We start from the raw sequence: 72,089 nt of genomic DNA on the forward strand, positions 1-72,089 counted from the left end.
CATATCTAACCAGAGGTCTCTTTAAAGATTTTTAATGTCAAGATCTCTTGCTTGGAAACATTAGGAACCACGGGTGAAGAGGAAGAACCACAAGGGAGAATCAGGAAACTTAGATCTACCTTGGCTTTTGTTCCATCTGCTACAGGATGGTTGTGAACCAGCTACCTGAGCTTCCTGTGCCCGTTTGGTCGTCTGTGAAATGAACACTCAGGCTAGATGGTCTCTAGGTCTCCTCTTCAGTGGTACCACACTCCACTTGACAAAGAGAATAAGGGTGGGCAGGCCTCCTACCTACATAAGATACCATCAAATTGGGGAACAGGAAGAAAGACAAGACAAGGTGCTAAGGAACTAATGCCCAAGTTGAATGGAGAAGCAGAAAACAAGGTGCTGGTAGAAGAAAGGAATCTTGAAGCTGACAGAGTCAAAGTTGAGGCTTATATAAATATTAAAGAAGCTTGTGTCAAGATCCAGGGAATACATGGACGTGGTCCTAGCATGAAAGGAAAATTGACTTGGCAGGAATGATTTAAACAGAACAGGAAGGAGAAAAGATGGGAACCAAAGGCCAAGAAGTAGGTGGTTGTGGTCATTAAAACAGGAAATAACTGAAGCCTGGATATGGATCCTGGCAGGGGGAAGAGCAAAGAGAGATTATGTCTCACTTAGAGTGATAGGGATGAATGCAACCATATCCCTTAATTATTTTTTCTGTAAACTACACTGAGGTGTTTCTAATATAGAGAAAACTAAATGTTTCTAATAAGGGAAATTCTAAAAGAGTTTAGTGAGAGATGAGGCTAGCGGGTTAGAAATATGAGTTCTGAGTGAATGCAGATGAATCTGAAAAACAAAAATAAAAACAAAACAGAAAGAAAACTCTGAAAAGGCCAAGCAAAATAAACAGCGATTTCAACTGGCTGGCTTTCTTCCTTGCGTTTGTGAGTCTAGATAAGAAGCTTTGTGGTGGTGGAAGGCAGTGAAGCTTTAATTGCCTATTAACTGGCTCCTTCTGTTTATATCCTTTCTCTACTCTGTCGTCTATCCCCTGACTTGGCCACTGCCGCCTATGCTAAATGGATTCTGATCAGCTAAAAATCACACAGTAATTTAAGCTGGAAATTTTAGTTAAATCCAGTCAATTCCCCAACATCTTTTCAAAAGGATGAAGGTTTTAATCAGTACAATACAAGCCATGGGGAATATGGGAGAGATCAGGTCAGAATGTGGGTCAGAAAAACTATAGAGTAAGTGCTAATGGGATAAGGACGCCTGAGCTTTTTATCTTATTAGCGCTTCCCATGTCAAATTAGCAAAATGGTTCAGGCACTAAAGTGTTGAGATAAAATGTTCGTATGGTATGTGTTCCCCAGAAGGATTCTCTGTGAGCCTCTTCTAAGGAGATTCAACTTTTCTTCTCTTTTCTTTTTTATCTTCAGAGGTAAGTGCAATTATGTAAGCTAGACACATCTACTTTATATCCCAGTGACCTCTGTGGAAATACAGATTAATCAGCAAGACCACTGCATTACAAAATTCCAGGGGGCACCATTCACAAAGAAGCTGACGTGAATGGTGCCCCCTGGAGTTGTGCAATGCCGTGGCCTTTTATCCAGATAAATTTCCTTGTTGTAAAATGAAGTAAAAGATACATATTCCAGAAGCGGCACCTTGAAAATAGACTCATTACTTAGAGTAGTGGTATTTGTTTAAATAGCAGGGGTGCACATCAGTGTCTTCTTTTTCCGCCTTTTTTTTCCTATGGAGGTATGACTGACATGTGACATTATATTAGTTTCAGGTGTACGATATAATGATTCGTTATTTTTATGTTTAAGTTGAAAAAAGATCACTGCAGTAAGTCTAGTTAACATCCTGAGTACCTTTTTCAATATTCACATGCTAGGCCCCTTTCCAGTCCTATCTTTCGCATCACATGGATAAATAATTAGACTTCTATAGGATGTAGAAAGTTATTTTAAAAAGCCATTAATTCAATTAGTATATATTAAAAACTTTTCATAGGCCAGACACACTGGCCTTCTCTAAGTTAAATGACATAATGGAAGTAAAGCACTTGGAACAGTTTTAGCTCTGAATATCACTATTATTATTCTTGAACATACTAAGCTCCTTCTTGCCACAAGACTTTTTTTTTTTTAAAGCTACGGTTTCCCTCTATCTTAGCGTGTTTCTCCCCTTTCCATACCCTTACCGTCCATAGCTTAATTTTTTTTTTTTTACCCTCCAGGCCCCAGCTTAAAAATCACTGCCTAACTGTTTTAGCTAAAGTAGTTTCTCTCCTCTCTCTCTATTTGTACCTGTCTCAGCTCCACATTGGTTTCCCACATAGCACTTATCACCACTTGTCAGTATCTTATTGATTTATTTACTTATTTATTGTCTGGCTCACCCAAGGATGGGTAATCTATGAAGTGGGGGAAGTGTGTAAATATTGTAGGACCTCAGACAATCTTTATTAAAAGAATACGTGAATAACTGATTGATCACAGCACTTCAATTTTCCCAAGAAAAATTCAGTATTCAGTTCACCTGGAAGTCTGCTCATTTTTTTTTTCTGTGCTTTTGAGTCAAATTGTGAAACCAATTTTGATGGGAGGCAGTCAGTGTGTTTACTGATTTCTTTTCAAATTTGAGAAAGGTTTACATTCAAGAGAAACGTGTTGCTACGTAAGTGACAATTTCTTAATACTTGTGGGAGTAGTGGCCTCGTAAGACTCTGATGTGCAAGCTCCTTGTGGTATCACAGCAAACACCCTGCAGCCCAAAGTCAAAACATGGAACGTTCAATTATTGTATGTGAACATATTCCTGATTCAATCACACAAATAATACGGTTTATGTAAATGACACTATAGATGCCCATATGTTCTAATTTTTTAGAAAGAGATGGTTTCTAGGGTGTTACCTCTACCAAATTTCATTGACTTAGACACTATCAGATGCAATAAATAGAGACTGTTATGCCCTGTGTAATATATAAAATGTATACAGCATTGTTTTGCTGTGACAAAAATCAATGACACTCACACTGGTTGAATTTTTACCACTGACTGACGTTCATCCACAGTGGCCATGATGACGGAGTCAAGTGGTGGATGTAAAGTTGTCTAATCCAGCCCCCTAGCAGGCAAATGGGGAGAGGAACTGATTCCAAGAGAAGGTTGTGTGGGCAGTCACATACCTCAAAATCAATCTTCTCCATTTACCAGCACAAAAAAATATCTGTAACAATAAACATAAAATAATGATTTGGGGAAAATGCATCTTGCTTCATGTAAACTTTTTATCAAAATACACACTATCTCACTATATATAAGACTATATATATTTCCTTATGTATCATCACATTCTTTGAATTTATGAAGAGGAACAGTTTTATTCCGAATAATCTTCCTAGTTTTAATTTTTCCTCTGACGTATACAGAGGTATGCATTTCTGGGGTAATATGAGGAACATTATTTCAATTCTACTTTCTCTTTTCCAGCTTTCAGAATGTCTAAGTCTCCTCGGGCATGATTTCCCTGACTTAAGTTTCACTGGATAACTAAGAGCCATTCCTTCCTTGATTATCCTTGGTCCACAGTAAAAATCTTTCTTTTTCTTTCCCTTTCTTCTCTTCCACCTTTTCCTTTTATCTTCCAAAAACCCATTATTATTTTCTCTAAACAACAATTCTCAGTTTCTTTTGTAGTTACACAACTGTTGTGAATATTAATGGTATCCTTCAAGGGGTATTATTTATAGCAGGAAATATGGGTCTTTGATCAGTGTTTTTTCTTAAATAAAAACCTCATGCACTGTGGGTAGATTGTGTTTCTCTTATGTTGGGCATTTCGTTGCTCATTTCCATCTTTCCTTATATTACAGAGTTGGAGGCCATTGGAGACTTTTAAGTTGTTCTTTTTAAAAAGCCTTTTTCCCCCTTATTATGTGATCTCTCTAATGCCGGCCCTGTGTATGGTGATGTCTGCCCTGGTTGGAAATCCTTTCGCTACACTCCCTAAAGGCAGCAAGTGATTCAGGGGGGAGTGTGTAATTTGTTTTGTACCGTGGAATTCCTGCCATGCCTATATGTATTTAGACCACAGGCAAACCAATAAAGTTGTCATAGAAACAAAGCATTTCATGAATAAATCAATCCATAACAAACTTGTAAACTTCAAACAACCCACTGTGCCTTAACAACACATCCGTTGCATACACAAAATAATCATGTTTGTAATGAGCAATGCACAATATTATTCTTTCCCATACATTTGGTCCTGTTTGCCATCTTATAAATATTCCTTAATGTATTTTTATGCAGCCTGTGGATTCCTACTGAACTGGAATGAAATAAGTAACTCTAGCTGGGCATGATTATACTGAAAAAGCAGACTTTTAAAAATGTAGCTCATGATGAACCCCAGTTCAAACAGTATGCTCGGAATACCTACTCAGATGACCAGAGGGGACTGAAACCATGGCTAAGTGAAGTTTCCTCATTTTGATCAACTCCCAATATTCTTTTTCACTTTCCCATTTCCCTGTTTGGTTCTTAATACCTGTTATGCAAACAGTGTCTTCAGAGAATGTGGTTGGCTGGCGGGGGCAGGAAGGGTAGGGATAAGGAAGCTATTTGAAAAATGACACTGAGTATTTTAAAAAGGACGAATGGTTTCTGCCAGAAACTATCATGACTGGATTGGAGAAAGGGAGACTTTGAGGAGGAAAAGAGAATATTATTGTGTAAAACTTAAATTCCTTGGCAGATGATAAAAGGACAAGAAAAAGGCACACATAGAGAAGAAGGTCCGTGTGATACAAGTCCTCTGGGGCTTGCTTTGGCTTCCCGAACATGACAACTTTTCTTATTTTCATTCTGACTGAAATTCTCTCTGTGGCTACATTTAGGTCCTGCTTCATAGAAATGGTACACTAGATCGCCTTGTAGAGGTATCTTCTATTCCCATGAGTTCAGTTAAGGCCTTTGACCATGACTTCATTGTGACTTCTCAGCCTAATTAGACACCTCCCGAATGCCTGTAATCACAGGAGCCTTCTATCCATATTTTAGGGTGTGGATGTGAATTTTATTTTGCAATAATTGACTCCACTTTACTATGTTAAGTCTCTCTTTTTGCTCCCTCATGACATCTGAGAAGGTTCCATAACTTTTCAGCCAGTGACAGTTATTAAAATTTAGCCTAATCTATTTATAACCTTAATCCCATATTTCATTCAAAACTCTCTCCTCCACTATCTAAGTGAGGAGGGTGGCTTTAGTCAACCTTCTTACTTTCCCTCTCTTACTCCAAGGGTTTACGTAAACCTCTGGGACATCCCTGTCCCTAAGGTCTACTCAGTTTAAGCAAGAGGATGAACAGGGCAGGCTGAGATTTTCTTATGCTACTAGGCAGGCTCTTGCTCATTCTGGTCTCTGTGCTTCTGGTGACCTCTACTACCAGCTGTTAGTCTTGCATAGATGGTGTGCATGGTGTTCTTGGGTCCTCAAAGCCCATCAGCCACTGATGACACCCTCATAAATGGGATGCAGGGGTTTTACTGGGTGAAATAGTGTCACCCCAAAATTTGTGTGCATTTGAACCTATGAAGATGATCTTATTTGGAAATAGGGTCTTTGTAGATATAACCAAGTTAAATGAAGTCATGCTGGATTAAGGTGGGCCCTAACCCAATGACTGGTACCTGTATAAGACAAGGGAAATTTGGACACAAAGACATAGGAAAGGAGATGCCCTGTGAAGATGGAGGCAGAGACAGGAGTGATTCGTCTACAAGGCTAAGACCACTGAGGATTTCTGACAACCACCAGAAGCTAGGAAAAGGCAAAGAACAATTCTCCCCTAGAGTCTTCAGAGGGGAGCATGTCCTGCCAACACATTGATTTCGTACTTCTGGCCTCAACAACTGTGAGAAAATAAATTTCTATTATGTTAAGCCCCCAAGTTTGTTGTACTGTTACGGTAGGCTTGGGACACAAATAGTGGGCTCCATACCTCAGACTCCCTTTTTAGATAGAAAAAAAGAAGCCAGGGCCTCTCAGTATCCTTACACACCTCCAGATCAGTGTTCCAAACTGAAGTCATTCTCTTTCCCTAAATCTGTTCTTCCGTGTGTATATCTAGCTCAGGGCTGGTGTTCCCCACCTCTGTGACTCCAGCCTCACCCTTGAAAGTCATCAGTTCTACACTTCCCTCTCCCTTACATCATTCCCTCCCCACACTGTTAATTCTTCATTTCCTTCAGAGTGAAATCCAGTTTCTTGAGGTTTTTATGCCTTCATGGTTTGCTGTGTGACTACCTCACTCGGCCTCACCGGCAAGCATATCTGTACATAATACTTTGTTTCTTGTGTTAGACTGCCTGTAGCTCCTCACCCATGCCAGCAAAGGGGATGAGCTCTCTGCTCCTTCTCTGGGCCCCAACAGCACCCCATATAAGGTAATCACACTGATGTTTTCTGCTCTGTCTCACTAAACATTAAGGTCATCAGGGCAGGGGCTTGGCCTTATTTACATTGAGGTCATCAGGGCAGGTACTTGGCATTATTTATTTATCTCTGTTCCCCTTAAGAAAAAAGGGAAAGCCTGTTTGGAGAAATGAAAGGAAGAAATGCGCGATGTGAGTAGAGGTAGAGCCAAGGGAGAAAGCTCAAGAAAAAGGGGTTAAAACTAAAGAAAGAGTAGCCTATTATGATGGGTTACTTCAACCCCCCTGGAATGTCAGTTTTCCACAAACAGTAAAGGGATTCATAAGAGGTATGTAATAAATACATGATAAATGGCAGAACAAATGATAACATACACAGATGGCTTACTATGTATCAGACCTATGCTAAGCACTTAACCTGCATCTCTTCCTTAATCTACATGACAGCCTCATGAGAAATATGTTTCCTTCTTACTAATGAAGCAAATGGGGCTCTGAGACATTAAGTAAATTTTCCAAGGTTACACACTTAGTCAGTGGAAATGGGATTTGAATCCAGGTGTGTCTGAATTGGAAGATTATGATTTTAATGACTAAGATTTGTTGTCCTGTTGTGTTACACAGGTTCTGATCATTATGGAATATTCTTCTACAACTGAGAAAGTGCAGCTGCTGAATGCGGTTTTCCCCTTATTGGCACACCATCGATCTAAAGTCGGTAAGGAATATCTTCATTAAGGAATATTCTGCCCAAGTTTCATACCTCAGCAATTTATTTAATCTTTGCATCATGGAGAAATGTGGTAAACATTTTTAGGAGATTAAGGAGAAACTTTTAAACATTTATGATGTGTATTTCCTTAAATGTAAAACAGAATTGTTATTGAGAGTTGCTGCATTACATGAAATAATGGAAAAGACTAATTTCCTTGTCTTTTCTCCACTTTCTCTGGAAATAAAAAGATCAAGGAATTTTAACTATGGTTTGCATATAGTACCTGATAATTTATAAAAATGCCTTCATATCTACTTAATCTCATGGGAATAGAAAATTCATATTAAGATATATTTCATGTAAGATCTACTATTAGGAGTAATGCATCTGACCAGCATATGCGGAGGGCTGAAAAGATACAGCTTCTGAGGGGTCCTCACCATTAGGCTGGGCCAGATATCCCAGGGCAGTAAGTGCCAATTCAGTTCTGAGCAGATACCGTGCTCTTGGCACCCCCAGCCTCCCAGTGATCACTCAACAACTAGCTGTGGACCACTGAGCAGCACATCAGAGTCAACCCCAATCCCCAGGGAAGCCTCATGAGATGAGGATAGTATAAAAAGACTTGCTCTGGCTTATAGTTGTCTCGGATTTTGGTTTCAAAGAATCTAACTTAGACTTTAGACTCTTAAAGTTCTCTGGGTCAAAAGCAAAATCCAAATCAGATTCTTAACCTGAAGTACATATATGCATTTTTTTCTCAGTAGAATAGCCATAGGATTCAACACATTTTCAAAGTGGTTTATGAACCAACAATGGTTATGGAATATTTTACCTTAGGACTATTCTGAGGATTCTTATCAATTTCTGACTCCAAAGGAGTCTGTCCCTGTAATAACCCCTTCCCCAGAAGCACTATGAAGTGCTGTTAGCTCTGAAAAACTTCTTGAAGCATTTTTAGGCTTTGTACAATTGCCCTTATTTTACTACTCAGGATTCATTTTTGGATGATAATTGTGGCTTTTGACTCCTGAATGAGGCTGTAGGTTTTGAGCAGTGCAAAGTAGATATTTATATGTTATGGAAATTCAGGCTGCATTGAGGGTCTATTCATCGAGGCTCTCCTTCTTGATATTGCCATATAGCCACTTTTCCCACTTGAATTTCTATAAACACTAAGTTAGAAACAAAATGTACCCACTGAAGAGGGGAGTAAATCTTTATTCAATTATTCATCTGTTTTAGGAGGGAATGGTCCATCTAACATATCTAAGACATAATTTTAGTTCAGTCTTTGTAGCCTGAGAGATGCAAGTTCACATTTTGTATTCTTTACATACTAGTTGTTTGAACTGAGAGGTAATGATAGTGGAGATAATAGTATCTCATTCTCAGAATTACAGTGACAATTAAATAACTATTTGGTAAGACTGAGTGCATGATTGGTTGCAAGCATTGTACTAAGTGCTTTACACAAAATATCTTGAACTAATCCTCAAAATAACCCATGTTAAAGGTGAGGTAATTAAAGCTCAGGTGAGTTACAGTTCCAGGCCCCAAACACGGTCAGTGACAGAGCTGTAATACATATCGCCTAGAGCATGACCTCGCAGACAGCACATGCTTACTGCATATTCGCTCTTTATCCTCTCATCAGTTCGGGAGAAACAGAAGCCTTGTGGAACAAAGTTTGACTTTCTCTTCATCTCTCCTGGCTCCACCCATCCAGCCCCTAAGCTGCTCCTTGGGGCCTCACTCCATGGTTTCCCCTCTTTCCAGCTCTCTATCAGAAAGGCGGATAACTTACTGAAAGGCATCTGCAGACATAATCTGGTAATTAGGCTCATTAATTTTATAGGAAATTCTTTAATTTTCTGTGGGGCCATGTTCTTGAAATGCATTATCTCCCTTTTATGACTTCGCTTGCCTCGGTGTCAGTAGAGATTAAAGGTAACATGCCCTGCTGGGAACAAACACAATTTTCCAGCAGCTGCATTTTGTTTTCCTTAATAATTAACAATTGCTGCTGACTAACCCTTGCAACATAAAATGCCCACCTTATCGAAAAGGAGTGGGCATTGGTTTGAGGAACTCACAAGGGATATCAGAACAAGAAGTGTGATTAAAGCATTAAAGATTTAGAAGTTGACATTAGGATGAAAGGTGGAATTACAGTAAATATAACGCTGTTTAACATTAAATAGAATGTGTTGTACTTGAAACAGTTGTTCATTTCAACATTAATTATTAAGGGAACCTGACAACTCATTTTTAATTCGCAACTAAAGACACAATTTCTTAAGATATAAATACAACAAAGGAGCTCAGAGGGTTGGTGCTTCTTTATCGTTAATGATTCCATGTTTTTTTCCTTGATATAATCTATAAACAAATTAGAATGGAATATGCCTAAATTGTATAAACCAGGCATAATTTGTGGCGAGCTGATATTATGCCACTGGACAGAGAGATTAAGAAGTAAGTTAGGTTATACTGGAAATTGTTTCACATATTCCTCATTATTTCTATTTGTGGATTTTCTTGGAGATACACAATTTAAAGGGCATTTGAGGCAAACTTTGTACTTTATGTTTTAAATCAATTTTCGTCTGGGGGCAGGGAAAGCATATTCATCCTTTGCTTTTTAATGAGAGACAAAGAACAGATAATAGTGCGATCAAATATACATTGTGAAATTGATAACTATTCAACTTGGATTTTAAATTTAATGTCCATTAGAATCTGCATGCTGTTTGGTGAGTAAAACTTTGGAGGAAGTTCTTGATGGCCAAATGACGTTGTACAAATGTACTTGCAAGAGAGAGGAGAGGTGGCCCAGTGAAGGAATTTATGGTGGGGGAATTCACAAGGGCAATTTCAGTTACTCTTTCTGGTAAAATACAATAAAAGTCAATAGTGCCACTGAGTGATTATGATTTATTTTTCACTTTAAAGAGTGTCTTTGGATTGGTATTAGAGTGTTCAATTTAGCAGGGCTTGGATACCTTTTTTGCATAACTGGAAGTTGTAAAATATTTAGGATCATCATTAAGAGTCTTCGAATTTTATCTATTTCAAAATAAACTGAAGTATGAAAAGGACGAGCAGTAAGTTACTGACAAGCATGTACTTTCCTTAGAGTATGTTTCTTTACTTTCCTCTTGTTTGGGTTTCTTTCTCATATTATAGTTGCTCTGTCTGTGCTGAGAAGGAAATATCTCTGATGTGTGGTAGCTCTCAGTATATTTAACATATCCTCACACACTGTGTCTGGGAGCTTGGGCTAAGTTATTCTTCAGTAATGAAAGACCTCAGAATGTGGAGGCTCACATTAATGAAGGTGTATTTCATCGTTATGTTACATCTTTGCTGAGGGCTGGCTCTTCACTCTGGGACTTGGGCTGAAGGAATATCTTCAATCTGAGATGTTGTTAGTGTCATGGCAGAGGGAAAAAGAAAGAGTGCAGAATCACTTGATGGTTCTTAAAGCTTCTACTTAAAAGTGTCATGTGTCACTTCAGCTTAAATTTTATTGGTCGAAGGAAGTCACAAAGTCAATTCTGATGTTACTGGTATAGAGAGGAATAATCTGTGGAAAAGGCAACCGCTCTCGGAAACAGTAATGAAATTTGCCTACTCCCCACATACACATATCCTGAAGTTTTTCTATGGTTATATAATTTGAGATTGAGATATATGAATGAAAGTTTTTTGAGGGGATTTAGGCTGAGGGCTTGCACCCCATCCTCCCTCTGCTAATCTTAAAAGGAGAATTATCATTGCTGATTTTTATAGTAGAAAAGAACTCAATAAAAATGACTTTTTATTTAGAAAAATCAAGCCTCGATCAGTGTGCTGGGGTTGTTGAGAAAACAAAATTCTGTCAATTGACCCTGCCCCTCAGGAATATGGATCAGAAAAATTGGATAGGTCCTATCAATTGTAGCATGTGTTTATACTACCATCCTGAAATGCACATCTAGAATTAAGCATACCCTATGGCTATTAGGTTGGCTGTATTTCTCAGTGTGAAAGTAAGATGAAATAGTTACTGCAAAATATAAGGTCATTACCCTATATGGATAAAGGGGTAACTGCCCCTGAAATGAGTTATAAAAACCTCATTTTACAACATAGGAAAATAAAGCATATTTATGATGACAGAGAAGAACTTTTAGAATATCTCTTGAATCGTGTTGTAGAGTTTGCGAAGTGCTTTTACAAAAATCATCATTTGAATTATGCAGGGTATATATTATTAGTCTCATTTTCTGTGTAAGAGTATTTGGGTTCAGTGAGGTTAAGTAACTTGCCTAAGGAAATGACAGACCTGCCTGGGATTCAAACTCAGACTTTTTGCTCCAAGTCTAATATTCTCTCTACCAACATAAACAGCCTCCCAATACATAGTGCCATGTCCTACTCACTCTCGTTGTGGGAAGGAAGAAGATGAGGACCAAATTGGAAAATACATTACAATGGAAAAGAACATGGACTTGAGTGGAATCCTGGTTGTGGTACTTCAGTTGATGTTACATTTTTAGACAGGTCACTTCAGCTTTCTGTGCCTCAGGTTTTTTCACCTGCAAAATCAGGGAGTTGGATTATATTTTTTCTCAAGGTCTTGTCTTAATAGTACTATTTTATAAATTTAAAAACTTACAATGTCTTGTCATTCACACTGCCCTCAGGACCAAGATACCTACCAGATTAAGTAAGAAAATGCATTTTCCGTGGCACACTATGTAAAACCGCCCTGATGTTGTAGTGATCAGCTTTGTTCTTGCTGTTAGTACAGGTAGCTTAACTTAAGCTAGGGAGGCAAAAAAAAAAAAAAAAAAAAGATTCATTGAGTCACGTAACTGAGAGTCCAAGGTAACACAAGCTTCAGGTAGGACCAAAAGCAGAAATTCAGAAAATGGTCAGCCCTTGTTCTGCTCTCTTGCATGTGCTCATTCTTTCTCTCATGCTTCCTGTTCTTCTCTCCTTTCCTCTCATCCCTATTTGTCTCTGAACAGCTTTAGTTTTCCTTATGGTTAGCTGTCTTTTTTTTCATTTGTTGATATATGGGAGATGTGGTTACTGGTAGCTCCTAGAGACATAATTTTCCAGCTTCTAGAACATAACATGAAAGACCTCTTCTCCAGTCCAAATTGAAAGAGCTTTGGGACAGACTCTGATTGGCTGAGCTTGGACTACCTGCCCTCTACTAGACTAATTACTGGCAAGGTGAATGTAAATCCTGATTTGCCAGGCCTGTGTCACTTGCTCAGCCCATAGCCGTGTATTTGGTAGGCCCTGTAGAATCACACAGGGATGAGGAGTTTCCCAAAGAAATTGGGTGCTGATATCAGAAGAATGGGGAGGGGGCTATTGTGTGAAAAGCGCAATAAATACTCACTGCACATAGTAAACATACATCTGAGTTGTCTCACTTGAAACAGATTCCCAAACGAATGGAAGAGAACTTAATAATGAAGCAGAAAATATTAAGCTTCAAGATATGAGAGTATAAACATTATCATGGATGATACCCAGGTCATACTGCCCAATCCCTCCAATCAACTAAAGAGCATACAGATAATCTATTTTGACAGTATTCTTAATTTTAGGAATTGATCACAGCACACCCATACTTCCTATAGGATTCCATAAGAAATATCGCATGTATAATTTTACTCATAAGTCTGTTTCCCAAAGCCTGTTTTATGGACTTCTAATCTTGGAGTTGTGAGAGAAAGGTTCTATGACTAAATTCTGTTGAGAAATGCTCCTTATTATGTCCATCCCTGGAGAAGGACAGACCTCATAATCTGTCTTAGCACATTTAAGGGCATAATAAAGAGACTTTGTTTAAACCAGCATTTTCCAAACACATTTGATTGCAGAACACCCCAACCACACACACAACAAAGAAAGAATGAAAGAAAGGTAAGAAACAGAACACTTAATGATATCCTGCGGAAGTTCCTTGGGTGGAATTTTGGAAAATAGTGACCTAAATCAATATCGAAGCTGCATATATTTGTCTTATATCCCCTGTTGGGACAGAAATGCTTCTAGTACTTCCCTGTTGTTTAGAGTTAATACTTCTTTCAAATTTCATGAGAAGCAAACTAGCTTTAAGTTACTTCTGCATGACAAATATGTTAGAATTTACCAAATCCATAAACTCTTTGATATCATAAATACAGATCCTGGGATTTAGAGGCAAACAGAACTTCAACATTGTCACAAACTTATTGCAAAGAAATTATTTATGTGCAAGGGAATGTGTGGGGCATTCAAAATCTAGAGGTGAACAAGACAGATACAATGTCCTTTGGACTGTGTAAATATTAGCATGTCCTTTGATCTCTGAGCTTCACTTCCCCCACATGTAAAACTGTAATAATATTACGCACCTCTCAGAGCTGTTTTGGAAATTACATGAAAGAATGGTTGTCAAACTGAACTTAATAACTACTAAAAATGTTTAAATTAATTTCTTTCTGAGCATTATTGAGCATCTGTTGAATGCAAGAGACTATGCTAGGTGCTAGAAGCAGGGGAATTAACAACAAAAAAGAAAAGTGATAGCCTTGAGTAGAAAAATGCTTACAAAAATCTCAGGAAAGAATATAACTATTTACAAAAAGATAAACAACAAAAGGCAGCAAGTAGCAAGGACCAAATGAGGGTCCCAGACATTAAATACTACAGAAGCTCAGAAGTGGGAGAAACCTGTTCAGGGGTGTGAGTTCACACAAGACTTTATGGAGTCTCTGCACCCTTGAAGGAAGCAAACAGGAGGGTGAAGAACGAATAAGGAGAGGAAAATGGCATAAACAAAGCTATGGAAATGAGAACAGCCAGGTTTTCAAGGAACAGTGAATAGATGAATATGACTGTAGTGGATGAATTTGGGCAGCACAGGTAGAGTATAAAGCTGAGTGTATAGATTGTCCTGAGAATGAAACACTTTGAATGCCAAACTGAAGCATCTATGTGCATAAAAGACACTAAAGATTTCTAAGGCAGGAAAGTGGCATAACAAAGCTAATTTTTCCAGTCAAGTAATATGGCAGTTGTGTGTAAGGACTTAGTTAGGCTTGGAAGGAAAATTTTAACATTTAAAGCTTTCTGGCTGATATACTACTTTTTTTTTTTTTTCATTGAAGCGTGGTTTATAATTAAAAGCAAGTAGAAACTAAATGTCCCACAATGGAGAATTGGTTAAATAAATGGAATATACAATGGAATATAGCACAGCCACAAAAAATGATGCTTTAGAAGAATATAACAGGAAAATGTCCACTGTACTGAAAGCAAGTTACAAGACCACAATATACAATGTGATCTCATTTTTGATAAAAACATATGACTATATAATCAGAGAAAAAGAGGTAATACCACATAGCTTCTCTTTGGATGGTAGTGTTATGGATGGTCTTTGTTTTCTTATTTTTGCATATCTACATTTTCTAAATCCTCTACAGTAAGTTATATTACTTTTATAGTGAGGACAAAATCTATTATAGTTTTATAAAAGCTGACCTAGAAAAAACCCTGCGGATTTCTAGACTGTGTGGAGTGTGGGAAGCAGAAAAGGAAGTGGCAAAGGAAATAAAGAATTCATGTAGAATCAGGATTACACACCAGCCCGGCAAGAAGGGGCTAAAACTGGAGCACCTGCCAAAAGTGGAGCTGTCTGAACTCTCAGAATAGGCCTTTGGGTTTGGTGATATGAGTCATTATTAGCTGCTCTTGAGAAGTGTTGTGGAGACAAGCAGGAGAGAGTGTAGTCATTCCGTTGCTTAAGATGTCTCATGACTGACCGTACAGCCAGCCCCTGAGCATGCCCGTTTTGGACCGGGACACGGCCTCCCCAAGCTCCTTCTGCACTGGACAGCCATTTTCTGGCTCCTGCCCATGCAGTAGATCGCCATCTAGACTGTTAGAACCATTGCAAACTCCCTCAGCGCGGCAGGTGCCTCCAGAGATTGTTAAATGCAGACTCCTGGGCCCAGTCTCAAACCATCTGAATAAGAGTATCTGGGGAGTGTGCTTTTGAAAAAGCCTCCAGGTAAATAAAACATTAAAAAAAAAAAATAGGGCGCTTGGGTGGCTCAGATGGTTAAGCATCTGCCTTCGGCTCAGGTCATGATCCCAGGGTCCTGGGATCGAGTCCCGCATCGGGCTCCCTGCTAGGCGGGGAGCCTGCTTCTCCCTCTGCCTCTGCCTCTCTCTCTCTCTCTCTCTCCCTCGGGCTCTCATGAATAAATAAATAGAATATTTGAAAAAGCCTCCAGGGTGATTCTTACGCACAGGCAAGTGGCAGAACCTCTGCGTTAGGGTGTGTGCTAAACGCTATGGATCTGGACACAAAGTCGGAGAGGACTGAACCTGGGAGTTTCTGTAAATAGCACAACTGGGTGTTTTAGTCACGAATCAGTAAGTCCAGGATGTGGAGAAAATATGCTTTGGAATCCAGCAGACACCATGGCATGTGTCCTGGGAGCCTTTTGGGGCTGGGCAGCAGTACACAACCAGAAGGTAAGAAAGGGCTTGGCTCCTGGGAGTGACAATCTTTTGGAAGAAGCTTGCAGTCACGTTTCCCAATTGGCCTGAGCTCAGAGCTAGTGCAGCTCCCCTACTCACAGGACCCCAAGCGGCAAGGACAAAGAAATCAATGCACTGAGGCTCTCTACCTGTGAAGCTAAAAGCTGTTATAAAGTGGTCAGGGTTAGATCAGCCAAAACGAGGAGCCTCTTGAAGAGAGGCTAATCAGGATTCAGAGACCAAAGGTTCTTATCGAATCAAGAGAGGAGACCTCAGGGGGCACCCTCCATCCCATTATAAAACATGTATAAATAAATTGTGCTGGATTGTATTATGGTTTCCAATGATTTGCTATCCGTCTCGTAAAAGTTTTATATTCTCCACCCATCCACTGACATTAGGCTTGCCCACGTGACTTACTTTGGCCAATCACATCGAAGTGGAATTGACGTAAGCCACTTGCTCACAGCGATGTTAAGATCTGCCATCTGGTTCTGCCATCTCTCCTCTCTTTTCTTCCTGGCAAATATACTTCTAAAAGCATTCTGGGGAATGCATATCTTCCAGAAAATCTGGTTATCCCTAGTCCTTCTGCATTGTCCACACACAGTGCTAAAAAGGTGCTAGTCTGCTCTGCTCTTGTCATTTACAGCAGTAACTCCCCTCACCTGAGAAGTGGGTGGACGCCAACTGGTTTCCCTTTCTGCCTTCTGCACCAAAGCTAAGGATCTTTGCTCTGACATTCCCAGACTCCTCTCTTCCTCCCTCTGATAGCAGCAGGTGCACATTCTTCAGTACAAGGGACAAGAGACATACTACTTGGAATGTCAGAGAGAAGTCTTCAGTTTACTTAATGAAGTAATCTACCCTTTAATATATTGCTCATTTTGAAGCACAGACCTCCAAATACTGCTCCTGGGATCTAATTCTTAAAGTAAGGGATGACAAGGATCAAGTTCTAAGTTCTCTCTTCACCTCATATTACCTCTCCAGGTAGAGGAGATTTTCATTGCATTGCCAAGAGTCAGAAGTAGTGTGAGACTCCCAGGTAGCCAGACATCATCCGTGGCAGTGAAACTTTCACTAAGCTTACAAGGTTGCAGTGAGGAAAATAATTAAATTTAAAATAAAAAGGACATTTACTAGCCTTCTTTTACAAATTCCAGAGATGGCTAAGAGCCTCGCAAAAAACACCCCATTGCATTCTAGGCCAGTCCCAGGAGTGTCCTGATGATGGCTATTTTTGAACTAGTGGTGCATGCAAGGAAAAATCTGCTTTGAATGTAGATGAGTAAACAACTCAGTACCTAGAAATTTGAATTACTAAAGAAACAATTTCTACATATTTCACCTTTCCTCCCATATTCTCACCCAAAGCCACATGGTTAAGAAAACAATCTGAATCTGAATACAGATAAGCTAACTACTCTAAACATACCAAAAAGAAAAGAAATGTAAGAAAAAGATTCTTTAACTAGAAAGTCTTTCCCCAAATGAGGAAATTTTGTAAGATGTGATGCTTTTTTTCTATTTTGCTTTTTGGTTTATTTTTGTTTGTTTTCACTATGTACCGTAAGCACCCTGTTTAGAAGAAAACTATTAAATAGTAGCGCCAGATAACAACTCAGCCTCCCTTTTTGATGTAATTTGTAGCAGCCAGCCCGTCAAATAAAGGAAAGCAAATGAATTTGTCTTCCCACTGGTCTTTGGAGCCAGACTGTTAATGGGAGGCCCTGGTCCATCTTTAAGAGATCTGATCTATTCAGAGGGAGACCGTGGGACCACTTTCTCACATCTAATGGAAAGTGTAGTATAGGGGAAAGACACAGGTTTTGTACCTAGATACTTATAAATTTAAATTAAATCCTGGCTCTGATTCTCATTAGCTATGTGAGCCTAGAAAAATTAATTTCCCTGGACCTGTTTGACCATGTGCAAAAATGTGACTGATGTGTAGTTATGAAGGTTAAAGATTATGTATATCACACATAGGTCAGATCTTGACCCATTAGATGCCGAACAAATTGTACTTATTTCTTTTTTTGGATTATTTTTGTTTTTGTCAACTAAGAGCATCTATTTGTCCAGCCATCTATCCCTCCATCCATCCAGAAAATCAGAGAGACATGTAATACTAAAGCTGAATCTTTATCTCGTTGCATGTCTCCTAATTACTGTTTCCTATATGTGGATCATTGAAATTAAGCACATTATTTTTTTTTCTGAAATAAAAATACGGTATAAGCTTTTTAAAGACCTTCACTTAAATGGACTGGGTTTTCGAGGCATGCTTATAAATAATAGAAAAAAAAACCATACACACATACATTCTAGGTAAAAATGTGTTTACCATTGAATTTGTCAAACTTGAAATTCCTATTAAGTTTCTTTCTTGTACTGCTGCACTAACAGTATTTTAGATAAGATCATTTGTCTCCACAATATGTCCTTATTAAATTTAATTGACAACTGAGAAAAAAAAATGTGGGTTACCAATATGAGGGAATTAACACTTAAGCAGATAAGAATCAAATAAAACAAAATTCCCAAAAAACCCACAGTCAAAACAAGATTATTAAAATACAGAATGTACTTTGGTTATTTATTTTGACCAGCATTGTTTGGGTTTAATTATTTATGATAATAGTATACTTACAAATGTACTGTAGGGTATTTTGTAGAGTAATGAAGTTTTAGTAATATGAGCAGGCAATGCATTACTCTGCTTGCAAATCTTTTCTGAGAAGCTAGATGTAATATCTAATTTTTTAAATTGATAATTACATTTGAGACTTAGTAAGGTTTGAGTGCACACTAGTTTGCCATATTCATATCTCAGTATACTGTATTTATTTTATGCTACCATATTTGTGCATGTGAGTTATGTATAACTAAACAGAATGAAATGTATCTCGAAGTGTATATACTCTTGTGATAAAAGGCCTCACTAGTCCACAAATTCATGCTGGTCTGTGTTTCCTGCTACCTAGTAGTGTAGTTTATTATTTCTGTGATCATTCTGTATCCTGGGAAGGAGGCGGAGAAAGTGGACAGACTATCGTTACTCTTTTTCCCAGGCTCCCTTAGTATCCTGTCACACTTGGATAAAGTGCTGGGTATCTTCGGGTATGCCTTAAGTAATGTCTGTAATATCTTTAGGGAAACAAAACTTCATTTTGACAAAGTAATAATTTCTAAACATTACATTATCATTAGAGAATGTTTACTGATGGTACTGTTACCTCATATTCCATTGATTCCTCAGGAACAAAATGTATGTTAAGGCTTCGTAGTTTTTGCTTCTTCTGTGGAGTTCTCGCTTCACACGCCATTTCTGCACATCCCCATTCCCATCCGCACCAAGCCATCAATGTGGACTCCACTTCTGAGATCTTTTGGGTTTCTGTCAAGTTTAATATTCACCGTTCTCTAGATGTGATAGAAGGGACATGAAGCATTTTCTAGAAATGTGTACACCAAAGGAATAATGGGAAACAGGTGAGCAGAAGCCATATTGCTGACCTTTATGCACCACTGGGAGATACTACCATAAAGAAAAAATAAATAAATAAATAAGCTAGGGAGTTTTAGTGTGTAACTTTATTGAGGAATTCCATGATTTACTGTTCAATATAGCAAGGCTTATTGTGAAACTTAGCTGCAGAACTCCCTGATTTACTGTGAAGCACAGTGGGGCTTATCATGTAAGTATTACATGAGAGTCTTGGCAAAGACAGGGTTAGGGTTTTGCAGAGCCCATTAAGAATGACTGACATGCTTTTCTCAAATGGACCAAAGCAGACTCTTGACTAGCAAACACAATTGTTAGTCTCAGCATCTGAAATTCCAGTATTTTAACTTTATTCAGCACAGATGTTAAGGGTAACTTCTGTGCCTACTTTATCTTTCTCTCATCATTTTATATCTAAGCTTCTGTTTTATAGTAAATAGCTATATGAAGTTTTATGATTCTGATATCCATTTTGCAGAATTTAAACTCTTTTTAAGAGGGACATTATAGCTAAAGAAGCAGCACATTAAAACACAGAAAGCATGGGACATTTCCATCTCATGTCAGTCCCAGGTGTAAGTCCTTCAAAGTCTCCCCTTGCCATCAGGATGAGATCAAAGCCCCATAGCCATGGTCACAGAGTCCCTGCAAGTTAAGTCCTTGTCTCCTTCTTGTCTTGGGAAGACCACTAAGTGGAAATGTGAATATTCTCCAAACAAGGACTACATCCCCAAATATTATAATGTACTGATTTTCGCCACTCAAGAGAAGCTAGAACTAAACAGGGACAATTGAAAATGTCTTAAGAGATTTATGCTAAAAGACACTATGTCCCTTCTAAAGAGTTACCCATGACTTGATTATAAATTTCTGAGGTTAGAGACTGTGTCTTATTCTTTGAATCTTCAATATTACCACAGTGTATGGCACCTAGTGGGTACTCAGTAACTTCGATTACGAATATGAGTATCAATAAAGCTGAACTACTTGGGATTTTTCTAATTCAGTGTAATTGTTTATGCTTCCATTTCTTTGCTGACTCCATTGTCTTTGCCTTTATGTTTCCACCTCCATCAAATGGCTGACTCCTCTCCTAGTTCTAGGACTAGGATTGGAATAATTTATTTTTGTCCCTCCTCTTTTTGGTCCCAAAGGATCCAGTGTAGATGTTTATCTCTTGTCAAACTAAATTCCAATCACATTTACATGCCTAACACCCCTTTACACTCTTTTGACTGAAGAATCCTATTACCTAATTCAGTTTCTTTCACAAATTGGATAGTCAGTAGTTGGGTTTTTTGTTTGTTTGTTTGGGTTTTTTGGTTTTTTGTTTTGTTTTGTTTTGTTTTGGATAGTCAGTATTTTCTTTTTAATTGGATGGGTGAATGAAGTTAATGAATTATGGTCAATGGACCCATCTGTTGTGACAATGAATGACAAAAATACTAGAAGTCTTTCAAGGAAATCGTACTTTTAATCAACAGGTAGAAAGAATTATTAGGTCAAGAACAGGATTTAAAAATGGGGAGTAAATGAAATAATGAAAAACTTGAGGATAATGATGTCTCAGAGGCAGCAAACCATGGTGGATAAAAGCTGGGATTTGGGAGCAAGACTGTCTGGGCCCAAATCCTGATTTCTTATGAGCGTGAGATCTTAGAAAGATTACTAAACCCCTTTGTGCCTCAGTTTCTTGATCTGCAAAATACAGATCATACCTTCTTGTGGAATTATTATGAAGATTATATTAAATAGATATAAAGTATTAAGAAAAAGGCCTAATATAAAAAAAAACATTGTGTAAGTACTAGTTATAAGAAGAAGAAGAAGAAATACTCTTCCCAAGAGAAAAGTACCTAACACATAGAAAGCATTATGTAAGTACTAGCTATAATACTATTATTATTACATACTTTTCCCAGTCTCTTTTTAAAATTTTATTTAAAATAGCATGAGTATCCTTGTTTGTGATTTAATGCCCACAGCATTTTCCACATGGGTATTTCTGTCTTAAAGTTTCACTAATTGGAGATATAGAGGAAAGTAGAAAAATATGTAATATTTAGGAAGGAAAAATGGAATTTGGTAAAATGAATAGTTAATAGGATTTTTTAAGATTAAAGTTTTTAGACTGGAATCCTCTAAATTTTATATATTTTTTATTTTTTAAGGATTTTATTTATTTATTTGAGGGAGAGAGAGAGAGAGCATGAGCAGGGTGAGCGACAGAGGGAGAGGGAAAAGCAGACTCCTTGCTGAGCAGGGAGCCCGACATGGGGCTTGATCCCAGGACTCTGGGATCATGACCTGAGCCGAAGGCAGACACTTAACTGACTGAGCCACCCAGGCACCCCTGGAATCCTCTAAATTTTATAGATGGTGATTTTATTCTTGTATCTCTGCCTGGCAAATCTGTTCTCTTTTTGCTCTCTCTTCATCCAGATTATGGCATCATAGAAAATGAGTGTACTAGAGTGTCCACCTTGTGGAAATTTGCCATTTTTGTGGTGGTAAGCTAGTGCTGGGAAATTCCCTGTTAGTCGAAATAAAAATGGATCGATAGTAAGTCCATTGAAAGTCATAATTTGTCAGAACTCTGAATTCCTTAAATAAAATGAAGTCCAAGAAATTATGTAACTCTAATTAATTGTATGTATTCTAACATTTACAGGTTTGCCAAAATAATGCATGTAATTCATTTACTTTTCTTAACTGCAATTGTTCTGAGTACTTTTCTTAAGAATGGGCGTATCATCGGAATGTTGGGAACCTTTGGTTATTCTGAGTCCACTTTTCCAGATCGGCAGAATCAGACACCTATTTTGTCATTCCCCCCAGTTTGCTGGCATTGGTGTCCTTCCTTGCTGAGCTCTGGCTCTCTTCCTTCACCCAGTCAGTCCTTGGGTGATTTTATCCAGTCTCATGGAGGTAAAGACCTGCTAGAACTTAGAAATCCCCAAATTTAATCTCCAGTTGCTCCCCCCTGAACTTCAGATTTGTTTAACGAGTTTGTTAGACTACATCCCCACTTTGATGATTAATAAGCACCTCAACGTGTTCAATATAGATCTTTTTCTATCACCCCTCAAACCTGGTTGAAACAGCTTTTCTCTTCCCTCAATGGCAACACTGTCTTTCAGTTGCTTAGATCAAAAATCATTAGACTCTTTGATTTACTTCATGCCCACATCTGAATGCTCAGAAAATCGTTCTGGCTCTATGAAAACATACCAAGGACCCAACCACGTCTCACCACCGCTTGTGCTGGCACCCTGATCGAAACTACCATCATTGCCTACCTGGATTATTTTAATACTCCCCCAACTGGTCTACAGGCTTCTACCTTGTCTTGCTTACATCTGTTTTCAGCTCTACCCCCGGAGTGATTCTGTTAAGATATAAAGCAGAACATGCCACTCTTTTGCTCAAAACCTTCACATGAACTTTTACTCTGGAGTCAAAGCCAAAGTCCTTATCTAGGTATAAGACCTTATGGTGTATTCTCTCTCTTCATGAATTTATCTCCTAGAACCCTCCTTTTTATTTACTCCACTCTAGCCACACAAGACCTCCGTGCTCCTTGTACATACCAGCTGCACTTGCGCTGTTATCCTGATGGCACATGGCTGTCTTCCTAATCAGGTCTATTCAAATAGAACCTTTTCAGTAGCCCTTCCTGACTATCCTACAAAAGTCACTTCCCACATTTCCTATCCCTTTTCTCCACTTCATTTTTTCTTCCTGGTACTTATCTCTTTAAATTCTACTATAGAATTTACTATAGATTTTCCTTGGTTTCTGCTTATACCTTACTAAGATGCAAGCTTCATGCAGTATGCAATTTTTGTCTATTTTATTCATTACTGTATCTCCAATACCTAGAAGAATGTCTAGTCACATTATAAGCTTACAATAAATAAACCCTTGGTGGAATCAGCCAAGAAAAATAAATCAAACCGTAGCATAACATCATAGGTTTAATTGCATATTTATTATATTTTATTTATGGTTATTTACTTATTTATATTTATGTTAATATTTAAATAATATTGTAGATACCCAGCTATCCACCAGAATCTGTGATTTCCTGTTCATGCTATAGAATCTATGTTATAGACTGTACACTATGAAGTTATTACTGCGATGCAGCCGCCCAACCAGGGACCGTAAGTCCCAGCCCCTCTTATATCCAGGTATGGTCAAGTGCTGAGTTCTTATCAATGGAATTTATATGAGTCACTTCTAGTCAGGGATTTTAAGAGGTAGGTAATGCCTTCTCATTCCTTTTCCTCTTTTTTCCTCCTTCCCACATAGAAACACTGCATAGAGTGACAAATACAGTTTTACAATAGTGTTAGGATATTTTCAGTTTCAGTTCATTATTATTTATGTACTTGGGGATGTCTGTGTATAGTGTGAGGAGGTTTTAGTTTGAAGTTTAGGGGCATTTTTCTTTTTCTTGAAGGGACTACAGGAAAGAAATAAGCAAAGAAGATAAATTTTAGGACCCAATGAGGAGATAACGGGAGTTATAGAATATGAAACAGCACCTCTTTCCTGGTTATGAATTTTTACTCATCTCATGTCTGTCTTGAAGAAATACAAAAAAAAAAAAAAGGAGATAGATAACAAGTGTATGATCTGAAAAGAGGTGTCCATCTGTTAGGTAACCATTGCTGAGAGATAAAACCAAGAAAACCAATTAGATCTCTAAGCTTTAGAGAAAAAGGTCTTGTCCAAAGATTTAATATTTCTAACTTTAGCCCCTAGTGCCTTCCCTTTCTTATTGATCTCTGATAGTCTCGGGCTCACTTTCTTTAACAGTCACCCTAGCAACCCTATATCCCAGCAGATCTAAGAATTCTCTTTATGTTTTACACATAACTTAGTTGGGGAAAACAAGGCAGCTGGGATTTCTAACATGAAGAGATTTTCTTTCATAAGGGCTAGTTCCACTCTTTAGAACAAAGATATTGGACTCAGGATGGAGGTCAATAAAAATTGTAACCTACTTGTAAAAATCGCTTTTTCTCTTTGGGGTTTCCAAACATCTTGCTGTACTTCCCGGTATCATGAAGGACCCTGACGACAAGGTTTCTGCCATCTTTATCAGATTGTGTCCATTGCATATGCCATATTTGTCATGGTTGTTATTGACTTTGAGGTTCAATAAACGAAGGAAGAGAAAAGCAGGAGTTGGGGTTGGGCAAAGGGAGGTAGGATTTCATTGAAGTCTGTAAGTCATTTTTAGTAATTTTAAAGTAATATCCAGGAGACTTCAAGCGGAAATTAATCAGGCAGTTGAAATACTCTGGGTAATATTATATTTTGCAATAATAAACAACAGAATGAAATGAAATATTATTCCATAGAGCTTAAGTTATGAGATGAAAACTTAAAATACCAGACAAATGCCTGAAAATATGAAATCCTGGACGAGACTAGGAAAAAAAGAGAAAAGTACCTTGTAATTTCTCTACAATTAAAATCCCAAAATGATCTATTACTTTCCATTTCCCAGAATTGATAATGTGTGTAGGGATTGTGTGGCCCTAGCCATTTCTACTTAATTGATAAGCTGCCATTTTGCTTTTCAACTAGTTGTTTAGTAATTGTGAAGTCATGGTTTGATGTCTGAGTTGAATATGGAGGTCTTTGTGTTCTCCCTTCATTCTTTGTTTCATTTCCCTAGTAAACCCAATAAGCTTTGTGATAGGATTTGAATTGGAAAAAATTAGGACCTGCACATTTACTCCCTAGGTTGTCTCCCTCAAATTTAATTTGTACAATATAGCCTGATTTTTATTTTTTATGGGGATAGGTGCTTTAGAACTCTAGAGTGTGGCATATATAGATGGGAAAAAGTTGGAAAAAAGGAAATGGGGATAAAAGAAAAATAGAAAATAGAGAGGTCAAGAGGAAAAGTTCTATTGACAGTCTCTGGTTTCAATAAACCTGGCTCAAATCCAGTTTATGAACTGTTTGATCTTGGTAAGTTGCTTGTCATTTGTAAGCCATAATTTGTCATAATAAGTTGGATCATAATATGTTGTGAATGTAAAATTATATAATGTATGTTCAGTAATTACATAGAGCTTTACAATCAACTTAAATTATTGCTATTTCACTATTATTGTGATGAAAAGTAAAATAGAGGAAAATGTATTGCACCATTCATATACAGATGCATGTTGTCAAATTTAAAAATATAAGAAGCGAATGTTCTTTCCTTCATACTCTTTTTTCTCCTATGTTCTCTACATTCAGCATTCTCTCTCCTTTTTTTTCCTCAAATGCCCACACGCCATGGTAACACAGCTTTCAGGGTCATTGTGGTTCATTCCTACTCTTTGATTTACGTTTACATCCATTAAATCGCCAAAATTATGTTTTATCTTTTTAATATACACCTTCGTCTCTATTTTCAAATCCTTCACAAATTCCCAGGTTATTGTATCCCCTTGATATGACCTGGATTTTCCTTGATTTAAAATGCCATAGTTGGAATTGCCTTCAGTTCCCTGCAGATGTATCATTGCTTTATTCAGAATTATCCTGTGATTCATCATGTGATGTCAAATCTTCTCATGAGGAAACCAAGGTGCTGAGATGTTATATTCCATTTTCATTTTTTCTTTATTCTTTCAAGGTCATCTTTGTTAATTAGTTTATTTAGCTTCCTTCTTCCATGGGTGTGGAATCTTAGATTGTTCTTCTTTTTTTCCTTCTACTACTTCATTACTTTACATCAATCTTCTGTAATAACCATGGCCATTGTGTTCCCTCTTCAGCCTAGACAGAATCTCTTCTTAATGCTGAAACTTCATGACGTTCCTCTTGTGAAATCATGCTCAAGATTCTTTTTAAAAAAAAATTTCAGTCAAAGTTTTCCATCTGGTCAATCTTCTATTGTAGAGACCTGGCTAATGGAGTGTAACAAATGCAATAGTGCTTACTAAATATTCTATGTGCTCCCTACTTTTCCCAGCATCCCTTGAAATTAGTTTGAAGTTGGATGATGAGTTCTGGCTGGCAGTGGAAATGACGTAGGTCTGAGGTACTTAGAGGCAGGCCCTGGAAGCTACTTGTTGGGATGGGAGCATCACCAGATAGTTCCAAGAGTGTCAGCCTGAGTCCCTTAGTGGCCCACTGCCCACCCATCCCCAACCAGACCTGTACATATAACATGAGTGAGAAATATATGCTGCTTGTGTAAAGTGACTGAGATTTCTGAGTGAATATATTTCTCCAGCATGTCCTAGTCTACCCTAACTAATGTCCTCGGCTAATTAGACACAGTAGTAATTAACTCAATAGGACTAAGCCAACCACACAGGTGGTAGCAGATTAACTGGCTATAGGTCGACATTTTTCAAACAGTAGAACTGTTTCTAGAAATGACGACTTTATCAACAGGGTCAGAAGAAACATTAATAAAAGTGATGGTAATTGTATGCTACTTTCCAGTATTACAAAGTGGTGCATAGCACATTGTTGCCAATCGTGAAATGGTGCCATTGATGGCTTTTGAACACCTGTGATTTTAAGGCCAATAACACATACATTGGCCAAATACATCCCATTTACTTGTTAATCCGTTACTATATTTTGTATTAGTTTCATTTTTTCGTACCATACTTTATAGAGTTTTTCACATTTGACCAAAGTTCTAAATAAACATGTGTGATTTGCAGATGCTACTGTACCGTTTTCATCTTTGAGTGTGCTGCCTACTTTTCACTTCAGAAAAAAAAATGAAATCAACTCTCTTTTCTTTGATTCTTCAAGCTTAATTGGAATGAAGCGCTCATGCTCAAATTAAGGGGCTTTCACTTAACTATTCTGCCTCATTTAAGAGAAAAAAAAAAAGCCTTGTTAGCTAAGCTAAGACATGGTATTTGTGAATCCATAACTAGGAAAGCATGTATCACACAGCTGCAAAGCACAGTAGGTATTTTGGTAAAGTTATATCTGTCTTAGGGATCTGCAGTGTGAGAAAAGAAGATACAAAAATAGGATCCACTAAATAAAAACCAGCCTTTGGCTAACTACACCTTTCCTTTCTTTCTTACCTTTCACAGGCACTAATAAGCTACTAGAACTTTGGTTAATGTGAAAAATCTCACCAAATATTCAAAACTGTAGTCACATTAAGTAGTGCTGTCTAGCAAGTCCACGAAGTATATCTGGTCATCAAAAATATGTTAGGAAAAAAAAAAAAGAAGAAGAAGAAGGTAGCGGGAGGGGAAGAATGAAGCGGGGGAAATCGGAGGGGTAGACGAACCATGAGAGACGATGGACTCTGAAAAACAAACAGGGTTCTAGAGGGGAGGGGGGTGGGAGGATGGGTTAGCCTGGTGGTGGGTATTGAGGAGGGCACATTCTGCATGGAGCACTGGGTGTTATGCACAAACAATGAATCATGGAACACTTCATCTAAAACTAATGATGTAATGTATGGGGATTAACATAAGAATAAAAATAAAATAAAAAATAAAAAAATAAAAAAAAATATTTAATTATCATAGGAAGGAATATATCTGAAATGCAGCATAACTATATGGTTTTGACAAGGTTTTAACTGTATCTCAGGGCAATTTTGTATTGATTTCTGTCTCAGTAACACATGTTTGGGAAAATTCTTAAAGGGAAATGGTTCTGATTTTAAAAGACAGATATTGCAAACAAGGAGAGAAGGAATCTCTCATAAACCTGGTTGAGCAGATTGCTGGATTCTTTTTCTCTAAGTGAAACTCTGTTTTGAAGCAGAAATGTTTATGGTTATCTTATAATGGGAAGAGCTTGCATTTGTAAATAGACGCACCAAGTTCTTGACTCTTGGCTAGTTACCTTATCTTTACACCTGAGTGTCATCCTTGACACCTTGGTTTCCCTCATGCCTCATATATCATCCATCCTATCCTGTACATATTTTTCTAATTTATACATGTCTTTCTGTTACAGTCACCAGCTTGTCTCACCTGGATGCTGACAAAAGCTCCTTAACTAATAAAAGCATCCATTCTTTCACTCTGATCTACTCTCCAAATTAGAATCAGATTGAGTTTCACTGCATCACAACACACTTGTAAACCACCCTGATTCCTTTTAGAATAAAGTAAAAGTGCTTTAACGAACCTAAAGACACAAGCTGGCCCCTGTCCAGTCTGACCTTGCCTCTACTCAATCTTCCTCTTATTCTCTTTACTCCAGCCAGAATGGCCATTTTCAAGGGTCTTCTGTCTTCTGCATACTTCCTTCCAGCGCAAGGGTCTTTGTACATGCTGTCCCTGCCCCTGGAGTCCTGTCCTCTTTGCCACTCCCATCTCCCAGCCCACCACACCGGGCACACACTTCCTTTCATTCGCTCTTACTCTCATGCCTCAAGCCCGGTTTGGTCACTGCTTTTTCATTGTCCATATTGCGCGCCGTGCCTCTCTTGGATGCCACTCATCACTATTGCCATTTTGCAGTTCTTTGTTTGAATAATTAATATATGTCTCCCAATGAAACCCCATACTACATGAGGGTAAAACCTGCCTGCCTTTTCATTTAGTCCTGGCACATAGTAGGTAGGCAATATGTTGAATAAGTTGATGAGTCCTTAGAAGTAGGTCTCAGTTTGTTTCTCTGTAAACCCTTCAGGTCTGTTGTAGGGTGAAGTGAAATGTTGTTCCTACAGTGCTTCCCACAGTGCTTGGAATACCCTGTGATCTCAATAAATTATAGCTATGGTGATAATAAAAGTACAATGACCATATGTAATTTTTCCTCTTTTAAATAGCAGCACATAGGGGCACCTGGGTGGCTCAGTTGTTAAGCGTCTGCCCTCTGCTCAGGTCATGATCCCAGGGTCCTGAGATTGAGCCCCACATCAGGCTCCCTGCTCTGCGGCGAGCCTGCTTCTCCCTCTCCCACTCCCCCTGCTTGTGTTCCCTCTCTCGCTGTGTCTCTCTCTGTCAAATAAATAAATAAAATCTTTAAAAAAAAAAATAAAATAAATAGCAGCAAAGAGCCTATGGAGAAAATGATTGTTGTTGTTGTTTTTCTTTCTTTCTTTCTGTTGAATTTTTAGTGAGCTAATGGATCAACTCTCTTTTATCCAGGAAAAATACTGAGGTAGACAGAGGAAGGCAGATGGGAATAAAATTAACAGCTTTCCTACTGATAAAGCAGATACTGGAGAGTGTAGTTTAATTCCAAGGCAATAATAGACCTCACAGCACTCAGCTTCAGAATGAAACTGACTCTCTCCTTGGTTAGAGTCGGCACCAGACAACCGCAGGCCTTCCAGCATCTTCAGGGGCGGGGCCTCTACCACCGTTTTCCTGGGTGGCACCAAGCTGCTCGGAGAACTTTCTGCAAATAGGCAGGTCACCAAAAAATGTGGGGATGTGGCTGAGCCACATATTGCCCAGTCCCTTCATCCACATTTACCTGTCAGATAAATCACTCCCCTTTCCATGGGGATCAGTAAATGAGAAAGTTGGGAGAAAGGCAAAAACTGTGATTCTAAGGGAAATCCTTCTGCTGAAAAGAGAGTCAGGATATGGAGGCCAAGAATTAGATTTCTTGCCTTAATGTATTATATTAGGTGCGCCTTCTTAGAATCCCTCAACTGCCTCTCTTTCCCTTTTTTTTTTTTCAATTGCTATAACCACACCAACTTGGCTTTCAACTTTCAAGGGGCCAGATGACAAAATTTACAAGTTCAAGAGCATTAGCTCCCAATGGGTTAAACTTTGACTATTGGAAAGTGAGAAAAGGGCAGAAAACAGGTAAATAATATTTCTTTGCTTTCTCCCATTGTGCACTGCTCTGAGATGCAATTTCTCCCTATCAGTTCTTTGGAGAAGTCCTGCATAATGAAAAAATAATACATGTTGAGCCATAGCAATGTATCAAATCACGTTTCTTTGAGGTTTTCCTTGCCTCATTTCCCCACTTTTGCTTCACCCTCAACACCCTCAGTCAGGACCTTCCAACCCAAGCATTGGTATTTTAAGCCTTGCCCCAGGCTTTACTTTCTGGAGGACCTATTCCAAAACAAGTATGTTATTTGAAATGAATTTTTTTTATACTAGACTTTTTTTTAAAGCCTTTGTATATAAATGGGAGATGGCTAGCTGTTCCCCCATTATCTCTCTGTTCTCCCCTTCCTCTATCCTAATAAGACTTTAGCTGAGCACATTTCCCAAACTCCTTTTAAATTGGCAGTAGCCATGTGACAAGGTTCTGGCCAATGGAATGTGAACAGAAATGAGATTTATAACTGTTGATTCTCATACTTAAAAAGAATTTCTCCTCACTCCTTTTCTTCTTCTCACTAGCTGGAGTTTGAGCATGATGACTGAATTGGATCACTGCTCTTAGATCAAAAGGTGGAAGCCCTGTGTTAAAGATGGCATAGGGCAGGGCAAAAGGAATTTAGTCCCAACTCCGTGGAGTGAGCCATCAATCAGACCTGGACTATTAAAGCTCAGACCGCTAAGTGAGAGAAACAAACTTTCATTTTGCTTAAATCACAGTTATTTTGGTCACAGTGGAACAGCCTAACCTGTAGCCAATCCTAGATGTATATATTATGTATATTTTTTAATTGCTTATTAAAGCAGGATAATTAGAGATACAAACCCTGCTCCTCTCCTCCTCCTCCTCCCCCCTCCACCTCCTTCTTTTAAGAATTCTAACCCATGGAACAGGATAGGAGCATTTAAGAGGAGGTCAATTAAAGTTCTTTCTCAGGAGACATACAAGAAATTGCTCAAAGTTCTTGCTCATGAAACTGTTCTAAGCCAGTTTTACATGCTGCAGATAGAAGATTGAGCGCATGGGCCAGGTCCTATGCAATTCTGGGACTGTAAACTTGTGACTGTAACTTTGTGCAGCTTCATAATTAACACCTGCAATAAGTCAATACACTGGGAAAATGAAATTTTCATTGTGGAGAAAACATTGTCATGTTTTCTATGCTATGGGTACAATTGAGAGGGTATAAAGAGCAAATCCAGAAAGAAGAAAATCTCATGCCTTAGGAAGAAGCAGTACGCTTGTGTACTAAGTATTGAACAAGCAGGATTCCTGGGCAGTAATCAAAAAAGCATCTTTAATTTTTTCTCTCAGGAACCCTTTAAATGGCCTCAGTGTGAGTTGTCTTCACCTTGCCATAGAAACATGGACAATCTCACAAGTTTTCCATTAATTATCCAGGTAATAAAAAGCCCTACTGTTTCTTTTAGTCTCAATTTTAAATGTCTAGTCAAGTATACTAATCAACACTTCACCTCTAGTCCCCTTCTCCCCCACCTGGGACTGGCTAAGCGGCCTTCTGGGAAGAGGGCATGGTTGTTCTCCTCCCTCATTCCCTCTCCTCAGCCCTTCGAGCTAGCTGCTCTCTTTTCCAATATGGTTGTGGCGCGGTGATCAAGAAAATACTTCATTTTTGAGAAGTGCTATTCTAAGATGGCTTCATACTGTCTGGACTTGGCTGATGTTTAATACTAACTCTTTCTCTTATAAAAGCTTTTGTGATTTCACTGGAGGTATCTATAGTGCCCTCCCCAGTTGTGACTCTCAAGATGGCCAGCCGTTCTTCTGTGGATGACCATCCTCAGTCTGCCTTTTGTGATTACCTCTGATAATATACATGACAGCTAGCAGGTGGGGGGGGGCGGGGAGAGGGAGAAGCAGACTCCCTGCTGAGCAGGGAGCCCAATATGCGACGCGATCCCAGGACCCTGGGATCATGACCTGAGCCAAAGGCGAACGCTTAGCCAAGTGAGCCACCCAAGCACCCCAACAGTTGCCATTTTAATACAACCACTGAGGATAAGCCTCCAGGATTTACCTTAATACAGATAAGGAATGCTTCTTCATCCTTATCTTACTCTAGGATCAAATATTTTAAGTGGAATATAATAAATTCGGTAGCTCTTTGTCGAATGAATGAATGATTGAATAAAAAGCTTGTTCTTCTAAAATACAATCTTCCAGAACTCTGACCTTCTATAATACAATTTCTTTGTTCATCCATAAATCCATTAGCCTTTCTCCTGGTTCATTGATAGGACCAATCAACGATCAATCAACCATCAAGTATATGGTCAGCATGTGCTTTTTAGAATCAATATCCTAAATGTTTAAAAAAAATACAGAATATACAGAATATGCCTATGTAGTGGTTTACTAGCATAATTAATTTACAGTTTAACTTGGCAACCAAGACTACCCAGGAAAGATAATGTAAGAACCATACTGTGCATCCAAGGTGAGGAACTCACTGTATTCAGGATAATCCTCACAAGACATAAATGAGGAGGATGCTGTTTTTCCCTAAGACCTCCAGTTTTATTTCTTATCAGTTGTCTTGCTTCCTTATTCATACCCCTAATTTTATACTTATTTCTTAATTATACCACATTCAGGTGTGGAGGCAGAATCAAAGAGTAAGAGAAAGAAGAAGGAGAAAAAAAAAAAGAAGGAAAAGAAGAAGGAGTGGTCATGGCCACTGCTAATTTAAAAGGAGTTTGGGAAATGTGCTCAACTAAAGTCTAATTAGCATAGAGGAAGGTGAGAACAAGAAATGGAGTTGGAGAGAAAGGGGATCACTTATCAGAACCTTGATGCAGTGTGTGTGTGTGTAAGTTAAAATTTCCAAAATAAGAATAAAGTGCTATTCCTTTTTTGCTTTGACCATTTGTAAACATGGAGCAAGATTCATTTTTAAGAACTTTCAGATGAAAATGGTTGAGTGAGAGAGTAAATAATGCTCAAAATTCATTCCCCGATCACCATTATGAGAAGGACATCATTGAAAATGTTTTGCTCGTGTAATTTTCCTTCTTTTCCCTTTGAAATCGTAATCATTGTTGCTAACTGAGGCTCCTGTAAGACAGTGTGCTTTTGTCTTCTCAGGGCAACAGTTCTCACATTAACACAGGGGCTGGTTTCCTGCCACTAGCTGGGGTCAGGGGAAGGTGATCTAGACAATGGTCACCTCTATCCATGTTCTGTGACTTTTTTCTTCCCCATTCCTTACACCTTCTACCACAATTCATGCACGTTAAGGTTTAGTGCTCCCCTGGTGTTTAGGTATTCATAACACCTCCAAACATGTTTTAAAAAATTAGCAGGAAACATGGTGGAAAAACTTCTCAAAATTCCTTTTTAATAAAAGTATAATTTATTTATACTGATTTGTTCTTGTACATTTAAGATCATTATTATTGAATTATTACATGCGGCATATAAACATAATACAACTGCATGCTTTATGTTAAAAAATTGAGAATGGCACTAAAATAACATATATCAAACTCTAACATGGGGATGCCTTTAGGGATTAGAAGTGCAAGGAGTGACCTAGTGCTCTTTCTTCCCTGAAATAACTACAGAAACCTTTGAAATGTGGCCCAGTGAACAATCTTACTAATATTATCTTAGGAATTTCCTGAAGAATAATGTATATATTATATGTTTCTACCAACTATATTAAATATATTTCACAAACTGTTCTTCGAATGCTAAGTGAGCAGAGATTTGTTCGATTTTTACATAAATACTTTTATGGTTGTCTTCGCCACTTCCCATCTTCCACTCTAAACCAAAGATGGGCAGGAGTTTTCCAAGTATTCTCTGAATTACAATTCAGTGCCACATTAGGAAACTCTCATTTATGCTTAATATTTTCACTCCCATTTTCTAGAAGTAGTGAATCACTCAGAGTTATATAGCAATTAATGGTAAAGTTAAGAGGAATCTGGAGTTTCTAAACAATTTCCTTCCTTAAGCAATTTTTTTTTTCCAGAAAAAAAAAAAAGTGCCATTTAAAGCAGATTGCTTGAGTCAAACTTAGGCAGGAAGAGATAAAGCAATCAGAAGAGTGTGCTTAAGTTTGGAATTTCATTTTCTTTTGTGTTTCGGGCTTGGAGATTTGAAGAGTAAGTTCAGCCTGAAAAGGTGGAGGTTTGGTGTGAACACTCTGAGGGGAAGGAACTCTGGCTCTCCAACACTGGGGAGATGCTTGGAGGGCAGGCATAAGGAAAGAGGGTATTGAAATGTAGGTGCATATGGAGACAGCAATAACCACTCGTAAGATTTTACCTGCTATGGCCTTAGCGGCAGGCAGTAAGCTATGACTCAATTGCAAGTTACTACTACTGTTTGCCATATTAAGAACCAAAAATATGCTGCTAAGTGTCCCTGGTGGTGTTTGAAGAGAGACGAGACATTTATACAGCAGAACACATCCCCATGAATTTTTCCTTATAGTCTGATGGGGAAGCATAGAAATATATAGTGGTTGCTAGCCCGGATAGGGAAGAGCATGAAAAAAATGTCTCACCTCTTTTAGTTTCTCCAATCACCAGATCAAAGTGTCAATGTACCCATTTTTCTTTCCTCATCACATACACATACATATAGAAACACATGCGCGCGCACGCACATACACACACAAAATTTCCCCAAGAGTATGGTAAATTCTTCTCAGCAGTTTCTAACCACCAACTTGCATCTAGCAGTCAGTTTCCCTCTTGTAGCAGGAAAAGCTGATCATGGCTAACTTAAGCAAAAGGGAATATTCTTATTTTTTTTAAAGATTTTTATTTTATTTCTTTGACAGAGAGAGACACAGTGAGAGAGGGAACACAAGCAGGGGGAGTGGGAGAGGGAGAAGCAGGCTTCCCACGGAGCAGGGAGCCCGATGCGGGGCTCGATCCCAGGACCCTGGGATCATGACCCGAGCCAAAGGCAGACGCTTAATGACTGAGCCACCCAGGCGCCCCAAAAAAGGGAATATTCTTGCGGGGTATTAGAAGCTCACAGAATCTGCAGAAAGGCCAGATACCAGGCTTGGGAGTGGATCTGTGCTGCAGTGTTTCCACTGGCTGAGAACCTGCAAATATGGGGATGTTCTCACAGCAAAGCTGTACGCCCAAGGCCTGCTGCTGGGATGCTGGAATGAATGACTCCACCATCATTTCTCTCATGTGTCATGTACTCATATTCACATTCTAAGCCAGAACCATTTGACTGACCTAGCTTGTGGCAAGTGGCCACGTCTAGGTTAAGACATGACTGGATAGGACACCTGATTTCCCCCACACTGGAATCTATCCCCTGGAAAGAGGTTGTTCCCCACCAAATAAATGAAAGTGCTGAGAAGAAGGGAAAGGGGAAGCCAGGAGACCAATCAATGAAGTTCCAACACATAGGATTGAGGAGGGAAAGCAGGAGCGAGGGAAATGGGCCACATCACCATTAGGGACCCCATGCCTCCCCAGTGCTGCTATTCTTGCTGCTGGGATGAGTTGCTCTCCCAGGGAAGTGCTTGTGACCTGTAGGGGCACTTTTGATTTGGGAACTTTGGGAACTGTTAGTCTTCTTTCTTGTCTCATCACTCTGAGCCCTTTGGCTCAGCAGTCTGTGTGTTCTCTGGCACCTTCCTCAGCTATCATCTTACAGAGAAAGGTTTTAGGGTGTGGATGAAGAGTAAGACCTGATCATATGATGGTTTGTCCCCTTCCAAACCTTATCTTGGGCAGATAAAGACAGTTGGGCTCCTTGTTGCTAAAGTAGTCTGAGACCCCGCTATTAAAAATTGTATGTAATGGCAAAATGCTGTGACGATTTCATTAAGGTGTGTGTAGGATGAAGAGTAATGTGCTGTTCATGCGGAAGTGCAGCCATTGGGAGACAGAAAAGGAATAGAACAGGCAAGGTTTTAAAACCAAAATGGAGACTCTCTGAGCAATATTTGTTGTATAATTTATGTTGCAGACATTTTGAGCAACCTAATTGAACCATTTCAAAATGTCATGTAATCAATGCTTTCTGAGCGGTGTGGAGATACAGAACACATGCACACATTTGGCAAAACTTGTCAAAGCCTTAACCTATATTTCTGGAGGAAAAATAGATTTCTATATTGGAAGTTTGAACTTTATCTACTTCACATCCCACTTTGTGAAATTTACTTTCTGATGAGGAGGATTATAGATAATGTTTTCAATCCTTGTCTCACTTGAGACTTTGGAACTATATGTCTCTCGTTCTTTGTGGTGATTGTTGTGGCTATCTTCTCCCAGCCTCATCTTCTCTTTAAGTCACAGCGTACTTCTTCCAAGCTGGCTAAAAATTGCCTTTATATTTGAGCCTCTATCTCCCTGCTCTTTCTGTTTCCCCATCCCTAGAATCTATCTGAAGTTGACTTCTTAAGTAGAATTCTTCACTGATGATTTAAAAGCAGCTTATCCCTAGAAATTGTGCAGGTGATATACACTTTCTTACTTGGGCCTTATGCTTAAACTCCCAGAGGCTAGAAATGCCATAAAATGCTAACAGCCTGATAGGGGGGAAGGAGTTAATTATCGGCCAGGGCTGGACCTAGCCACATCTCATCAAAATGTCTGGTTATACATTCAGGGCATCAAGGAAGAAATGAAAAGAAAACATCAGAAGTCTAAAGATGAAAGGAGAGCAATACAATAATAAGAGAGGGCTTCTAATTTCTCAACTGTTATAATTTTTTTTTCTTTAAAGAACCCCCCTCTCTTCTGGTTTTAAGCCTGCTTTGTTGAAGAGCTATTAGTGTGCTGAGCCACAAGTCCTTCACCGACAACAGCAATCAGAGTGGACTCAAGAAACATGAGGCCAAATTGGGTCTTAGTCACATTGGTTGTTATTTCCCAAGCATTGGACAAAGAAGTGATATGACTTCAAAGTAGATAAAGAGAAAGTTACAAACCAGTTGGAACACACACACACACACACACACACACACGCACATACACACATACATCCATACACACAAATATAAAATGACCAGAATAGAGACAACAGAGTGTTTTTTAAATTTTTAACAACTTGATCTTTCCATTTCTACTAATTCTATGAATATACAGTCTATTGACAGGAAGACAGGGGATAGAAAGCATATCGTGATAAGGGGAGAACATGTAGAAATCCATAATTATAGAGGAAAAGCAGGGGGATATTCAGGGTAGAGCAAATTGTCCAGGTAAATTGCAGCATAGGAAACTTGCAGGGGACCATGGAAGAAAGTGAAAGATAATGCACAAAAGAAGAGTAGAATCTATAAAAGAAAAGAATCAAGAAATATCATTGGGAAATTTTATTAACCTACTTTATGATGCTGTTGTAAAGATTTATATAACATATATATATAATTAGAATATCACTGTATATATTCATATGAAATGCTTTAAAAAATGAGCCACACTCTATAAATATTAAATAGTATTAGAATTATTAAGTAGTAGGCGATAGTGGGCCATCAGTAGTTTCTTTAAAATAGGAAATGTTATAATGAAAGGGGATGAGTGGAGTAATAAATATTTTAATAAAAGGTGGTGGATGCAATAAGGGATAGTAGAAGATTTACTACAGGGCTTTAATCTAGATCAGAGCAAACTATAGTCCACAGGTCAAATCTGCCCATTGCCTACATTTTTTTTTGGAACATGACCATACCCATTTGTTTAGGGATTGTCTGTGGCTGCTTTTGCACTATAATGGAAGAGTCAAACAGTTGCAACAGAGACCATATGGCCTGCAAAGTCCAAAATATTTACTGTTTTGCCTGTTACAAAAAAGTTTGCTGATCCCTGCTCTGGGTGATCAGAAAAAATAAAATTCACTAACATTTACCATATGCCAGGCACTGTTCTAATGTTACATGATTTCAGTCCTTGAACAGCCCTATTAGGAAGATACTGTTATTATATCCCTTGAACAGAAGAGCTGAGTAACTTGCCAAGGTTAGATGTTGGTGGTAGAATCTAGGATTGCCAAATTTAGCAAATTAAAATACAGGACACCTACTTTAATTTTAATTTCAGATAAACAATGAATAATTTCTTTGTAGAAATATGTCCTTTGCAATATTTTGGACAAACTTTACTAAAAATTACTTATCATTTATCTAAAATTCAAATTTTTCCTATATTTTGTCTGGCAACCACAACCCATCCAACTGGCTCCAGAGTCCACTCTTAACAAATATACTGTCTCCCTCTCTTAGAAGGATGGTGGGCCTATTTTAACAGTAATGGGGAGTCTCACAGGACACAGGAGGTGTTTTCTTGGTAGTGAGTGACAGAGTTAATCTTTAATTTGAAAGGCAGAATTGGCTTTTTTCCCAGGAACATCTTAAAGATGCAGTTTGACTTTGGGAAGAGATTAAATCAGTTCTGCATTAGTTTCTTTATGATAGTGTCCAAATTTAGTCTAGTGCTCAGAGAGTAATTAGGACTAAACACATAGATTGAGTCACCTGAATGCAATTGGTAGTAGAAACTAGAAATAAATGACATGTCTAAGGAGTTCAGAGGTGGGTGTTGGCTTAAATCAGACTTGAAAGATCCTTCCAGATCTTTTAACAGCACCAAGCTGCTAGTACTTAGCAGAGCTTTCAAAATCCATTTCATTTCCATAGTGGAGGCCCAGCCAGAATTACACCATAATTTCTCATCAGTACGTAAGAAAAAACTAATAGAAAAGAAAAGCTCAACGCTTTCTCACAGTCTCAAAGGTCCTAAAATTTGTAGGTCTGACGAGACTGAAAATAACATTTTTGACTAAGAAAGTAAGCACTGCGTATCCTTTCTGTTCTGAGAGATGAAGCCACAAATGTGGGATGTAGGATATTGAATAGTGCAGTCCATCGGGAGCAATAAAATTCAGCATGGGCAACAACTCACAGTTGACTAAGAGGTGTGGTATGTTGCTGTTGGATCTCCAAGCCTGCTCTAATGGGTTATTTTGCACAAAGCAGCTTGAACATGGTAAATGTTAGATACCGTTATTGTAGTTGTTACAGGCAATAGTCCATGAGTCCAGTTACATACAGGCAATGCCCCAGACATTGATTTGGCTAATTGCTATCCCTCAGATGTGGAATTCACTTTTATCCCAGTTACATGTTTTTTAGTGAAAGAATAAGATTTCTGTGAAAGAGACTGAAATGCAGGTGCTTCGTGACATAAGTGGTTAGATTATGAGCCAGTTGTTGATTTTGAGGCTATAGCAATGTAAAAAAAAAAGTGAAATTATATTATTTGAAATTATAGATTCATGTTTTATAACCTGTCTCTATAAGCCTGTGTCTTGTATCCCAGGTAACAGTCAATGATTTCTGACAATTCAAACATTTATTGAGTACCTACTGCATATCAGGCATGTGCTAGGTAATGAAGACATGCAAATGAGTAAGACTCATTTCTAATCACCAGGCATTCAGTCTAAAACCAGGGACAACAATTTACACAAGCGTCATTGGATGTGATCCATTGTAGAACAGGACCACAGTGGGAGCCCAAAGGACAGAAAGTCAATGCTTCTCTAGGAGGTGAAGAAATATTTCATAAAGAAGTGGCTCATCAAGCTCAGTCTTAATGGTTATGAAAGTATTTATCAGATGAAAAAGAAAGGGAGAATGGGGGCAGAAACTCATTGTAGCATTAGGGAAACACATTGAAGGAAGAAAGAAAAATGAGGACAAAGGAGTAGAAAGAGAATAGACTAAAGCAGAGGTTGACAGACTAGAGCTTGCAGGTCAAATCCAGCCCACTGCCTGTTCTTGTAAATAAAGTTTCATTGGCGCACAGCCAAGGTCATCCATTTAAGTATCGCCCTGATGGCTTTTGCATTACAATGGAAGAGCTGAGAAGTTGCCACAGAGACCATATGGCCCACAGATGCTGAAATATTTCTTATCTAGCCTTTTATAAAATAAATTTCTGACCCTTGCAATACAGCATCAGCCCATATTTTTAAAAAACTACTCCGAGGATAAAACTAAAATTGGTGTGTTCAATAAGTTAGTCAGATTCACTGTGTGTCTCTTATGTGCTAGGCAACTGTCACCATGAGTATGAATAAATGACTTAATCCCAAACTTTAGGGATTCCTGGGTGGCTCAGTTGGTTAAGCGTCTGCCTTTGGCTCGGGTCATGATCCCAGGGTCCTGGGATCTAGTCCCGCATCGGGCTTTCTGCTTATGGGGTAGTCTGCTTCTCCCTCTGCCCCTCCCCCTGCTCGTACCTCTCTTGGGCGCTCTCTCTCTCTCTCTCTCAAATAAATAAATAAAATCTTTAAAAAAAATCCCAAACTTTAAGTATTGCCAATGTAAAAGAAGAGAAAGACAGGAATAGTTCTCTCTTCCTAGGTGCTCTGCTTTAGAAAATGGACCAGGGCAACAACGGACCTTGAAGGATAGTAGGAGTTCTTAACACATAACTCCATCATGATTTTTTTTTTTCTACATTAGCACTTAATCTCACACTTTTAAATATATTTTGTGCTATTTGGAATACCCTGAAACATGGTACAGAATAGGCTTATACTGTTCTTTTGACTATGCCCTTTTTCCAACACACGTGATTTTCACTCAGAGTTGTACCCTACAGTCACAGAAAAGTCAGTAGTATTTAGAGATTTGAGTATTGCACATTGCCAGTATTGGAGGACTTTTGTTCCCATTGCTCCCAGTCACAAACACACTGGTAGAGTTTATTTAGTCTTTTAAGTCCTAGAAAACCTTTTTCGTTATGGCAAGAATAAGTTGTGCTGGTGTCCACCAGAATCTTATCACAGAACTCTCCTGATTGGACTTGTGGAATTCACTTAGCAAAAGATTCTCCAAATATAGGCACTAAAGACAAACAAACTGCAGAGATGCTTGTCCAAGGCTACATGCAATACCAAAGGTAGAGATTGAAACAATATATAGGATTCTCATCTGTGAATCAGTTTCCTTAAGGACTAGACCACGATCTGAATCTCCTTAATAAAGAAGTAGGTTTCTTTACCATATATTAAATTTAAACTTTGGCTTCAATTACCATAATAAACTAATACAGCCACATGGAGGTTATATCTAAAATATACCAAGTTAGACATCCCAGGGGCTAAAGAGTCTCCAGTAAATACATACACACACTGCATAAAAAAGAGTTTCAATAAAATACAAATACTTCAATGTCATATATCCTTTTGTGCACTGAGTAGTTGGATATTGTATTAGAATATGTAACTTTAGAAAGCAAATATTTCAAACGTTCATCATGAGGCTTATATTATATATTTTAAGATGATGTTATGTGGTTCAATTCATACACACATTGTTTTTTTCAGTGAAATAAATATCCAGATCACCTGGGCTGAGAACTTACTGTGCAATCTTTAAATAATGACCTGTGCTCCTGGCTTACTTCTAATTTTAACAAATACCATACTTCACTGGTAATTTTTGTTTTCTCAGTAATACTTTAAAAGTCACTTGTATGATTCAAAAATAAGATGTGATCTTGCTATTTAGATTTTTCTCTTTATCTACATTATGATCAGTGAAATCATAGGATACAGCTCTTCCATGGCCATGCCTTAGGAATTAATGGGGCATGCCCATTTAAATAACAGCAGGATGGAACATAGAGGAGGAGGCTATGAACTGGCACTTGATCCACACTCTTGGGAAAATGATAGTTTATGCTAACTCTGATCTCCAGCTTCCCACTTGGGATAGGGCTCTTTAGATTGCTTTCACCTCCACTAGGCAAAACCCCACCAGGCTCATCTTGGTGCAGACCATCTGGGCTAGCACTGTTGCTGCATCCACCTTGGGAAGACTTGTGGTCAACTGATCTTAAGAATGCTTTTCATGGGCGCCTGGGTGGCTCAGTTGGTTAAGCGACTGCCTTCGGCTCAGGTCATGATCCTGGAGTCCCGGGATCGAGTCCCGCATCGGGCTCCCTGCTCAGCAGGGAGTCTGCTTCTCCCTCTGGCCCTCCCCCCTCTCATGCTCTCTCTATCTCATTCTCTCTCTCAAATAAATAAATAAATAAAATCTTAAAAAAAAAAAAAAGAATGCTTTTCATAATTAATTCCTTCAAAAATATTTTCTGACTGCCTACTCTGTGCCTGGCACTGTCCTAGAAACTGGAAAAACAATGAGGATACTGAGGAACTTGGGACAAAATCACTGCCCTCATGAAGTAGAGATTCTAGTTAACTGAAGTCTAAGCTGCAGTCTTTGTCTATTTAATTATAATGGAAATGTGGGAGTGCAAAATACAAAATGAAGAAATGAGAAAAGGGTAGTAATCAAGAGAGTTTATTTGGAAAGTGGAAAATGAAAAGGCAGGGTTTCTAATATTCATTCAGAATAGCAACAAAACCAGAAAACATTAACTGTAAAAGAGAAAGTTTAGTAAACCAAGTTTGGCTTAAATTTCATGCAATATCAGCAAATAAATAGAACCTGAATCTCTTTCAAAATAAAATAAACATTAGGAAAATGTACAGGGATTGTTTATAAAACAGTTTACAAAGAAAATATAAACATTTACGTAAGAAGGTATGGTTGATAAGAAACATATATAAAAGAAAAATAAATTTAGTAATATATAGGTCATAGTTTATAGGCTATATTATTTTATGTCTTATTTCATTATGAAAAATCTGTAGGACATCATATATTTTTACCTCACAGATTCGTGTTAGAAGAACTCAAACATGGCAAAGTGTAGACATAACGAATTCAATGCAATCAAAAGAATAAGGTGATTTGTGCTATGGTGAGCACTGTGAATTGTGTAAGACTGTTGAATCACAGACCTGTACCTCTGAAACAAATAATACATTCTATGTTAAAAAAGAAAAAAAAAGATAGCAGGAAGGGGAAAATGAAGGGGAGGGAATTGGAGGGGGAGACGAACCATGAGAGACTATGGACTCTGAGAAACAAACTGAGGGTTCTAGAGGGGAGGGGGGTGGGGAGATGGGTTAGCCCGGTGATGGGTATTAAAGAGGGCACGTACTGAATGGAGTACTGGGTGTTATACGCAAACAATGAATCATGGAACACTACATCAAAAACTAATGATGTAATGTATGGTGATTAACATAACATAATAAAAAAATAAAAATAAAAAAAGAATAAGGTGACTTCAAATGGAATGATTTTGTATGAATATTATTTCATTCCTGTAGACTACTAGATTTCCTTCATGCTATTATCATATTTGTCTTTGCATTTTGTATTTAAAGCAGAGTTTCCCAGAGCAGCCCTCAAAGAAGAGTTCCCCTACAAGGTTCTTTCTGTTGAACTTTCAAGGAATAACAGTACGTGGATATTTCTACTCAAATAGCCAAACCTCTTTCCACTTTCTCAGTATAAAACTTCAAATGCACTTTCATTACTTCCCAAACTCTCATGCCCCATGTCAACCACCTTGGTTCAGCCAAATATCTCACACCCCTACAGGGAACACCAGGAATCTCTGGTGGGTACTTTGGTAGTTCTTAGATCCTCATTACCATCTTTTCTTTCTGTGAGAGAAGCACTTGTGTTGAATTGAGTTTGGAAAAATGGCATGTTTGCACTTTCGGTTTATGATTCGATTTCACTGCCTTTAAGTTAAGACAAACACTTCCAAAACCATCTTAAATTTGAAGGAGGTTTTGTTTGGTTTTTGTTTGCTTGTTTTGCCATAGCTTTAACCAGATTAAAAAGCATATGGTTATATTAGGTTAAAGAAACTGGAGTTCTAACAAGCAAAGCTCAGCTTTCCGAACTCAGGATTCACCCCCATTATATCTGGGGTCCTCTGGCCTGGAGATAACAATAAAGAAAGATAAGCCTGGCGAGAATATACGTCCTCATTCCTGAGCCGGAATGGGGGCATTTAGACAGTAGAGAGAGCGACTTTTGTCACACAGTACGCCTCATTAGAATCACGTTCGGCAACTTCTTTTCAGAACTCCAATATTTGCCATTGGTATAGCTCCCAGAGATTTTGATATATTGATATTAGGAGCTTTAGGTGGATTTGCAGAAATGTTTTTGTAATGTCCAAGTACCATGATTTGAAAAAAAATTCATTTGAATGCAATCATCTTAAGACCACTGTATTTGCAAGCAGCACCCCTAGTTCAATGGAATAATTTTTCCTCTGTTTATTCCCTTAAAGTTTCACAGAAATAGAAAAACCATGTGAGATTTCTTGGTGCAATTTCTTCAAATATTGAAGTCTCAAATTTAGGAGACAATATAAAAGGAAGAAAAGGAGGAATATGTTGTGCTGATTAGGTAACAAATTGAAAAACCATGGGGCATTTCTGCTTTGGAGAATGAAGCGGTAGCAGTGGGAAATAAAGCCCTATATGTAAATCACTGATGGAATTAATACATTTTAAAGGTTATCAGAGCAAAACTGCTGAATCCTATAGTTTGTCATCAGTAAATTAAATGCAAAATCGCCAATTTAATTTGTATGAATTACCAGTTGACTTCTAATGTATGGAATAATAAGAACTGATGATACTTTATGAGCTAGAAATAAGATTTTTTTATTTTCAAAAGAGCAAAAAGACAAGAAATAAAGTTGATTCAGAGCCCAAACAATCTTTTAGTTATAATAATTTGTTGACTTCTAACAAAATTCTTTATGGGTTATATTTTTTATTTTTTTTCATTCAAATATAACTCAGATGAAATGCCGGGAGGCAATTGACTTCCTTTGAAAACTGGTCTGGTTCTGACCCAAGAGAAGAGGATTCCAAGCCAGGGCAATGTAGGCACACTGCAGTTTACCCAGGAGAACCATCTGCACTCTAGTTTCTCATCCTCAAACTCGATTGAGAGGAATAAAAGTTGGGTTTTTTTTTTTCCATATGTTTTTCATTGAGCATGAAAGTCTGAACTGTATGAAATTGACCTAACAAAAGAGACTTTTGTGACAATGTCTAGGATAGCAGAATGAATTCAAATTCTGGACTCTAGTAAAAATCAGAGTTACAGAATATTAGAACTACAGGAATTTAAGAGATTGTTTTTGTCCAAATACTCAGTTTGTAGATAATGGAACAGAGACTCAGAGAGATAAGACTTATGGGAAGCTCTGTAGCTGGTAAGGAGCAGAGCCTGAACTTAAGGACATGGTTTGAAGCCAGGGCTCCTGACCTTTAATTAATTGCTAATTTAAGAGATTTCCATTGGAAGGGCACCCTTTTCTGCATACACTTAATTTTCCCTTACACACACGCTACACACACTCACTCATTCCTACTTTTGAGGGTTGCTTGGGTAATATTTACAACTATGATCTCATACCTATGGTGATTGGTAAGAAACATTCTGTGTAACAAAGGCTTCTTTCTCTTGGAGTCATATTTCTCCCTGAACGCATCCCTTTAGAAACAGTGTGTTTAGTATCTTCCTTAGCTGAGGGGAAAGGGGGGCTCCCCTTCAGAGAAATGAACTACAGAGTGGCTTCCCTCTGCCTGTTTGGACACCTGAAGGATGTGCCTGAGCAGCTGTGGAAAGTAACTTTATTTATCTAACTGGCAAAAGAAGTAAAGGATAAAAACCCAAGAGGGCTGAACAAAAGATGAAAGTAATTTTATAAATTGCTCCCATAATGAACTGATTTCAAAAGTGATGGTAAATTCATTAAAACTAGACTGATATGGCGGGTCCTTTGGTGTTCTAGTAGGTGGGTGGCAGCTCTGCACTTCCCTGGTCACTTCTGTGGAACAGGGCTTTTGTTGTTGTTGTTCACCTTTTGCAAATGGATTTTTAGGAAATACAATCAGAAATACCATGATTCCCTTTCCTGGTGAGTTTATAAAGCTCGTTTGGACACATGTGATAGAATTAACAAAATATGAGTCAGAGTGGACAGTGAACATTCATTTTATGGGTGGGGAAATAGTTGCAGTGACCAAGGCAAAGTTCTCTAGCTTGATAAAAACAAGTAGGATTAGAATCCAGGTTTCCCGATGTCTGCATTTCCCTGGGCTTTAACCCAATCATTTGGTGTCAGGAATGGTATGTTGAATGATATGCGAGCTTTGGCATCTGGATTCTGTGATGAAATCCCAGCCCTGACGCTTCTAAGTATTGTCCAGGTTGAAGTTACTTACTTTCTCTGTGATAGTGTCCTCATTGTGTCATAGAAACAAAATAGTTCTATCATATCAGGTTGTGTGAGGATTAATAGGTTTAGCTCAGTGGCTGGTTTGACATAATAGGAACACAATATCTGTTAGCTCTTAGGAGGAGGAAGTCCTGGACCAGTAGCAGAAATGCTGGAAAGGAAATCTCTAGTTGAGAGTCATCTACCTATAAAAGAATTCTTCCTAGATGTCTATCATAATATGATGATAATAATAATAACAATGTATTAAGTCACTTAATCTCTCTAACATTAAAATTTATTTTATTAAAGCTGAAGTGTATATTGTTACCATCCAGGCCAGTTATTCATTCAGCAAACATTCATTAAATACCTACCAGGGAATCAAAGGTACATAATATGGTATCTCTGTTCTCAAAATTATTCACAATTCTTCAGGAAAATAAAATCCCAAAGGAAAAAAAAAATCAGAGTGTGTGGCAAGAGCAATGTTAGGATATAATGAGAGCAAGCAGTAAAGGTACTGAGTCCGTATTGCAGGAAGGGGACTAAGTGAGGTTAGGTTTCTTGGGAGTGATGATCCAAGTCTTGCAATATGAGTAGGCATAACCCAGGAGAAGAAGTGAGGGGAGGGGGGCATTCCAAGCAGTGAAAAGAACATGTGCAGAGGAAGAATGGTGTAACATAACATCATATATTGGGGGGAAGTTCAGGTAGTTCAACATGGCTAAACTTTGAGGTTTAAAAGGAGGAATGGAGCAAGATATGACCAGTGGAAGTCCAGTCCAGATCATGAAATGTCTTGAATGTTACACTAGGTGCTTCCAGTCTTATCCTGAAGGCATTGATAAGTCATTGAGGAATTTGTATGCAAAAGGACATGGACCTTACTTGATCAGATACTTACTTGAGAAAGGTAACTCTGGATGTCAAATGAAGCATTGATTGGAAAAAATGATGACTGGAAGAATGGAGAAAAGAGAAAATAAAACCTTGAGGCAGGAATGGGGAGAATGGAAGAGAAAAGATGGAGTGTGGTGACTTCAGCATGTCAAGAATCGGTTCGTGGTGAGGCAGAGAGGAGTCAAGGATGACTGTTTGCTCTCTGATTTGGGGTTCTTACGTTAATAAAGGTACCACTCACCAAAAAAAGAAAGAAAGAAAGAAATCCTATAGGAGGAGAGGGTGGCACAGTTGGTTAAGTGTCTGACTCTTGGTTTCATCTCAGATCCTGATCTAAGGGTCTCGAGATCGAGCCCCACGTTGGGCTCCATGCTCAGTGCAGAATCTGCTTGAGATCCTCTCTCCCTCTCCCTCTGCCCTTCCTGCTCATGCTCTCTCTCTCTCTGAAATAAATAAATAAGTCTTAAAAAAAAAAAAAAAGAAAAAAATCCTGTAGGAGGAGGAGATCTTGGGAATAGAAGGATAGAAAAGATACTGAATTTAATGTTGCATATGATTAGTATAGAAAGCTTATGAGATATCTATTTAAAATGTCCTGTAGATACTTTGGACCCAGAAGAAGGGCTGAATGGTAAGGTAAGCATAAATTTGGGAGTTTTCACGATTTGGGTAGAAAGCCAGTCATATTCTAAGTACCTGTATGGATTGGTAAGGCTGTGGTTCTCTTTGCATCTCCTGATTTGTATATTTTAAGTGGTGTTTATAGTAATTTGTTACAGCCGCCAAAAAAAGCCAATATGCCTGACAACACGCAAAAAGGACTGCATGGCACAATCCATGTGGAGGTGTTGATGCCCATGGGGCGGACTTTGGCCAAATGGGAAAGGAACCAGTGGACCAGTGTTTCTTCCCTGCTCTTCACGGTCTCTTCTGAAACACAAAGGATTTTATACGGTCTTTTTGAAGCCAACAGTGAGATAGAGAAATTAGCTGTGTTTTACACAAAACCGAAGCAGCGATATCCTTGTATTCTTACTCCTCACTCACTTCCCTTTGTGCTCGTTCATGCTTCTCTGAGGTTGCACTTCCTAAGAAAGTGGGAGTCTGTAAGGATTTGCCTCCCTCGGGTAGTGACTGCTCCCATGCAGCTGGTGAGGCCACCCAGCAAGTGTGTGCAGAGCAATCAGAGAAGGATCAGGGATGGGTTCCTAGGGAACCAGCGTTTAAGAACTATATGGCATGCAAGGAGTCTGAAGGAAGCCAAGGACAGGGCAGAGAGAGAGAAGTACGAGCCATCAGGGTTTTAAACCCCGGGGAAGAGAAAATCTGAGCTAAGAGGAGCCCTCAATGGAATTAGAGATGGGGTGGTGGTCAGTGTGCTCAAATAAGGAAAGAAATGAGATTTTATTTTTTTTAATTTTTTTTAGAGATTTTATTTATTTATTTGACAGAGAGAGACACAGTGAGAGAGGGAACACAAGCAGGGGGACCCTGGGATCATGACCTGAGCTGAAGGCAGACGCTTAATGACTGAGCCACCCAGGTGCCCCAGAAATGACATTTTAAAATTAACACCTGGGAGGACATTGCTGACCTTGGCCACAAGTAGAGACAAAGCCAGGTTACTGGGGATTTAGGAATGAATCGGGAGAGATGAAATATAAGCAGCAGGTGTAGACAGTTCTTTGAGTGTCAGTTATGAAAGTAAGAAGAAAGTGGTATAGCTAGAAAATTATATTGGGTGGAAGGAAGGATTTTTAATTTCTATTTGTTTTTTTTTTTGTTTTAAGATTGGAAAAACCTGAGCATGTTTATATCCGAAAGGAAATGAGCCGGCAGAAAGGACTGTTTAAAGATTCACACAGGGCGCCTGGGTGGCTCAGATGGTTAAGCGTCTGCCTTCGGCTCAGGTCATGATCCCAGGGTCCTGGGATCGAGTCCCGCATCGGGCTCTCTGCTCCTTGGGAGCCTCCTTCTCCCTCTGCCTCTCTCTCTCTGTCTCTCATGAATAAATAAATAAAATCTAAAGATTCACACAATAAACAGGGAAACCGCACAGACCTACATCTACTAAAAGAATGAAACATTTTTCTGTTACTTCTCTTGAATGCTGACCCAAATGCAGAATGTGTTTCCCTCCCCCAAACTAGCATCAGAAATTTGGACACTGTGTTTGTCTGGGGAGGCTGGCAGTTCTGTTCCTAAGTGAGTCACAGGACAGCAGTCTGGGTCTCTGTGGGCTATTCTGGAGAGCAGATTTAGTCAGTGGACTTCCTCCTTTAGCCTTCTGGCTTGAAACAGAATTTGATCTCAGCACCCAATGTAATGAGGTAAAACCAGCAGAAGTCAGGGTACACCTATGCTTCTAGAATGGAAAGGGATTCTTATTTGTAAACTCTTCCGAATTCTCCTATAGGTTATTCCAAAAGGAACATAGCCACAAAGTGTGATGAATTTGCAGCTAGGACAACCCAGACACCTTCTTTCCATTAATGCTGTCTGTGTCTTAGACACACACACACACACACACACACTGAACAAGAAGCAAGTGAAGACAGAGGTTGTACAATTCTCCCTTTTTAAGAATCACAGATTTTTAGTGCTTGGAGGACATTTTTAGAATGATTTAGTTCAATACTCTCATTTTACAGTTGAAGAAATTGAGGCATAATAAAAACATAATAATAACAGCATAACGATAATAAATTATAGTTATAATGTGCTCTCACATAAATGAACTCATTTGATCCTCAGAGAGTCTTTGAAAGAAAGGGAACAAAACAAACCACAACAGAATGGAATGAAATTGCACCTTAAATATAGTATTTTTTAATCCTCTCACTTTTATAAGATAGGAGCATTTATCGCTCTCTTTTTCCTGCTATGAATAGGTTGAATAAATTGCTTCCACTTTACAGGTAAGGAAATAAGGTTAAGAGATAGAAAAGGATATTCTTGATTACAGACAGATTTCCTGGGTCTAAAACTCAGCAGACCTCAGGATTCCTTGATTTCAGAGATTTTAAAAATATATATTTTTATAACATTTTATGCCTATCAAAATAGTCTCACTGACATGGTCTAATTAGTCATTATGGCAAGTCTGTATGTTGGATGAAACCACGAAGAAATTGAAAGACTTATGTAGTCTCATAAGTAGTTAAGTGTGTACTAACACTAAAGCCGCACCTGGGCTCTCAAGTTTCTCTCTCCCCTACCAGTTGTTCTCAGTCCTGCCTGCAAATAGGAATTATCCGAGGAGCTTTAAAAAGAATAGAGGTGTCTGGGCCCCGCCCCAGACTAATTGAATCAGCATCTCCGGTGGATGGGCCCTGAGTGTCTGTATTTTTTAAAGCTTTCCAGGTGATTCTTACGGCCTATACTGAGAATCACTGCAACATATCATACATTTAAAGTTATTTTTTTGTTGTTGTTGTTCCACACAGTCTGATTTCCTCTCCTGCAGTAATAGCTAACACTTTGGTAGCCTTCTGGAGGGAATGTGAGTTTCATTGTATTTTTAGCTCTCCACTGAACAGAAACAGTGCTACTGTGTGTGTACAAGTATCTTGTAACATAGGTTACCAAAGCCCTACGGAATTGCCCACTCTAACAGCAAGGGGAAAAAAAAGAAAAAAAGGTCTTCAGCCTATGCTACTCTAAGGCAGTCAAACACTTTCTCTCTTCATATGGCACTGGATGACAAACATTACATTGCATGGGTAAAATACAGAGGAATAAATACTAGAAACATAATACCTTTGTTTTAATTGCTGCTGATGGTGGCTACAGCGTGAGCCGAAATTCCTTTGCAGGATGCGACTCAGAACGCAGATGAGCACAGAGCTTGCTGCCTCTTACACCGGAGCCCCTCGTGTATTATTGCTGGTATCCATGTGTAACAGATAGTATTGTGCACTGAGCTGGAAGATAATAAATAGATGTGAGATGATGATTTACAGAGGGTGTTTAGAACTCCTTGAACCAGCAGGAGAAGAAACCAGTGCTGGTACAAGTTTGTACTGTCAAACTCAAAATCCTTTTGTCCCCCTTTTTCTCCAGAGGGCAATTTCTCCAAGACATAACTTGCTTTCTGCCTTTTCATCTGGAAATTTGGTGGTTAATTACTAAAATGCCTGACCCACAAAATCTCTGTCATATATTTTTTTCTTCCTTTTGGTTGACTTTCTTAAAAGAATGTCCCATTTTAAATGAAGTAACTCTCATTAAAACTGCCTGTACTTAGGGGTTTTTACACATTTCCACTTCCTTTTAGAATCCTCCCCTATTTAAGCTACTGTGGCTTAATGAAATTGTATGTCTAAAATACATACGATTTGAGATCTTAACAGCAACCAAAAAAAAAAAAAAAAACTTGAAATGGAAACAGTGAATTCTTTGCATGATTTCCTATGACACATTTGTTTTATTTCCTATGTTTCTCCTCCACAGAGAAAGAAACAATTCTAGAGAAAGAAACAATTCTAGAGAACGTGATGGTGATAGATATATTATGGCGATTAATGATATTGTTAGCTTGATGGCTCATCTGTATCAAATGAAAAATAGATTATTTATCTAAGACTCTGCTCTTTTTTTAAATCATTCTAATATTAAATATAATCACAAGATGAAAACACTAACTAACATTGCCAGAAATGGAAAGTGATTTATTTAAGAGCTCATCTTATACCAGATGTTCCATGGAAAAATGAGTTGCTGTTAAGGTGAGTTTTATATGTAAGCTGAATAAACCAGCCCTTGCCCCTCTCTCATAGTGGTTTAGTTTAACAGAGTGATTAAGCATCCTGTCTTTCTAGTCACACGAATGAGTACAAATCCCAGCGCCACTACTTGCTAGCGGTGTGACTTGGGCAAATAATCAAATTCCATCATGCCTCAGTTTCCTCATTGGTAAAAATAAGAATAAAAACAGTACCTGTTTCACAGAGTTGTCCTGAAACTTCAAGTGACTAACACTAAGTGTGTGCTCCATAAATGTAAACTGTTATTATGATCATCAATCTGGTGTGTTCCCCTTGTCAGTTACTTTGTATTCAGAAGGCTTCCAGTAAGATATATACCTTCATGGGAAAACATAAGCATGATCTACCTGATTCATTTCTCTTGATAATTCAATCAATCCATCACCCAGGATAGGGGGTATCAGAGTAGAGAAAAAGTGAGCCAAGGTGTGCTGAAGCAAGAGTAGGAGTCACTGTCTGCAAGGGCTTTGCTCTCCAGAGAGCAGGACGGTGCAGCCTGGAGCATGGGTGTCTGACCAACATGCATTTGAGAATAAGCTCTGCCTCTTGGGGTGAGATCTTCAAAAATGATATAATCTCCCTAAGTCTCTGTTCACTCTAAAAAAGTCTAAAGATTTAAATGTGATAATGTATGTGAAATACTTAGCTACATGTTCATGCTCACATATCATTACTGTTATTATTTTTAATCTTAGGAGAGAAGATAGAGTATCTGGATCCTGGGCGACTGGGGCAGAGAAAGATTACGAGCCATTGGATGAGGGCAGGGGACAGTTTTGGGACAGTTTTGGGACAGTTTACAAAGAGGGAAGTAGTCAAGGTCTTTGAACATCAGCTGAGCCCTCCTCATTCTCTGTCCCTCCCAGTGAACTGACAACCGCCATCATTCAGACAAGTATTAGTGAGTCCCCCCTGTGGGCTGGGCATTTTTCTAGGTGCCGACTTTAAAGTATATTGTGAAAAGGCAATAGGCAGAGAATGCCATGGGAGAGGACACCTCAGCTAGAGGCTAAAGAAGACCAGCTGAAGTGGTAAAATGTAACTGGTCTGCAAGGAAAAGGAGCCAGCCACATAAAGACCTGGGAAAAGAGCATTCCAGCTGGAGGGTCTTTTTTTTTTTTTTTTTTTAAGGTTTTATTTATTTGACAGAGAGCGAGAGAGCGGCAGAGGAAGAGGGAGAAGCAGGCTCCTCACCGAGCAGGGAGCCTGATGTGGGGCTAGATGCAGGGTTCGATCCCATGACCCTGGGATCATGACCAGAGCTGAAGGCAGACGCTTAACTGACTGAACCACCCAGGCACCCCCCCCCAGCTGGAGGGTCTTTCACATAAAAGGCCTTCAAGTGGAAATGATCTTGGCCCATTCCCAGGCTAGTGTGACTGTCGCACATACTGGGTCATACTGGAGAGAGCAGCAGAGCCCAGGTTGTGGAAAGACTTGCAGTCCATGCAAAGAGCCTGGCTACCAAGTGTCATGTGAAGCCATGGGAGGCCTCCATGGGAAGCAGAGGAATGAGGTGATGGATTTACCACACAGGCTCTTGCCACGAGCTCAAAGATATCATCAACATGTAGCCACGTAGAGTTTACGAGATTTATCTCCATTCATTTGTTCATGACAACAAACAAGTTGAGGAGACCGAAGTAGAGATTTTATTCTCCCCGTTTATTCTCTCCCAATCCAGCTGGATGCCTCATCAAGGCAGAATAAAATCAGATAGTGGCAGAGCTGTGGGGTCCAGTTTAGGTTTTGGGATTCCAGTCTTGAGCTGTATCTCTTACAAGGAATTCAGATCCCACTTGGCTTAGCAATCAGATTTATTCTATTAAATATATTTTTTTAAGTTTTGATTATTTTCACCCTGTTTTGTTTTTCACACCTTGTGATTTCTATTTGATTTCCCATTAGGTCCTGCCAACTAAGGTAAACTCCTTGGATGTATGTGTTAGGCTTCTGTGAGTGGTAATAACCAGAGTGCTCCAAGAATCGCTAAACGCATAAATATGACATGACTCCTTCTCGCCATTTCCTTCATGGCAGCCCGGACTGGGCGTAACGGGAAGCCTCGTGAAGAGTTCCGATGGGTCTGTAGACAGAACCATTTCACCGACATCCATAAAGGTTTCATTGGCCCTTCCAGACCACAGACGGTCCTCACACACTGTGCCTCTCACAATAATTTGTACCATGTGCTAATGCCAGCATTTACGAGTCAATATTTGAAGTATTTACAGTTTTCCATATTACTGACAAAAAATGCACACAGCCCAGAATGACAGCAGTCAGAGACAGCTTTACATACGTGCTCTGACCAGGAAAATAAAAGGAATTTCTTTAGAATTTAATGAGAGGCAGAAAGAAACACTGGTTCCTTCTGAAGCCATAGGATTGGCAATGCCAGTGACGGCACTTGGAGTGACTTGGCAACAGAAGGTGTATATACTTGTCGTAATGGTAAGGAGTTAGGAAAATTAAGCTGTATTAATCAAACGAAGTAAAGAAAATTTTCATTAACTGCATAAATTATAAGCGCCACTTTTTTTTTTTCTTTTTCTTTTCTCTCTCCCTCTCTTTTTTTTTTTTACTGTTTGTTAGGAAGATGGAGGCATGCACTGGAAACACTAATTCTAATTATTACTGTAAGTGGGAGTTTTTGGCACAAGGTCAGGAAATAATAGGAGAATGTGTGAATCTCACTATTGAGCTGCAGTAAGCCTAATCATCTGAATAAAGCCAGTTGTTTTTTCTTGGACCGTCTCTGGGCTGTTCAGTGTTCTGGATGAATCTAACACAATCAGGCTGTTCTCTGGTGTATAACCACTTCCTGCTGACTCAGGGCAACTTGCTTCCTTTGCCGTTTATTAAAATGAAGCATTCATATTAAAACCCCATTTTTTAGTGATGACCAAATATACATTAGTAATGACATTATTAAAACTATTTTGTTTAAAATGAACTTTCACACTAACGTGTTGCAAAGCGGCACAAACAAATCTATCTAATTTCGCTGGAGATGATTTTAAAAAGCTTGCAGATCTTTCTGGCACTATTACAGAAGGGGATTTGATGTGTGTTTCAGGAGACAATCTAAGTTTTTATGACCATAAAAAATGAATACTGTTTCCACTACTCCACACAGCAAATAATGTATAATTCATGATTTTTCATTAACATGCAAATGTGAAATAGTGTCTTCTATGTTTGCATCTACTAATAATCTGTTAAATATTTAGAAGCATAGTAAAGAATACTAAAAATATTTGGTCTGGCTACTGTTTAAGTATTTTTTCTCCTCATTTTTTATTTGTTCATATATTTACACATGTGAAAATGTAGGAGACACAAACAAGCAAATAATCAATTCAGTATCTGGCATTTGTAAAATAAGACAACAGCCCTGATGTTTATACAGTTCTTAGTACTTTTAATAGCATTTTCATATCGAGTGTCTTGGCCAACCATAACAACAGCCACATGAAGCTAACATTATCCCCATTTCATAGATCTAAAAACGAAGATAGTGATTTCTTGGTTTTTTGAGGTAAATATTTGACCACCCAGCCAAGACAGCATGCCAAGTGTCTTGATTTGTAATTTGTTGCACCTCAGGAACGCAATAGAATCTCAGGTAGTAAATCAGAGTTCCAAGTGTTTGATAAATATATTTGGCTAGGACCGTTACATATAGCTCGCATTGGCTGAAGCATCTAAAATTTTCAGTATTCTTTCTAGGCTGCCAAGATTCTTCATTGGTTCGTTCTACAAATGAACATTTGAATTAACATACTATGCTCCTATGTGCTCAGCATTCTTCCAGGGGCCCGATGGGAGCTGGAGATGAATCAGACACAGGCATGCCATCAGGGGTAGAGCTGTAGAGTCCAGAAGACAAGCTAATGACTTGATACAGTCCATGCCTTCAAGGAATTTATCTTTAGTCACTGTACTAGGATCTCCACCTAGGAGATGTGAAACTAAGGACAAGGTTACCTTTGAGCAATATCTCTCTCTACATACAAAGCTGGTCTGTCACTCCTTCCACCAGCCAGGAGATTGACTTCCATTATAAATCTTAAGCGTATCAGAAAACAGTCTATCAAGCTGAAATTTGAGTGAAGGAATAGGGAGCTAGCCCCAAAGATTATACAAACAGAAAGCGATCGCAATGGTTTAAAGTCATCCCAGACTATTTTATGACTGTGCTTCAAAGACAGAGTACTTGGGCAAGGTTGGAAACCACAGGCATGGGCCATATAGAATCCTTGTTACCCGGATGGTGTTGCCATTCCAGCAGGCCCACTATCCTGTCTTCTGTTGTTGGGATCCTGTCTAGTAGAACTCCAGCTCTGAGGATGTCATTTCCCCTTTGCTGGTGAATAATTTTATGCTCCAGTATATTTTTGCTGAGTACATTTGTCAAACTTGCATCTCCAGGCCTCAGCGAAGTTTCCATGCCGTATTACTCCTCCCAGATGTATCACATCCACAGGCACCATGTGGTATTTTGCACGGAGGCTTAGGAATTTCTCCCTGGGTCTGGCAAGTGTTGTTCTGCCCAGTGGCCTGAGTATAGATAGATGAGTTCTTAGTAGCTGTATAAAAGCAGACTTTTTCTTTTCCTGCTGCGGTCATTTCCTGTACAGTCACTGTGATTGATTCCTTTCGTGTAACATTGGTGTCTCTCCCTGTTGAAGTGAACGCTCACCTTTGTAGATTTTTCTAGGGGACCGCACCCTGTTCATTCAGGGGTCAGAAGACTGCAATAGACCTGTTACAATGGAGGACTTATTGTATGAAGTTATTTTCATCTTTTATAAAATAAATTTTTTTACTTTGCTAGTTCGATAATAAGATCGAGAACTTCTGCGCATTTCATTCAAATATTCCAATTAATTTTGGGATTTACTTGTATCACTAATTCTCAATCATACGTGACAAGGGGTGTATCATTCAGTGTTCAGCCAGAGAAGCAGAACACCTTTAGGGTGCCTGGTATAGAGTAAGCTCCTGGCAAGTAAACATTTACACTGAATAAATGATCCTCTGATACTTAGAAAACAAAACGGATTGCTAATTTCTGTGACCAGAAAAATAATAGGAAAATCATAACCAAATGAATTTATGGGTGTAATTACCATCTGCCATATCCCATATCAAACGTGTCAAAGCTCCTTTATGACAGAGTGAAGTCCTACAAAATGAACAGGAAGCAGAGCGATAAGCTACCTTGATTTTACCAAAGGACTGACATCTTGTCCTGCACAATTTCCTTTCCTTTCAAACAGAATAAGTGTAGTTTAACAGCAGTTCTCATATGCAAATCCGCAGACTAGGGCTCGGCTGGCTAGAGAGGAAATTTGTTTAAAACACTTTTTAAATGTTAACAATTTTCTAGTCATAGAATTGTTTCCCTTACCACCGCCATGACCATGCTAATTCAGTAGGTATGTGGTAGGATGTGACCCGTAAGAGACGTTTTTTGTATGTTGTAAGTAAGAGTTGGGCAGAAGAAACTATGGCTATTATAGCCACCTTAATAAAGCATTGTTTTTACAGACCAACTTGGAGTTCGTGAAAACAGCTTTTTACCTGGGAGCCCTTACCATCACAGTATTTCTGTTGTGGAGTCTCTTGTCAGCCCAGGACACATAGAGATCTCACGGAGGAGCTTGTGGGGTCTCAGGAGCATTAGGAAAAGCAGGAATACCTGCTCAGCGGCAAGGGGTGTCAGCAAATGTTTTTAAACCTGATTATGTTAACATTTTAGAGAATCTTCAGTATAAAAGTTTAGGAGACACGACAACCAGTACTTCCAAAGATAATTAAGGGAAACGTACCCATAGGTATAAAAGAGGGACGTGATAACTCAGTGGTGACTGGTAATTAGTGTAGATTCTACAGTTAAGATACAATAATACCAGAGAAAATGGAGATCTGTTCTGTGTGTGTGTGTGTGTGTGTGTGTGTGTGTGTGTGTGTGACTACTCAGAGGCCAAAAATGATTTCCTGCTTGGCCAAAAGAGCAAAAAACAAAAAACCAAACAACCATAAAAACAATAGAAGGTAAGCTGTTGGCATGGAGAAGAGAATGCGCTGCAGGAATCCAGGGATTCTCTTTTTGCTCTGTGAAGTCTCTACTGTGTGCAGGATCCACATAGTAAAGAGAGTGGGCATGGCTAAGGCTATTCCAAAGCATCTTCAAGGCCCCACAAAGCTGAGAAAACTGGAATATATACCCAAGATGACTTACAGTAGTATAATAAAGAGTATGAATATCAAAGACCACTATATTGAAGAATCTCAGGGAAACGTCTCAAAGCCAGATCGTTTCTCTCGCATATAGACACGGTGAGTGAGGTGAAGGACATCCTAACGACTGGCAGTCAGGTGCAGGCAATGGGACAAGAGACTGCCTTGCCTAACAACTTAAGTCACCTAACTTACTGTTATGAAATATATTTTCTCTGTATTTAATTCCATTACATAACACTGTGCTAAGTGTACTTCAGAGAGGGGAAAGAAGAACCCTGCACAGTTGCGGGTATCGTTCTTGTTAGTTAAACATAAATAGAGGTGATGTTCATTAAGAATCATAATTTTAGCCCTTTGTGGCAGTGAAATGATCACAGTGATTACATGAGAACTACTGATGACCATTCAGACAGGGGTGGTCCCAGGTACCAAAAACTTATTTCTCAGGTAAGATGAACAATCTAGTAGATAAGTTGAAAAATATTTCCATTCTTTCTCTCAGCTTTCTCGTTCTGCATCTCTATGATAACCTATCTAATGGCCATAAATACAAATAGTATAGCACTGAGGTTTTGAGGTACAATGTGGCTTAAACTCTTACTTTCAAAGAGCATAATTTCTTCCAGACCTGACCTGATTTTTTCTTTCTTTCTTTTCTTTTTTTTTAGTTCTTAGCCCAGAGCTTGACCTGATTTACATATCTCTACTAGCTGAATCACATCTGTTTCTTAGGTCCAATTTTCAAGTTCCAAGCATTAGCAGTGTGACCACAAAGATCCATGATCTGATGCTTTATTTGATTTTTATGTGTTTGTTTTAATGGAAGAGTAGAAAGGGAGGAAAGAAGGGAGGGGGAATATTTGATTTGCTGTCTAGCCAACACAGTTCTAAAAAGCATTAAGCTGAAACTGCTACAAGTGTTTATTTTCTAACTCTTTCTTGTATAATGGGAACAGTCAAGATCTGAACACGAGTCGATACAAGGTTTGTGGTTTTATGATAAGCATATCAGCCAGTGGATAGAATAAACCCCAGTGACAGCTGTGATGGTTCTTGGAATCAGACATCCTTCAATAACATGTTTCCCCATAGCTTATAGACACTGTTGTAGAAGAGGGTCAAGGCTTATGGCAGATGCTGAATATCTCTGAGCTATGTGAAATTTCTCTCTGTGGATCCGTGCCTAACAACCATTACATCAAACCACAGGTACAACGAAGCCTATTTCCCTCCTTGACATGCTATCGTCGTTACTCTAGAGGCAAAGCCTTGTGCTATCGCTAGCTGAAAAAGACACCTCTCTAAAAGCTGAGTGAGTACAGACACAGAGTAGGGAACAGTTGGGCTATTGCAGCCATCAGAATATAAAGCAATGATTTCATCCAGCACAAACCCTGTAGCTCATTACAGTCTGACGTCTTGGAATGATACCTGAAATAACAATGACACTACAAAAAAATAACAAATTTTTTGGACATTTCTGTGATGTTAGCAGGCTTCATAGCTGTAATCTTCACCACAACAGCAAATATGTGGTCTTTTCTTCGAGAAAACTATGTCATTGGTTGATTCATTGAATGAAATCTTGCCGTTAAGCAGTCAGGCCAGGTTTACTATCAGCATCTGATAAAAGAAAGCTAGGAAGCCTGAAATCAGCATGGGTCAGATGGCTTCCAAATATCAGTGAATTTTCATAAAACTTGTTGAACTGCTTATCATTTGCCAAGAAATGCTGAGTGAATAAAAATTCTCTCTAGGTGCTGTGGAGAAAGTTAAAGGAAGAATAAGTAAAATGTTTATCCTCACAAGGTATTCTTGGGGAAACTAAATTTATTTTAAGAATAGTGGCAGGAAAAATGCAAGAAACAAAAATTACAGGAGTAACCCCAATAACTCATAATTTTAATACATGAAGCTAGCACCTTACTAGTTTACAAAGGATATTATACTTTATCTCATTTGATAGTCAAAATAACATGGTGCCATTCTTATAGTCAACAACATTACTCCTAGCAGATCCTGGACTATGAAATCTTCTCCTTCCCTGCACCCCAACTCCTTCCACCTCCCAGCCCTGGGGGTACTCTTCTTTCTATACTTTTCTGTTGGTGAGCTACAGAGCAAATTTAGAAAAGTTCTGTAGAAAAATGTGCTTGAATTTGCTGACAGTTTGTAAATGCCTTTGACCTTGAATATCAGATATTGTTCATTCTTCAACATTTCTTGACCTTTGGGTGGGAAACATTCTACTAAGGCCTTATGAGGAAAATTAGTCTGGGGAGTTCAAGATTATCATCCAGGGTCTCATGAAAAGAGAATTAAGACACCCAACTTCTTGATTTTAGTGGTTCATTAGGACTCCTTCCAGGAGGAAGAAGAGCTTTCCTGAAAAACTGGCTAGAGGACCCAATCCACAGAAGACCCTCTGTAGGTTGGTCTCCTTATTTCCTACATGGAAGGAAATCATCATCATGTATTCTCAAACTGCCATCTTATCAGTTTGCAAGATATGTTGCAATAGATACCAAGAAAAAAGAAATGGGTATCTTACAAGCCCCTAGAGAATATACATCTTAAAAATACAAGTACTTTGCATAATATATTTGTTTTAGTTTTTCTTGGTTTTGCAGATTCACAAAACACATACATCCTGTGTCTATTCTCACTGGCTAGAAGCCCCCCCTTTTTTTTTTAAATCCAATTAATATGAGCAGAAAGGAATTTCTAGTTTTATCAATCTGTTTACATTTTAATTTTCTTTGTACTTTATTTTTCTAAGCATTTGTCATTCTGGGTATGGCATTCTGGGAATGAATCATTAGGAAGCACTACATTTGAACAGTTTAGCAACATTAACCAGTTGTCTCAAAATATTATTATAAACTGAACTTTTACGTGACCATTTAAAAAAGAACTATGCATTTAAAGCTACTTACACAAGGAACTCTCTTTAGGTCTGTTATATTCCCCTTAGCAAAGTTTTCTAATTCTAGAAATTAATAGACTTAGGAAATGGCCTAAAATTTTATTCCCTTTTTAAAAACATGGTATTATGTATATAAAATTTGTATCATAATTCATCTGATTAGCTAAACAGAATGTTTTCATATCTATGGTTTCATGACTTGTAACATGATAATTTGGGATAGAACTAATCAGTCTGTTCTAAATCCAATTTTTTTTATTCTTGCCTTGTTTTATTTTATTTTTTTCTCCCAATATCATAGCAAGACTCCTCTCCTCTGAGGTTTATTTTGTATCTTCTTCCCAGTGATGATACTTCAGGAAAAAGACCCTCACCATTCAGATAATGAATACACAAAAAACCAAAGTGGAAGTTCAACATACATCTCATTAATTTGATCTATGCAAACATCACAAGAACACAATCTGAAGTATCCATATGATTTCCACATGTTTCATGTTTATAAGAAGTATAATGCCAAATAAAGTCACTTACCTCCTCTACTGCAGAATTAAATTATTTGAGTTGTTTATCTACATGAATTCAATTAATGGTCAGCCTGCCAAATCCCCACTTCACTATGTGTTGCATAGTCTTAGTCTTTGTTATGTGCCCCTGGGAGTTACAGTTGAAAACTGAAAGCAATTAAAGAGTTGCTGGGAATTATTTTATTATTAGGAATGGCATGCTCATCTGCCTGAAAGAGAAATCATGGCAGAAGTCTAAATAATGATGGCCATAAACATAGAAGTGGAAATGAAGATAAAATGGGGAGGAGAAAAGTGTGTGATCATCAATTAAACACATGTTTATTTTCGTTTGTTTATTCAACAAACATGTATCGCATGCCTACCAGGGTCAGACACGATGCTAACCACTGGGAATACAGAAATGATAAAGTTAAAGTCTCTGTGATCATGGTGCTCATATTAATGGAGGATTCCAGAAAATATGTGATAATTTTAGAGTGCTATGAAAGATACAAAATAGATATTTTGGGAAAAGCACGGAGAAGCAGCCCTAAATGGCTTGCAGAGGCTTGGGACATGCTTCCAAAGAAAGTAAGACTTGCTCTGCTCACGAAGGACAGTGCAATTATCTGATTGCCTCTGTCTAAAGAGAACTCGAGGTGGAGGGAATAAACAATGTTTACAAGAAGGAAGATAGGTGTTAGAACGTGGCTTATTTCGTGAAATGCTAATAAGGGTGCCTGTGTGAGGTGGTCTTAACACACGAAACCAGTAAGTCAAGAGGCAGATTATAAAGGAACATCAATGTCCAGCTTTCAGCTTTATGCTGAAGGCAATGAGAGGAGGCCATAAAATGATTTTAAGGTGCAGAGTGACAGGGTTAGATTTCTGAATTGACATTTAGTGCATACACGTAAGTCTCTTAGTTGTATGTCTACTTTACTGCTGCTGATGGGATTTTGTTTTATAAGGTGAAGAAGGCGATGGTATGGTATAGTGGGAAAGCCTTGCCTCAGTACCCATGGGACCCTAGACAATGCTCCCGAACTCTCCAGAGGAAGTTTCTTCATTGCACATGAAGAGATTAACTATATGATCTTTCAGGTCTCTTAGGCTTCAAATTTCTGTGTTCTCGTTCTTCATTTTGAACCCTACTACTTTATAAATATCATTAATGACAGACTGCTCTTGCCCTACCTCGATACTGAAGAGAGGGACAGCAAGTCACATGACTCAGTGAGCCAATTACCAAGTTAGGTTTGGTGATACTCACTTAACGAGGCATTCTTGGAGGCAGAATTCTGATTATAAAACCCCACAGTGTACTGATTTGTGACAGAAGCCACAAGAGGATGGTACACATGGGAGGAAAATAATTAATTTCCACACCTCCTACTTAAGCAGGAGTCCAGCTATGTAGAATAAGAATAAAAATGAAATATTATAAGTCCATCTGTAGATTTTGTTTTTTTACTGAAGTGGGCCAATAAATTTTAACATCACTGCCAACTCAACTTTTACTTTAAAACATTCAAGTAAAACATTCACAATTCTAGCTTTGTGGTGGTTTCAATTAAAAAAAAGAAGAGGAATGGGGGAGTGAAGGACAGTTCCAGCCTCTGTGAGGGTGAGGTTTATTTAAATAGAATTGACAGTTTATCTGATTTGAAATGAAGACACGTCAGTGCAATGATAATGCAAGGTAATTTCAATTCTGCACTCACAGGAGTATTCAGGGCACTTCTAACTATGGTTTGGCACCCTGACAGGGAGCCTTTTGAGGCTCCTATACCGGCAGATAGCCATTTCACATTAATCGTAAAAGGCTTTCTGGAAAGTTAGGATCTTTGCTTTTTAAAGGACAATTTCAAAAGAGTTATGTACCACAGTTAAACTATGAAGTGATCTAGTAAATTCAAATGGAAGAAGAACTACTGTCCACAGAAAGAGGTAACATTTTAAAAGCAAGAGAAAATTTTTAAAAAATGTATTTGAGTAGGTATTTCAGTTAGAACTAAGGAGAACTCTCAAATGCAAGGAGTGCATCATATGAGTTACTCAGAGATACCCACACAACACAAGTGACAAAAAGTGAACTAGTATAGAGGAGGATGGATCAGTTAACTCTCAAACTACTATATCCTATATAGTCTAGAATGCTCTTATAAAAGGTAAATGTAAGTGATAGTGCATATGTATATGATCTTCAGGTCATAAGGATGATACAGGGATATAAATTAAAATTAATTCTACTATCTGTTCATATTAAAATGGATGACAGAATTAAAAACTGTAAAACAGGAAAAAATTCTTGAAATCTCTCGACTAAATAAAATCTGCCTCATTTCAGACTTTTAGATAATTTGCATAGATCAATACAGTCCAGTCTTAATTCTCATCTCAGCAATCCATCAGTTTAAAGATTTATCTTGATCATGATATGGTCAAAGCAATCGGTATAGTCTTTTCTTATACTTCCTTATAACAAAGTAACTGATTGTTTCAAATCCTATCATTAAGTAGTTGGGCTCCAGAGTCCCATTTGCTTTGTCAAAATAACTCTGAGAAGTTCTGGTACCAGAAAAAAGGGGACTAAAATCTAATTGAATTTTTTAAATAAAAACAATTCCATTTCATTACAGTGATATTCCAACTCTTTCTGTCTGTCTCTCTTTCTCTCTCTCACACATGTAATAACACACAATTAGCACTGAAAACCATGGAGGATGTATATATTTAAAGACAGTATTAGAAGATACTGTTAGAATTCTGATATAATCAATAAGCATAATCTTTTTGTATTTAGCATACTAAAAGATTCATTTTTAGCTATGAGCATAGCAAAGGAGTTAACTCTGTGTACCTGAATTTGTGATCCATTCAATTATTCAGCAAATTTTATTGAGTATCTTTTATGTGCCATACATACATTATTCTATCTCTTGGATGTATTATAAGATTAGAGTTCTTGTTTTTGCCATCACAAAGGATCCAATAATAAGACCATACAGTTGTAGTGGAATTACCACATAAAATATCTTTTAAATAGTCAATAAAAACTAATTGAAACTAAGCTATTATTTTACCAATCTTATCCTGCTTTCTAAGAGAATGATCTGTGTGCTGATGTTCATTCATGGATTTGTTATTTATTAAACAATTATTGAGTGCCTATTATGTATTAGATATTGTTTAAGGCATGGGTAATGGAGTATGTCTGTGAACAAATCCATCCAAATCCTTTCCTTCACAGAGTTTATGATCTAGTGGACGAAAGACAGTAACTTTTATAGTTGTTAATGATGGCAGTACTATGGGGAAAATGAGAGCAGATTGAAAATGACTTGCAGGGAATAGGTGTGGAGGTGGCAATTTGGACTAAAGGATCAAGGTAGACCTTACTGAGTTGATACTTGAACAGTAACAATATCACTGATTAACATTCATTCCACTTACACTTGGTTAAGTGGTTAAAGTATTCGATATTGAGCCTCCATTGGATAGATACTATTTGTGGTAGACTTCCAAAGATCTTCACAATCTCATCTCCAGAACCTATGAATATTACCTCAGAAGGTGAATGACCCTTGGCAGATGAAATTAAGTTGATTAAGTTGAGGATGTTGACAAGAGCAGTTTATCCTGAATTATCAAGGTGGGCCTAATATAATCAGAAGGGTCCTTATAAGCCAAGGAATATGCTGGGCCTTTAGGAAAGACAATGGGACGAATTCTTTCCTCGTGACTCCAAAAGAACTAGTCTTACTGACTCTTGATTTTAGTCCCATAAGATTCATTCCAGATTGCTGATCTCCAGAACTGTAAAAGAATAAGTTGGTGCTGTTTTAAGTCACTAATTTGAGGTAATTTATTAGAGCAACAATAGGAAATGAATACACTATTTATGATTGTTCAAATCCAGGAGTCTCATGGACAGGTTATATCTTATAAATACAGCATAATATGTTGGTTAAGAACAAGGACTCTAGAGCCCTAATACCTGGGTGTGAACCCAAGCTGTGCCACTGGCTATTCATGAGACTTTGTGCAGTTATATGACCTCTCTGTACCTCACTTTCTCACCTATAAAATGATGATGATAGTAGTATTTACGGTACAGAGGTTTTACAAAGAGCTAATATTTGTAAAATGTTAGTAGAGTTTTTAAAAGATAAAAGATGTTAAATCAGCTGGGTTTAGAGGCAAACGTTGAACTTAATGTTAGAGTTACACCATTTTAGAGCTCAGTAAATGTGGACAAACCATATAACTTCTATGACAGCTTGTTTTATTATCTGGCAGTAATGCAGTATGTTGCAAGGCTGTTCTGAGCAACACAAAAGAAAATGTATGAAAAAGTTCCATCAGCGTCATTCATTTAAAAATATTTAATGAACATCTACCATGTGTCCGTCACTCCTAGGAGTCCTGGAACGTGTTGAGGACTATCACAGATATAATTCTTTTCCTTATAGAAATTTTATTCTAGTTTGGGAGACAGAAAATAAACAAGTACATGAATAAAGTAAATTCCAACATTAATGAGTGTGTTATGAAGAAGGGGAAAAATGGAAGGCATCTCTGATGATGATATTGAAATGAAGCTAATCCTACCAATATGTGAAAAGGCGGGTTTCGGCAGAGAAGACAGCTAGTTCAATGACTTTGGTGTCAAGTTTAGTGTTCAAAATATCAAAAGGCCAGTTTGGTTAAAGTGTAGCGAACAAGGGAGAGAATGGCAAAATATGAAATCAGAGAGTTAGACATGTCCCAAACTTTGAAGTTTATTCTGCTTGTAATGGGAAACTATAGAAGGGTTTTAATCATAGGTTGTGATTTATATTTTTTGAAGTTTTGCTGGATTGTGGTGTGAGTTTATTTGGGGCAAAAATGTGTTTTTTTTTTTTTTTAATAGGAGTCTATTCTTATTCTCAGAGTGTATTTAGACACAACCCCAGAAATAGGTTAGGTAGGTTGCTTATGGAGGAAAAAAGATTTATATCAATAACTATCTATCTATCTATCTATCTATCTATCTATCATCTATCTAGATCTACGTTTCTATCTAGAACAAGCATAGACAAATTATAGCCTCTAGGCCGGATCTACTTGGTGCCTCGTTTTGTACATAAAATTTTATTGGAATACAGCTGTGCCCATTCATTTATATACTGTATATGGCTGGCAAAGTGGAACAGTTATAACAGTGACTATATAACCTTCAAAACCCCTAATATTTACCATCTAGCCATTTGCAGAAAAAAATTGCCAGCCCCTGATTATATATTTTGTTCATTTGTACCTAGATTCTGGTTTCCCACAACATGCAAGTCATCATTGCTCCTTGTTCTAGCCTTCTGGCTTACCTTCTCCTGTTGCTCAGTTACTGCCAAACTTGACTTCAGTATTCCTTCATCTTTCTTGCCAGTGGCTCTGTTTTAGTTTCCATACTTTGACCTTTTTGGGTGGTTGATATCCACATTCTACCTTTGTCTGGCGATTCCTCTGACATATTCTAATTAACGGTTTGCCCCGGAACAATATATATTGAATTATGTATGCAAACACAGTGGATTTCATTCTGCCTTCTAACTTCATGGATTTTCATGGATTTGAGTAGGTTCAAAATGCAAATAAAGTATTTTCTTTCTACCCCCTTCATTTTCTACTACATATAAGCCCTTTAACATTTACGTTGAGGATAAGGAAATCACATAGCTGGCAAGCTAAAGCAGAGATCTCTTTTATTGGCAGCCAGAACATAGCATGGTCTCCGAAAGAGTAACTGTTCTGCTGGTCCCTTCCCTGATATTTCCCACATCTTCCTTTCACATCCCTAATTTTAAATAATTGACATCATGATTTCCCTTTGTTCTGTTATCAATCATTCTGCAGCATGGTTATGAAAGAAAAGATGTATTACTTAATTTTTCTGGATCTTAGTTTCCTCTGTCACAAAATGAGTAAAATCAAATTGTCTCTAAAATGCCTTTGACTCACACATTCTCTAACAAATTTCTAAATTCTTCTAAAATTATGCCTTTACCAAAAAAAATTATCCTTGAGCAAATACATAGTGAATATTAAATTAGCTTACTTCTTTTCCAAGCTCCTGGGCAAGATAAAATGTCTGCACCACCCTCTCATGCCGACGACACAAAGCTGCTTCAGTGGTCGTTGTTGAATATTAGATTCACTGTCTTGATCTCTTGGCTAGTTCTGTTAAGCACACGCGCTCAGAACTAGCTGGAATCACATCTCATGATTGTGATTCTTTCAGAAATGAAAAATGTTCACACCCTGAAACAGCTCCTTTTTCTTTCTGACAGAACAGCTAGGTCTCTGTAAATTCAGGAAGTTATCGAGTGTGCCTGCCAAGAGGTAGGGGATTTTGAAAATATTCTAAGTCAGATAATATTCTGTCACAAATATGGAAAATAAAATCCTTAGTTTATATAATACGTTGTCTAGAAAGGTAAAGGAAGAATAGATCCAAATGAAAAAGTGGCCTTAAGAAAATCAAAAAACAACACCAAAGCAGCCTTTCCGAGGCACTGGATTCATCTTTCTACTTTGCCATAGATTTTTTTTAATCAGATGAATGTAACAAGTTGATTAGGCTTTACAAGCTTTAAGAAAAGTCAGAACCACTTATACTGAAAAATAGGACTCAGGATGTAAATTATTCACAGTTCATTAGACTAAGACAAGCATTTCTCAAACATTTCTCTATGCTTGAGAAAAGCGACATATTGAACTCTATTTTACTGTGAGGCTCAAAATGGCAATTAACAGTCTTAAGCTGCATATAAAACCCAATATGAACCGCATTTACAAGAAAATTGTGTGAGAATCAAATTATGTTATCTTTGGTTTGAAGAACTAAGAAATAATTGCCAATAAGTATTCATGTATAGGACCAATTTTTTTGAAACAAGTTATTTTAATTACTACTAGTGTCAGGAGTATGTGAGGGTGATTTTATTAGATTTAATGTGTTTAGTGAAGCTGCCTGACTGTAGCTGCTATTCTTGACAAGACATTAGAATTTATTTTATACTTGCATTGATCATTGCAGACCAACGCTATAATAAAGCTATATTTTATTTTAAGTCTATCTCTCACGTTGCAGTACTTTTAAAAACTTAAGCTAAAAATCCAGAGCTGAATGATGAATTGCATAGTGTTATTTTTACAAGCTGCAGAACATCTACTGATACTAGTGAGAAGCAGATAAATGGATTTAAAGACTGTGAACTCCTCCCTATATTTGTATTAGATAATGGCTGCTCGCGTTAGATTGCTTGATGAAGTCTCTGTTGCTTCTGTACATGCTGTCTGCTTTGGCTCGGCGTCCAGTCATTTGAAACTTCCTGATCCTTGAAGAACACTTCAACCCCCCCCCAAAAGGCCCTACCCCTACGTGGCAAACAGACAAAAAGTGTTTCAAAGAAAAATGAAACAAAACCCAAAGTGTACATGAAGCTACTGAAAGCAAACAAAAGAAACTGGAGACTCTCTTTCATCACATGCTAAGTTCTCCGGAAATTCACCCAGGAAGAGACCATCATTCTTTGTGGAGAGCAGATTGAAAATTCAGTATATCTGAGGTTGACATATGTGGGCTTCTGTTCACCCCATCTAAAAGTTAACTGCTTTCTCACTCAGGGTTATTTTCTCTTTCCAGTCCTTGTAAATTTTCTTCACTCTGAACACCTAAAGGCTTGGCAAACATGTCCAGATTAATGTATTTACTTGCAGCTGTGAAGAGAGCAAAACTCAGAGGAAAGTATATCTCAATGTTTATATTAACATCATGTGATATAAATTAACACTTTACAAGGTTTCCATTGACTATTAATTTGCAGTTATTCTACAGTGAAAGAGCTTTCAGATGGTCTGGGGGAAAAGAACCTGAAATAGAAGTGAACTGTAGTTATAAAAATAAATCTTGAGAAAGAAGAGAAGAGAAAGAAGAGGAATGTTCTAATCTTACCTTCATCATAATCTTATTAGCATTTCTAGTGAGTAGTTCAAGTATCAGTCTATAGTCTTATGACTCTGTCTCATAAATATGTCAAGAGCAAAGTATAGTTATTTTAATAGTCTGTGTTGGTGGACCATCATGGATTTAATTAAGAGACAACTAGTGTATGAAATATGACACAAAAGCACAAGATTTAATGGAGAAATGTTTTACTGCAGATTTAAATCAGGGCCACAGACTTAATGATGATCCAGGCTCAGAAATCCTACTTAAATTTAATTAATGCAGACTAGTGCAGACCTGTTCGTATAGGAGAAAAAAACACAGGCATAAAATACATTAGTGATTTAAGATTCTCAAAGTACACTGCCTTATTTATCAGGTTATGTGAACACAGGTTATTAATAGCTTATTGTTTTGAATTTTATTATATGAGATATTTAGAATGTAAGCTGTATAAAAGTCTCTTAAAACATTATTTCTAGCCTCTTCATTTTTTGTGATGAAGCGCCACCTCCTTTACTTCTTAGCAAAAACACAAAAAAACACAGAATGCAATATTAGCCATTTTGATTCAGATAATGATGGAAGGAGATGTGATTTGGTTCTGTGTTCTCTTAAAGGAGCATAGGTATTATTTCTTTAGCTTGGCCTCATATATGAACATGAACAGAGAATAGACAAAATAGTAGACGATCTTCATATTTCACTAAGCAGTCCCTGTTATTTACATTAAAACACTGAGTTGGAAAATCGGACATCTGTTCTATCCATGACTTTAATATTATCCCAGGAAGAAACTATCACCAAAAACTTTATAAATCTATCGAAAAAACACAATCCTTATTATTCTTAAGGACTTAACTTACGAGGTATAGCTTTGTAACATTTACTTTTTCTTAGCAGACTTACACTAAGCCATACCCAGGTTTACTTGTTTCCGTTCTTAAGTCAGATTTATATTTTATGTTCTGTTTTTGCTTTTTAAGTCCTCTCAAACATGCCTTGTTCTTAAGAATAATTTTAAGGGACTCTGTGAAAATGATTGTAAGTTCTTTATGAAGTCTTCATAATTGGTGGCATCCAGAATTGGAAACTGGTGCATGTTCAGGTTGTCTCAACATTTCCCAAGCATTTCTTTTGTCAACGACCCTTTCTGAAGAATCTGTATAATTCTCAGTGAACCAAATTGTCTCTTTCTTAATTCAGAACGTTAACGATTAAGGGTATTATTATTTCATGTCTCTATTCACTAGAAGTATGTATTTACCTTTTGCTAATCTCATCATTTCCCTTGATATATCTGGGGGGAAAAGTTCTCATTCACTTTATGAGTTTCTACAAGTAATTCATTGTGCTTTATGTCTTTGCTTATTTATTTGTACACCTTTGAAACAACCTATCCTCACTTGAGTTTTGTTTCTGGTGCACTGTTCTTTGTAAGGAAAGAATGGGTTATTTCTTCTTTTTCTTTTTTTGGAATATGCTTCTTTAGAAGGTGCTTTACAATTTGCATACAGGAACATTCTGTTCTATTTTTTTAAATAAAAAAAGATGATCTTAGGTGATTTTATAAGTAATATCCATATTCAAACCATTAGCATTAATTTACCTGATCTTGAGCACTTCTAAGATCCAAATGCCACTAGATATGTCAAGTTTTCACTGTTGATTTGAGCAGCTTTTTGAGATTTTGATTAGGATAACCTTTAAGAGGTTGGTTGTTTTATAAGGCAGTTAAACAAAATAATCATAGTTTGTACTAACCTTTTATTACTTTAAAGAATAGTCATTGCCATGGGACTTTAATAATTAGAGAGCAAGTTTTTAGCAGAACTCACCTTCCTGGCATGAAACAACCAGAAACCAATTATTCTGCACCATTAGATATCTAATCAAAGCTATAAAATAATATAGAGTGAGTTTGGATGAATATTTTTAAGTAATCTAAACATTTATAAGACAAATATCAGTGGTTGCAATTTATATATATATATGGAGTTTTAAAGTATGTTTTACAATGCAGTGATCAAAAGTATAGTAAATCTCCTCTAATGTAACCCTGTTTAGAAAATATTCAAGTTACGGGCTTCTAACATGTTTGTATGAAATCTGTTTTTCATCTGTCATTTGGATAAATTATCTAAAAGTTCACTGTGTCTTTATTTCATTTCTTCATTTTTTTCCTTTTTGTATGCATCATTAAAGCAAATCGTAAAATCACTTAAAATGATCAAAATCTATTCCATATGAAAATGTTTGACTAAATCTATATCAGTACAACTTATTTTATAGTACATACCAAAAAAAAAAAAATGCTTAATGGGATGAATTTAAGTATGAATGCCACAGATTTTAAGATTCTCTTCCTCATTTGGAGAAGAATTCTGTTTCCTACAATATAGTAGACTAAAACTGCATACTATAAAACATTTAAACATGCTAGATAAAATATAATACATCCTTTTAAATGAATGTATGAAATTGTAAGAAATTAAGTGAAATCATTTGTGGCCAGCAACAAACTGGGAGGAGAACCTCCTGGAGGTAAACCAGTGCTGAAGCTACTGAATACTCACAGGG

This window comes from Neomonachus schauinslandi, chromosome 4 (genome assembly GCF_002201575.2).
Source record: "Neomonachus schauinslandi chromosome 4, ASM220157v2, whole genome shotgun sequence".
Lineage (NCBI taxonomy): Eukaryota > Metazoa > Chordata > Mammalia > Carnivora > Phocidae > Neomonachus > Neomonachus schauinslandi.